The 72,089-nt window shown below is 34.2% G+C and overlaps 2 protein-coding genes across 2 annotated transcripts; one reads left to right on the top strand and one right to left on the bottom strand.

The window, feature by feature from the left end:
* Nucleotides 1–47,655: 47,655 nt before the first annotated feature.
* Nucleotides 47,656–50,505, top strand: LOC107842812 (fructose-1,6-bisphosphatase, chloroplastic). The gene is made up of 4 exons (XM_016686839.2): nt 47,656–48,404; nt 49,177–49,401; nt 49,688–50,194; nt 50,284–50,505. Exons 1-4 carry the CDS (start codon nt 47,994–47,996, stop codon nt 50,353–50,355), a joined length of 1,215 nt encoding a protein of 404 aa, XP_016542325.1. The 5' UTR covers nt 47,656–47,993; the 3' UTR covers nt 50,356–50,505.
* A 1,000-nt stretch (nt 50,506–51,505) lies between these two features.
* Nucleotides 51,506–56,124, bottom strand: LOC107842118. The gene is made up of 7 exons (XM_016685894.2): nt 55,814–56,124; nt 54,376–54,646; nt 53,128–53,328; nt 52,355–53,042; nt 52,149–52,255; nt 52,002–52,061; nt 51,506–51,913 (listed from the first exon to the last, which is right to left on the bottom strand). Exons 1-7 carry the CDS (start codon nt 55,985–55,987, stop codon nt 51,885–51,887), a joined length of 1,530 nt encoding a protein of 509 aa, XP_016541380.1. The 5' UTR covers nt 55,988–56,124; the 3' UTR covers nt 51,506–51,884.
* Between the last annotated feature and the right edge of the window lie 15,965 nt (nt 56,125–72,089).

Below are 72,089 nucleotides of genomic sequence, written 5' to 3'. Positions count from 1 at the left end.
AGGGTTAGCTTGGGGCTACTCGTAGTTAGCCACCGTGTGATGTCCTGGGACACGATTTTGGGTCGTTACATAAGGTCATATTATAACCAAATACGATGGGAATGATGTAGAAAAGGGGACATATAAAGCTAAAAGAAGCATATGATCAATTAGACAATTGATGTAATTTTAGACAGATTGTATATCCAGCATATGACACACTTCACTTGAATAATCTTTGATCTTATTGACTTATATAAGTGAAACATGTGACACTTTGACACACTTTTAGACCATGGGACATAAATAAAAGGCTGATTAACTACAGCGAGTTTGTAAACCATAATAATGTATTTTTTACCTTGTAAGATCATCTACGAAGCTCACTTTATTATACATAAGTATAAGACATCATGCCAAAGAATATGAACTAGAATAGCCTTACATACATTGTTGTGCTACCTGATTATTACAATGATCTAATTATCCTTCTTTCCTTTAAGGTGTTAATATGCAATATAAGCACATAAGGAAGCTATTATTAGCAACTAATCACATTGTAATCATTGTAAAACAATAGCTAAATATTTGATGGGCAGTAAGACTATTCAGCCCCTCAAATACTTGGAAAATCGCCACACCCTCCTTATATATTTTAATACAACTCCATTTAACCATTCTATAAGGTCACCCACTGCCTCCTACCATAACACCTATAGAAATCACCTAAACATTCTTAAAATCCTTCAACACAATATAAGATATTGAACTCATAGTTTTCGATCACCATCCCTTGAGTTCTAACAACAACATATATAAAATCCTCCATCAAGATATATACATAAAGAGGGAAAAATTAGGGCAGTAAGCTTACCTTTATTTCTGAAATTTGCTTTCTTAAAGTGTACTCCATAAAGACTCTAAGTTTCCCTTCAAGTTGAACCAAATAAAAATTGAAAATATCTTAGAGATTATAGAGAAGTGGTCTGCCAAGCCTGGAAAAAAGGGTTGTCCTACACTTCAATAGAAATACATGATTTCCATCACTTCCCATGAAAGGATTAAAGATAAACCGTAGTTATTTTACTTACCATAGGTCGAAATGAGGGTTTCTTCAAGAACCCTAGTAGAGATTAGGCGGTTGTTTTTGGTTGAGAAAAGCTTGAGAGAAAACTGATTTTTCTACAAATGAAACCCCTCATGTCCGCCTCACTCTCTTTAATTTGGACCAGATTTCTTGTTAGTCAAAAGGTCCAAGTAGGTGATGCACCTACTTGGTTTTTTAAGCTAATCAAGTAGTCCAAGTAAGTGATGTAGCTACTTGCTATATTAAGCCGATCAAAAGGTCCATTTAGCTTAAGCAGGTGATATCGCCATTTTATCCCATAATTTGGTAAACAGTCTAAGTAGGTTATGCTCCTACTTGGCCATTAGACTCTGGCCTTGTGGATCTAAAACTATTGGGTTTTGGCTGCCTATTCTTCTCCTTTTTCATTCTTTTAGTTTGGGCCAAAATTAATTCAAGTAGGTGGTAGTGTATTTGGCCCAATAATCTAGCCAACAGAGTATTAGTAGGTGATGCACCTACATAGTTGACACGGGCCGAACTAGGGCCTTGTCGTAATGGGCAATCCCAAGCCCAACTAAGATCGGGAACCGCCCCAGTTACCTAATCCAACCACCAAACGCATACCTTGTGTCCGTGGAAGTCTAAACATGTAACAAGATAGTGTATCCAACCATATGGTGACTCTGAGATAAGTCTATATCCGAGAGAAACCCAACCAAGTCTAACCACCCAATGACCAACCAAACCAATGTGGAAACCATAAGTCAATACCACGATAATAAGCCAATGTGGCATATATATATGAAACATAACCAATCCATACCATACCCAAGTCCACAGTTTACCATACAAAGCTTCTAGACTAACCAAATAGTACCTAGTCGGGACATTCCCCCAACCATAGCGAAAAACCAAAGTATATGAGAGACAAGAAATGTGTACAAAAATCCATGACATGAAATCGATGAATTCTGAACTATGGAAGCTCACAACTTCAATCCAACCTCGACTATCCCTAAATCTGATCACTAACCAGGAGAAGTAGAATAGTTGGTCCCTACATAACATGGGTATACAGCCGCAAGAAGATGGGCTAGTGGGTGAACACTAGCATGCACTCAGGATAAGTATAAAATAATTCCATTTATTAAACCAGGTAAAACCATCCATAATGCATATAACCATAAATATATATATATATAACCATGTCGGAGAAGGGAACCGGGTTTACCATGCCATTAAAACATTTACCAGGGTTATGTAGCTCTACTATCCTAAACTGCCCACGAGCTATATGGGTTCAGCTCCCCTGCTTAAAGGGCCCATGTGCGTGAAGCCGCATGATCATGAAAGAAAACCTAGGATTACTAGTACATCCCAAAAATATAAAGTGTGGCATTATGCACATGGTCACCAAGACCAAACCTCACATCGGCAAATACAAGTTTCCGAATTTGGTCCCCCTGGGACCTCCCCCTTCTACAGCTTTGCTACAACCCTGCCTTTATTTCCCAATTAAAACCATTACCAAGAAACTAACCAATATATTGACCATTTATTAATCAAGGCTATTAGTTGTGGTATCGTCATACTGACTATACTTGCAAGTACTATCCATAGCCAACGATATTTAGGTTTAAGGGATTCCATGTACCCTTCAATTAACCATATTAAACAACTTAGGGGATTCCTATGTACCCTACAAGTACAACCAATTTCATAACCACCAAGGCTTTACCATTTAATCGTTCCAAACCATATATACCACTTATGCAACTTAAAACAATCCCAAACCATTTATGACAATGCCGAATAGTTAAATCATTTATATCATTTAAACCATTTAAACCATGCAAAACCATCCCAATCTATTTTGGGTTCCATTCCCAAACCAAACCATGCAAGAGTTACAATCAAAGTTCAACAATAGAGTGAAAACATTCTTCTAGGCATTTTATCAAACATGTTGAGGGCATACCTTTACCAAGACCTAAACCAATGCATAAACAACCATAATTTGGTTTCCTCAATACCAATTTGTTAAACCATAACCAACAAGTACCAACATATGTAAACCATTACCAAAAATATGTTAAAACATAATTTACACCAATACCAAACCATATGTATCATGACCCTCAATATATATTTCGAAACCACCATTCATGGTTCATAAATCAATGTTTAAAACACAATACGCATTCCTTTAGCTGGAACAAATAATGAGGGAAGGATTACATGCCTTATACAAGAAGATTTAGAAGAGCAACGTGACTCTTGATCCCTTTGAAGAGCACATGAAGAAACCCTAGCTTCCAATCTTCAAGAGTAAGTTTGAGAGAGTATTTGGAGTGTTTCCATCCTTTATTAAGTGTTATGAGAGGCCACCTAGGTTATAACATGAGAACATAAGGGCTTTGAAGTAGGAAATATTTGAACTACCCTTGACTTAAAGTTACCCATGTCCAGGGGTACAACTCGCCTATTCTATTCGTATCGTAGGGTACGAGTGGTACCCCAACTCGTACCCAAGACCTTGCCAAGACCCTACCGACTAGTTTCTATATCACTCACACTTCCCTAACTCATACCTAAGGGTACGAGTGGTATACCAAATTGTACCCACCAACCGTACCTTGGGTAGATTCTACAAGACAACACAAACAAGCACCACGCGATTTACCTTGCACCACTCGTATGTTCCTATACAAATCGTACAAAGAAGAGTCATATCTTGGGTAGTAGCTATACTAAACACATTGCCTAGTGTACGATTGAACCACCAATCCTCTCTCTAACTCCTATCGAAGGATATGAGCGGTACCCTGTAGTAGTACCAAGCCTAGATAGTCCAAAACCAAGGAAATTTTGCAAGGGTCTAAGACTTGCGGCATTTCAGTCTCCCACACTAGGATCATTCCTCTTCAAATGATAGGTAAGGGTAAGGGAAAAACATGAGATAACACCCTAACACCTATTAAATTTTCCCTCAACCAAAAATAGAAGTCTAGGATATAAACTAAGATGAGAAGATCATCACATAACCCAAACACGGTTTACACCCCAACACCTTCATTTCGACCTCTAACTAAGTTAAAAAATAAAGATGAGAGAGGAAAAATTTCTCACCTTTAACCAAGTTAGAAACCAAGTTCGGAAGAAGAAATATGGGTACTTGGACTCCATGTACCATTCCGTATTCCAAATGACTTTCTTAGACTTTTAGTTCCACCATGGAACCTTTACCAAACCCACACCTTTTGTTCAAAACTGGTGAACTTACTATTCCATGATCCTCATGAGATCTCCCTAAAGAACAAGGAATTCAAGAGACTAATACAACCCAAAGGAACCAACCAACCAAGGACCATCCACACCTTACACCAATGCAATCTCATAGAATACCGGCTGAATAGACTCGTGTAAGGGCAAGTCTAATTCAACTTGGAATTTACCAAGACATATCACTATGAGATCTTGAGTTTAACAATACACCACCACTTTCATGTTCAAGACTAACTAATCATAAAAAGAGTTAACTTAGGACACCAGGCTCTAATCCTTACATCTATCTCCAAAGACTACTCTACTTCCATCACCATTATAACAAGAAAACCATAAGTAAAAGACATGGGAAAACCATGCCCTATAATATATCTCAAGTACCCAACACAACTATTGGTATATCTACCAATCACAATATTCAAGCCTATGACTTATATACCCATGGGTATGATATATCCATCAAAAGATATAGCACCCTTTACAACTTTCACAAGGTTTTCACCACCCATTCCTTTCCTAACCCTTTCCTATGAGAACAACATTACATTACCTTCCAAAACCTTAACTCTGGTAGTCACCCTAGACTCTCCCCCACTTAGGGGCTTCTATATTCCCCATATCAACAGATCACCATACTCTCAAAAACACTACCATCCTAGCATAGGAAGAGTCATTTAACAAACCAAATTAAAAGTGTTATCCATGCCTCTCAAGGCAAGATCCATGAGACAAGACACGGCGCTATAGGCACGAAGTACTTCACAACAAGCACCTACACCATTATGAAGAGACATCCCTACCAAACCATACCATAAGAGAAGTCCTTAAGACTGGACACCGAAAAAAGCACAACCACATATACCATGAGTAACTTAAAATAAGGTAAAGCTCATATCCAGGGAACAAGGAAAATGCAAAATACGAACTATAGTCATAAATACTATAAGAATGAATGCAACACTAGTAGATTAATCTCTTAACTGAGAGAGAAGTGTATCACTAGAATATGCAAACCAACCTTCCCTTGAAGTCCACAACTAAAAGGGAATTCTAGATTAACAACCAACCTTTATCCCATCATATCTATGAACACAATTCTTCATTCTAATGAAAATCACCAAAGACATATACCAGGGATGCTTGGTTCTCCTATACCCAAAACCTTATTCAACCAAATGCTACCTAGATCCTGATATAGACGTATAAAAACCATGAGACCAAATTGACTCCAAGTTTTCCAATTAAACCAAAATCATTTAAAATCAAACCATGGCCACCAAAGCCTTTTCAAAAATCATTTGAATCCAACCAAAACAATTCATATTCCTTTAACCTTTTATGCAATGTAAAGATTTAAGAATAGTCAAACCATGTTATAGAATCATATTTAATGGAAATTTCACAAATAGTTTGAGGGCATATAATTTTCAAGACGAAAATAAAGGAATTAGGGAATCCATAGTACCCCAAAATCCATTTAACATTACCATGCATCATACAAAGCTTATAAACATAAATAAAGTTTGAATAATGCATCATAATCCATGGAAAATCAATTAAATGATAAATCCTGTCAAGGACCTTATTTACGCCAAAACTCAAATTCAAATCATGAATTTAATAATTAATTTCATTCCGACAATAAAATGCAACTATAGGGACAAAAATACATGTGAACTCCATAATCTAACCTGTCAAATAACTAGATCCCTAGTCCCTCCGTTCAACCTGAACTCCCAACCTATATGTCATAACTTTCCTATTATTGTATTTTCCAAATCAACAACCCCATCTAACCTACCAGTTTACCTTCACCACTCCTGCATTGCTATTTCTGAGATTATCATACTCTTTTGTGTCAAAATTAAGCATTTGGATTCAAACTTACATCTACCAACCACTATGTATTGCTAGCAAAGTACCCTTATAGGATGTATATAAGCATAGTTTACCCCACAAGGAGTGCACTCTAAATTCATTAGTCACCCACCGACAACCTAATTTCTAAGGAACCGACCCCTTTTATATATGTATGAGTGAAAACACTCCATAGAGAAACATTAAGACTAACAAAACCCTTATCTAAAAGATCCCTAAATCGCTCTTTTAAGCTTCTTTAACCCTACCAAATCCATTCAATAAAGAAAGAATAGAATTGGACAAGTGTCCAAAGTAATACCAATCCTAAACCAACCCCCCAATTAGAAAGACACGAAGAGGGTCATCAATAAGACGTCGAGAAATTTATCCACCACAGAAACCAAACCAAAGAAGGAACTTCTAAGTTAGGATATCTAACCCATACCTACTAATAAAGGACATTCCTTTGGAGAACAGTCTCCCAATTCCAAGATATAACCTTTCCCCTAATATCTAGGGAATAAAACCATCCTTTCATCCCATAACCAACTCACCAGGGAACCTAAATACAACCTTTACGGATCCAACAACCTAATGAGGCATAGAACAAGTACAACCGATTAGTTCTTAAATGATACCAAAATCCACCACATTGGAGTCAAATAATTCCACCAAGACACTTTTTATTACCAACAGATACCACGCACCCTTTATAAACTCTTTTAGAAATCACAGAGTTGCTATTAGGGTACAAATAGAAGAAGAAAAGAGTCTGAAGTAACCTTGAAACCAAAACCAAACAACCATAAATGGGGCCACAAAAAAGAGGTAACCCAAAACCAAGTAAATCATACACACCACAAGGAAAGAAGTTTTCAACATACCAATGTTGGCATCAAAAGATATCTCAAACTCTCAAGGAATTATAAAAATATTAAGACAATCTCGACCACTGCCGGAGCCAGAGGTAGAACCCAATACTCTATTTGCCTAAGCGGCAACTCTTATGGGATATCCTCATCACACGAGACCTAATGACCACAACAAAAATACTGACTCCTTTCTCCCTCGCAACATCCACGGTGCAGCCTACCATAAAATCTATAAAGAAAATGAGATGATGAGGAGAAGTTGTGACCTCTGATCGGGTATGTGCCTTATGAGTTAGACTAGATCCATCAATGTTATCCTTAAGTGGAAAAGGTAAATTTCCAATAATCATTAGATTATTAAAAGGACATAATCTGAAGATTAAACCGAGAAGGATTCGAAAGAGAATTTAAGACCTTATACTCCATAGCTCGAAAATAGAATAATAAAGAAAGTGGAACATTCCTAGATGCCTCGTAGCCTCCTGATTATAAGTGTGGTTCAAGACACACCCATAAGCAAGACACTACTTGACAAGGATTTTTGGAAACCCCATGACACCAAAACCTAAAGCTCTGATACCAACTTGACACTACTCGAACTAGAGCCTTGTCGTAATGGGCAATCTAAAGCCCAACCAGGATCGAGAAATTCCCCCATTACCCAACACAAATACCAAATGCATACCTTGAGTAGGCTGAAGCCTGAATATATAACAAGATATCATATGCAACCATATGGTGACTCTGGGATAAGTCTATATCCAAGACCAACCCAACCAAGTCCAACTATCTAATGACCAGCCAAACCAATGTGGAAACCATAAGCCAATACCATAATAATAAGCTAATATATATATATATATAACATAACTAATCTATACCATAAGCCCACAGTTGTCCATAAAAAGCCTCTAGACCAACCAAAGATACCTAGTCAAGACATGCCCCAAACATAGCCAAAAACCAAAGTTTATAAGAGACAAGAAACATATAAAGAAACCTATGACATAAAATAGTTGTCTTCTGAACTATGAAAGGTCACCACTTCAATCCAACCTTGATTGTCCCCGTATTCTATCACTAATCAGGAGAAGTAAAATAGTCGGTCCCTATATAGCATGGGTATATAGCCATCCAAAGATGGGTTGGTAGGTGAACACTAGCATACACTTAGGACAAGGATAAAATAAAGTCATTTATAAAACTAAGTAAGACTATCCATAATGCATATAACAATACATATATATATAGAACTATATTAGGAAAGGGAACTGGGTTTAGCATGCCATTAAAACCTTTACCTGGGTTGTGTAGCTCTGTTGTCCTAAACTACCCATACGCTATACAAGTTCATCTATCCCTACTGAAAGGACCCCAGTGCATAAAGCTGCACAACCAGGGAAAAAAGACTAGGATGACTAGTACATTCCCAAATATAAAGTGTGACATCATGCACATGGTCACAAAGACCAAACCTCACATCGGCAAATATGATTTTCTAATTTTGGTTCCCCCAGGACCTTTATTTTCCATGGCTTTGCTACACACCCCACCATTATTTCCCAAATAAAACTAATACCAAACAAATAACCATTCCAGTAACAATTAATTAACCAAGTTCATTAGTAGTGGTATCATCATACCGACTATACTTGCAAGTACTATCCATAGCCAACCATGTATAGGCCTAAGGAATTCTATGTACCCTTACATAAACCATATTAAATAACTTTGGGGATTCCCATATATGCTACGAGCATAACCAATTTCATGGACACCAAGGCTTTACCATTTAATTGTTCCAAACCATGTACACCATTTATTCCATTAAAACCATCCCAAACCATTTATGACCATACCAAACATTTAAATCATTTATATAATTTAAACCATGCAAAACTATCCAAATCCATTTTGGGCTCCATTACTAAACTAAACCATCCAAGAGTTACAATAAAAGGTCATCAATAAAGTGGAAACATTCTTTTAGGCATTTTATCAAACATGCTGAGGGCATACCTTTACCAAGACCTAAACCAATGCATAAACCACCATATTTTGGGTTACTCAAGACCCATTTGTTACACCATGATAAACAAGTACCAACATATGCAAGCCATTACCAAAAAGATATAAAAATAAAGTTTAAACCAATACCAAATCATATGCATCAAGACCCTCAACATATATTTCAAAAACCACCATTCATGATTCATAAATTAATGTTTAAAACACAATACACATTCCTTTAGTTGGAACTAACAATGAAGGAAGGAGTACATGCCTTATAAAATAAGATTTCAAAAAAAAAACATGACTCTCGTGCCCTTTGAAGAATACATGAAGAAACCCTAGCTTCCAATCTTTAAGAGTAAGTTTGAGAGAGTATTTGAAGTATTTCCATCTTTTAATAACTATTATGAGAAGCCACCAAGGGTTATTAACGTGAGAACATAAGGGATTTGAAGTAGGAAATATTCAAACTACCCTTGACTTAAAGTTAAATACAAGCCACGTTCATGGGTACAACTCACCTATTGATATAAATACAAAAGAGTTACTACTGCAAGAATCCATACTTGTGATATGGGAGTAAGAGGCTCAAGTACATTCACTAGGAGTTAAGCCAAAGAGTTTCATGGTCTTCAAGCAATGTTTATGAAGATGGAAGCTTGTAATTAGGTCATGAGTTCACCTATTAAAGTGTATATGCTAAAGTGTGAAGAGGAGCCTTGAAATGCACTCTAAGGCCACCTATACGTGGGCTCATTAAGGGCAATATTGTCTTTTGAATGATCTTTTTTACACTCTAATTGAGCACACTTCATTAAGGGTATTTTACTCTTTGTTTGTAATAAGTATAAATAGACAATTAGGCTTCTATTTTTATCAGCTTTGATGAATTGAATAATTTCCTCAAATTGTAGTCTTCTTCCTCTCATTAGGTGTAGTGAAACCAAAACTAGGGTTAACCATTATAGTGTGGATTTCACTTTGGTTGAAAACTTGGCTTAGAAAAGTGGGTGCTTAAGGAGTTTGAATCCCTTTGTGTCCACCTAAGAGTATGGTGTCTTTTATTAGTTATTGTGGGTCTTGGTGTTTGATACACAACTTGGTTCCTTCTATTGGTAAAGGATTATATCTCAGTACTATCCTTTCATTTATTGCATCTATGTTGTGTTTGTTTGTTGAATTTGTGGCTTCCTCCTTTATCTATCTTCTATTTGTGTTGTATTCAGTTTTTAACGTCTTAATATAGGTTAGATCCATATCATTTGGTATCAAGATCCATATATTAGAGTTTTTCCCACAACTCTAAGTCTTGGATTGGTGTTACCTTAAGAAAATCTTTGCAAAAAGAGTCAAAAAATTAAAAAAAAATTATGTGTTGTCTTGTTGAGCCATTTTAGATCTACTTAGATCTACATAGTTTTTGTTTGTTTTATAGTTTCTAGTGCTAGATCGTTGCTCACTAGCACTATTAGAGTCTAGATCTAAGTTTTAAGTAAGATCTGGGTTTTTTTAGCATTCCACCATTGTTAGACTAGAGTTTGAAGCTTTTGAAGGGTGGACTTCATATGGTATATTGTGATTTCAATGTTTGGGACTTGATTTTGTGTTATTTGTGCTTGGCTTGGCAAATGGACCCTCGATCTAAAACAAAAATTTAATTTGGAGTTCATTTTCCTATTGGTCAAACTTGGTCAACTCTTGAATATTCATATTGTTCTTCCTCATCTTCATGTCTTATTGAAGAAGAATATTCAAAAGTTCTTGTTTAATCTAGAAAAAGGAGGAAAGAGAGTGTAGTAATTGATAAAGGAAATTTCCAAGAAGTTTTCTAGTCTTGCCAAAAGAAGAAAACAACAAAGATAAAAGGAATCTTCAAGTACAATTGCAAGTACAAGGGGGGGGACCAATTGATTTAAAATCCATTTTGAAGTTTGAAAAGGCTGCAAGAACCTTGCAAATTCCCCCCAAAACCATAATTACATTCTCTTGGGATTGAGTTGGCCAATACATAAATTTTGATGAACAAAAAAAAATTAAAAAGTTGACGTCCAATCATAAGGTGCCACATCATTATTTTGTGGACAACCCAACTTTAGCTCAATCTTGGATTTCTTAGTTTTAGTTAGTTGTTTCTAGTTTCATTTTGTTGATCCTATCACTAATTAGCAAGCTAGTAACTATCTACTAGGTTGATAATTAGTTTAGGGTCCTTTTATGTTGTGTTATCGTTCTTTGTGTGCTTTTTTTTCGTTTGGTAAGTTATAGTATCTTGTTTGTTCAAGTCCGAAAGATATTTTTCTTGGAGCCGTCTCAAACAAAAATCTATTCTAGGCCAAAGTAGACTCATCCCTCACTCACTCATGAAATACAAGCCAAGTTTTCATCACTTGTGAAACCAAGTGTGAGGTAAAATCGAGAGTGAGAGTTGGTGAGGTTATTTGAACTAACTTGTTTGCTCATTTTGCAGGTTTTTTATTCTTGTTAGGTAAATATTACATGGAACCTGAGGGTACCATATCTCAACCCTTAGGAAATAATGTTAGTGGAGTTATATTGGCTGAAAGATATTTTTCTTTGAGTCGTCTCAAACAAAAATTATTCTAGGCCAAAGTAGACTCATCCCTCACTCACTCACAAAATACAAGTGTAGTTATCATCACTTGTGAAACCAAGTGTGAAGTAAAATTGAGAGTGAGAGTTGGTGAGGTTATTTTAACTAACTTGTTTGCTCATTTTGTAGGTTTTTTATTCTTGTTAGGTAAATATTACATGGAACCCGAGGGTACCATATCTCAACCCTTGGGAAATAATGTTAGTGGAGATATATTGGCTCGTCTTGATGCTTTTTCCTGTGACATAGCTAGGATGACTATGGGTTTTTAAAAATTGAACTCAGATGTGGGGTAAGTGAAGGAGGATATGGCTTCAATCAAGGGTGGCATGACTAGAATGAATGCAGGTTTTGATAGATTATGGCCACCAGAACCTTTAAAAAATCCAATGCCATAAATCCAAATCCATCATCAACCAAATCCAATGCCTCCTCTAAAAGCTCAAATAAACTAAAATTACCCCATCCAAGTAGAAGAAGGGGGAGAGTTAGAATCTGGGGAGAATAAGGTCGAGCCTCAAGATGGGTAAAAAATTGATGTAATACCCCGAGATTCTAACCAACAGTGCAACCATGACTTAAGCTCATGATAAATAAATTATAGTGTTTTGGTTGTTTTTTGGTCAAGGGTGATGTGTATTAAGGCCTTAAAGATGTCCTAACGATTGGGCGAATCAAAACATTCCTTATCGATTGAATTCTTGAGAAAGATTTTGGTATAGTCAACTTTAAATGAGCATATCTCTCATTATACTATGATTTATTGATCTCATGATCTACCAAAAGATATATAATTAAATTATCTTTCCAACGATACCAATTTCACCATAATGTAGTATCGGAGCAAAGAGTTATGCCCATTTTACTCCAGCATGTTAGGCTGGGAAACTGAATGACGACATTCATGATAAGCTTTCATGAGTGTGACGACCTATCACCATTGTCGTTAGCCCTGGGCAGATTTCTGACCATTGTGATGATATTTTGTGATAAGCCATCTTTCCGGTGATGCCTTATCATCAATGTCATCAACCTTAGGTAGAAAATTATAATTCCACCATTTTGTGATGACATTTCATGATGGCGTATCACCGGCTTGATGGCTTGTCATGGATGTCATCAGCTAATTTTTTTTAGCAACTAAGAGACATTTTTAAAGGGTATTTTGGTCTTTTCCACCCTTTTTTAACCTCTATATATATCCCAGTAGAGGAGAAAACCCTCATTCTCTCCCATTCTCTTCCAAGAAAAAAATCTAAAAACTAGGGTTTTCTTCCAAAATCCTAAATCAAATCTTCTCCAAGAAATTCAAGAATCTTCCAAAGATTTCACCAAGTCGTTCAAGAATCAAATTCTCCAAGTCAATGGCATCAAGAAACTTAGCTCAAAAGTGTGAAGAAAAGTTTTCAATCAAGTTTGCTCATCATAAAATCATAATCCAAGGTATGTGGGGTTTTGAACAAGAGTAATTCTTTCGTTCTTGTGCCCAAAGCTTTGATTTTTATTATGGATTTATATGATTTTGCAAGTGGGTTTATACCCAAATTACTTCATCATGAGATTATGAGAATATAAATTGTTCAAGCTTTGTTATACATGATTATTTTACAATTTCCAAGTTATGACTTAATATTTAATATTGTGAATTTCATGTTTCAATCATGAGTTGGTATTTCAAGTGCTTTCAAGATATGTGTCAAGCTTTAATCTTCCTTATGACAAATTGGATTATTGAGTATATTGATTCATGAGAATTGAGTTATTACAATGAGTCTTGATATTTCCTCAAAGTTTTTTATGTTGCCATGACTTGATGAATTGATACATATTGATATTGAGAAAGATTGATTTGAATTGAGTCGAGTTAGGAATCTACAAATTGATTATGATTTGATAAATGAGAAAGAAATTTGATTTGGTCTTTATGATAGACCCTTGTGACAAATTTCCTAATGCATTTGAGCTTACGTCTGGGAGTAGTATTTTGGATCGAGCGCGAAATATGGTATTTCCCCTAAAACTACATGCCACCATAGGATTGATATTGATAATTGTGGGCTAGAGGCCAAGTATGAGATTGTTATCACTAAATTTAGCTTGTACTCCCTGGCAAGAGTACGACGCTCCCGCCAATATGGAGTTCTCTCCTTAAGAGAGAAAAACATTGGACTCTATATAGCTCACATGGTTTATGTCGGTTATAAGAACCTCCCATGTCCAAAAGAGTCGAATTTCTTGAATTACAGAGTCACTGCGAGTCTTGAGTTGAAGAGTTGAGTTGTTTATGCTGATTTATAAGGTTTTTATCATGTGATTTATTTACAATGAGATCATGAAAAGTATGTTTCAATCTAACTCAAGCCAAGTGAGTCACCATTGTACATATGCATATTTTCATGAAATTGATGATGATATTTACATTTTTACATGCACCCCCACATACTCAGTACATTCCAAAGTGCTGACTCACATATTTTCCTATGGGCTACATTTTCTCATAATATAGGTTCAGGTACTGAGCCAGCGATATTAAGGTGCCTCTTTTCGTGTTCTCTGTGGTGAGTCCTCATGGTTCGAGGACCGTGTCTATATTTTTGTGATACCATTTTGTTGTTATGGCTTTCAGTGCTATTTGAGTCAGTTAAGGGTTTGTCCCAATGTCTCCTTCATTTTGACGTATGAAGGCTTTGTCAGATTAAAGGGTTGGTATGTACAAAATTGTAGTATTTTGATCTTACAGGGTTGTTCCTTATCTTATTCCAATATGTTCATTATATGTCATTCTCTTCTATTTTAGCATAAATATTGTCAAAGTGATCTCTAGAAGTGATGACAGGCTTAGACGGTGAGCTTGAGGCTGCGTGTGGCCTTAAGCACCTTATGACGTCTCGGGATGGGATCTTGGGGTGTTACAATTGATGATGAGGTACAAGAATAATATGAAGAAAAGAGGAAAAGGGAAATGGAAGACGCGGGTAGTGAAGTTGGAAAAGGAAAGAAACACTTGATTGTGGCTCATCCCCACAAAGGACCCTTGTTACTCACCAACCCAAATTCTAGCATTGATTCTTCTTATGTTCAGGTTCAAGATCATAAATTTTCAAAGGAGAATCCAAAGAATATCCCTCCCAAACACATGATTGATAATCTAGTGGAGTCCTTGGCCGAAAGTTCCAATCTTGGGACAATTGAAGAAAAAATGAATCCAAGGGGAGATCTTGACATATTCCATTCTGATGTGGAGCATGAAGGCTTCCAAGATGCAAAACAAAGTGAATAACACACTTCCTATTATCTACAAGGTAACAATACCATCTTCTACGCTCCTAGAAATTTGAATTGTTGTGATGTGGCTAGTAGTGGCAAAATTTATGTAGTTTTGGGATTACTTAGTGTAGAAGTACATGATCTTTCCTTGGAGGTACTCTTGATGTGCATGATGATCAATTCACTTATAAATTTCATTCACTACTTGATCATGTTCATAGTGTTCTTGTAAAGTCTAAAGTTAGTAATGGCATCTATAGAGTTGATCTTGATAAGGAACATAACTCTTTGAACTTATGGTGTGGTGAAAGCTTTGTTACTAGTTTTGTTCATAGAGATCATGTGAATGGAAATGTTATGAATAATGGCATATGTCTTGTCCTTAATCTTGAATGTTAGTTTTCTTTTAAAGAAAAATTTCTTGTGTGATTGTGGGGATGGCATTCGAGTGAAAGAAGAGAGTAACCTCGGCTTGTGTCCTTATCTACTTCATCCATTTGATTCCAGTACACTAGTGTGGTGGGGAAGGGATTGTCTCGGCTTGTATTCATTTTCCTTGATGTTTACCTTAGCCTTGTCCTTTTTGATATTTATACTAAGTGTTTCATAATCAAAACAAAGGATTGTTGGTTGTATTTCAAATGTGTACCCCCTTGGCATGCTCAAAGAAATTGTTGCACTAATCCTAACCCTCATGTCATAAGGATGTTGTATTTGTGTGTCCTTTCTTATATTTTGCAAGGTGTAAATTTATGGATAAATTCCTTTCAAGATGGAGAGAATGGTACGGATACAAAAAGGGTATAATTACAAGAAGCCATACTTGTGATATGGGAGTAAAAAGCTCAAGGCCATTCACAACAAAGAGTTGCATGGTCGTCAAACAATGTTCATGAAGATGGAAGCTTGTGATTGGTTCATGAGTTCACCTATTGGAGTGTATATGCTAAAGTGTGAAGAGGAGCCTTGTAATACACTCCAAGGCTGCCTATACTTGGGCTCATTAAGGGCAATATTGTCTTGTAATGGCTCTCTTTTACACTCCAAAGGAGCACACTTCATTAAGGGTATTTTAGTCTTTGTTTGTAATAAGTATAAATAGACAATTAGGTTTCTATTTTTCATTAGCTTTGATGAACTGATTAAGTTACTCAAATTTTAGTCTTATTCCTCTCATTAGGAGTGGTAAAACCAAAAGAAGGGTTAACTATTAAAGTGTGGATTTCAATTTGGTTGATAACATGGCTTAGAAAGGTGGGTGATTGAAGAGCTTGAATCCCTTTGTGTCCACCTTAGATTGTGTTGTTTCCTTTAATAGTTGTTGTGGGTCTTGGTATTTGATGCATACCTTGGTTCCTTCTATTGGTAAAGGATTATGTCTCAGTACTATCCTTTCATTTAGTGCATATATGTTGTGTTTGTTTGTTGAATCTATGGCTTCTCTTCTTCATCTATCTTCTATTTGTCTTGTTTTTGGTTTTTAGCTTCTTAATCTAGGTTAGATTCTTATAATCTATATCATCTATATCCTAAGGTAGAGTGGCACCCTAACTGTACCCAAGACCTTGCCAAGACCCTACCTACTGGTTTCTTTACGACTCACATTTCCCTAACTTGTACCTAAGGGTATGAGTGGTATACCAAATCATACCCACTAACCGTACCTTGGGTAGATTCCACAAGACAATTCAAACATGCACCATACAACTTGCCTTGCACCTCTCGTATGTTCCTATATGACTCGTACCAAGATGATTCGTATCTTGGGCAGTAGCTACACTAAACACACTGCCTAGTGTACGAGTGAACCACCAAGCCTCCCCCTAACTTGTATCCAATGCTACGATTGGTACCTTTGAGTTGTAGCAAGCCTAGAAAGTCCAAAACCAAGGAAATTTTGCAAGGGTCCAAGACTTGGGTTTTTCATTAGTTCTTAGATTGGTCAATAGGTCAAAGTAGGTGATGCACCTACTTATCACCTACTAGCTTAATTTATGTCAGAAAAGCAACTCACTTATTAATTCCCTATCCTAAGTCGTAAAATATTAACCTAATACTTATATGCACTAGGACACTTTAATTCTTTTACTTACACTTACCACTCAACTCTAACCTTTAAGCTAAAAAAACACCTTACTTTTCAAGTTTAAATATCTTCATCGATTCTAACTTAGTCATATACGTGCCGAAATATACGAGGTGTTACAAGAAGAAGGGTAAGCCTAGCATATTTGGATACAACCAAAAGTGTGAAAAAATTTCTATAACAGAGCTTTTCTCCATTGAGAAGCCTCAGACCACTACCATGCTATCAAAATAAAAATATAAACTTCATGTTGAGAATATTGATACCTATATTGTAAATATTTTCCCTGGGTTAGAAATTAAGCTAAAAATCACCTATTAGGCTTACTTGGGAAATCATAATATAAAAGCTACCACAATGTCACTCGGGGTATAGTGAGCTAGTGCTTAATAATTGGGCATAACCAACCCTCATTTCCATGCCCCTAATATTCTTCCATGCTCAGAGAAAAACAAAATTTTAACAATGAGTTGAATGCAAATTTAACCAAAACTTATGAGATTAAGATAGGAAATGATCACTACAATGCTCCCAGTTCAATCCCATCTCCAATTTGCCAATCCCCCACTTTTTCGAGCTTCACAAGGACACTAATAAAGATTTAAGGCTTAGTTTTTGAGTTGAAAATGAAAGGTGAAGACTTATATACTGCCAGGGGTTTCCTCATTGCTATCACATGGCCCCTTAGTCGTGGTTATAGGATCCCTAACAGGACTATCGTGATCGTAGTATCCTAGTCATGTTATCATGATGCACAAGCTAGCTCGATCGCATAACTCTCCTTTATTATGTTTTGGGACCAGCCTCACAGGCATGACAACCAATATCCATAGAATCTCAGAATCATGGGGGTTATCATTGCGATAGTGATGAAGGATGTCGTCTTGCACCAGGTGCTGATGCAACAACAACTTTGCTAAGTTAGAAATTCTCTGCATGGACCCTTGAAATTCATTTCATATCAAATAGATGCAAAAAATTATGCTACACTACCAAATTTGACATTTTGGACTGAATGAAACTATCGAAATTCCCATTTGAGGTTGTTTCGGTAGAATGTGGATCCTATTGCCAAGGGTTTGTTTAATCAAAAAACCATCCCAATAGACCAAAATGAGTCTGAAATTCTTGAGATTCAAACGAAGGCTCCCTTTAGCCTAAAATTGTCATTTTGGTGCTAATGAAACTTTAGAATTGAGATCTGAGACTATTTAATAAACTTTTAGCCTGAGATCAATTTTTCAACTTCAAAAGCTCCAAAATTGGGTAATGACTATAAAAACAAAACAAATTTTCCATTAACTAAACTGTTAGTCCCAGCAAGTCATTAATGACTTGGAAAGCTATAGGAAGACTCTAAATGTAAAAAAAAACACGAAAGCATAGAAAATAACATGGAGGTTCATTGTAACTCAAACCACTAAGGTGATCTACTGCAGCAACACTCCACCGCTGCTCCGGTCCTTAACCAGCAGCTCAGGGTAAAGTAAACTTTAACCTCATTTCACAACACAACTTTATTCTAAAGACATCATCAGTTAATCCCTATATGTCAGTCACTAAAATCACATGCCATAACTTCTCTCGTAGTCTTAGAATCTCTTATAAAGGTATAGATCATTAAGTCACTCCTTAACAAAACACACCACCATGAAATACCACAACATGAATCATAATTCACCACAAAAAAATTTCTTGTTTTGACACCACCCCTAGGAGAACTCTAACGGGGTAATTAGACCATAACAATTCTATAATGATGGGGAGGATCATTACACTTTGCCATCTTCAATTCAAACACCCATGTTGTCATGATTTTCTCTTATAGGACCACTCAATATGAAACGAAACTATTTCTGTAATTTTTTTGACATTGTATTAACTTTAATCGATCCCCAAGGCACTTCCTTCAAGAACTTGTCATACTGGATAGTAATATTTGTATTATAGACCTATATATGGTTAAGAAAATACATTATATGTACCAAAATGTGCATACATTATTATAAATATGAAGATACTGTAATACATACGTAGTTAGTAAATCAAGTTGCAAAGATACATATACATGATCTTGACCAAATTGACTCACAAGATTGATTTCAAGTACATTGAAAATTGCAATTGAATATTTTGAGTAATTATTTAATTCCTTACACAAAAAAGGTTGGACGACTTAGAAATTTAACAATACTTGTAACTCTACAGACTTTCTCTCCATTTCAGTAAGCTCTCAACTTTCATGCTTGTTAGAACCATTACCTAATTGATTGAAGATTAATACTAGATTTTCTAAAGAATCATTAAGACTAATGCTAGATTAGGTAAAGCACAATTCTCAACTTTGTTGTCGTGTCAGTTTGGACTGTTTCACAGACATGAAACTTCACCCTGAAACTAGTAACTAAAAAAAGAACTTTTTTCTTTTTCAATATAGGCTTCACATATAGAGCATTTTATACACCTTGAAATAGAGCATATTTTATTTCTTTTACTTGAGGTTTTAATTATTCTTATATTTATTTACATGTTTTTTATGATATAATATTGTTTTTTTATAGTTTTAATATGTCCAAATGGTCTAAGGATGAAAAAGATAAAATATTAGTAGACACTAGGTGATTTACAGATGCATAATAATCGTAGATCAATTAATAGATCGCAGAGCAGATCGTGAAAATGTTCAAAGGAATTACAAATATGATCCACAAACCATGGTTACATCACAAACAAGAATAACCTATTATCGAAACCTGCAGTTTGTGAAGTAGTTCATACCCTCAATGTTGATCGTAAATAAGGCAATCTACAAAGGTATAAACACAATATATGGTCCATAAGTTAATTAATGATTATGGATTGGATTGCAGATCACATTGATAGAGAAATTTGATATTTCTGAGATTCTAGCCTTATGAATCATTATAAATAGACACGTTATGTTTTTTTTTAATTGTAAAGAGCAAGTGTTTAGGATTAGTTTCTGTCACCCAATTTTGGACATGTTCGAAGGTTTTTTCTTTTTTCATTTTAGTTTCTTGAAAGAAGAACACCACCAAGCAATTCATTCTTTAAATTTTCATGTATTTGTTTATTTTATATTCTTCTTAATTAACTTTCATTATGATTATCTAAATATCATTTACTCAGGTTGTGAAACAATGCAATTGTAAAGTTCATGAGATTTTCATGGGTTGCCTGAAAATTAAGGTAGTAAGGTATCAAACTTCTTGTTTATAATTAATTGGTTCAGTGGTTAACATCGACCAATGCCATAATCTCTTAATCATTGACTTGGGAAAGTGGACCAAGATTTGCTAGAAGAAGATTTGGATGAACTCAAGGCACTAATCCTACTTTTATAAATTTATATTCGGATAATGGGCTTTACACTTATTTAATAAATCATATAGTTGAATAAATATCACATGGAGATAAATTATTGTAATGACGTTTTAGGCCATTTTTTTTAGACATTCATGATTTTTTTGAGTGTTGAGCTTCTCAATAATTGCCACCCGTCATTTTTTACCTACTAGGATAGGTGATTTGAGCAGTTTGTTTGAGGATTTTATTAATACCAAATCTACCGTAAAATATCTACTTTAAATTCGAATTTGATAAAAGTAACATGTTGTTGTCTTTCTAAAATATTTTAAATATTTGTGCAAGTTCTTTAGTTACGATATATTGACATTAGTTTTTAATAAGTTTAATAATTTATTACTATTTTAAATGGAAATAGTGAGTCTAAATATGTTAAAAAAAATAGCACTATATGATAGAGGATTTATTCAAAATAATTTTTTATTACTTATAATATAATTAAAAAGTTGTAATTATTTTACCATTAGCTATGCAATACCTGAGTATATATAAATTGTGATGAAAATAAATTTTGAGGCTGTGATATAACAAAGTTACTATAAATATATTTGTGAAAAAAATTTAAGTGAGTCTCATATAAGACGACAAGTTAATTTAAAGTATCAAGAGTTAATTTATTATTTTATTTCTATTTTATTTTTTTATTAAATATTATTAATTTTTTAATACTCTAATAAATTATAATAATTAATTAGGGGCGATATTTAGTAAAATTACGGTTGAAGCAACTGATGCAAATATATCATAAATATTATTTTTGAATTAGATATCATTAATTTTTTAATATATAACATAAAATAATTAATTAATAGTGACATAGTAAAATCACACGAATAAAACAATTAAAGCAGACATGTCCAAAGCATGAGTTGGGTGTGTGTACAACATCTATCAATTGAATATGGTGACAACAACTTATAATTAAATTATTTGTCCAACCCAATTATATACGTGTATATTAATTACTAGATGTAGGAGCCCGCGCTAGCGTGGGCCCAATATTAGTAACGTAGCTATAATTTATAACTGTCAGTTTTGTATTTTCAGCCACGAATGAGGCCGTTTATTGTTTCACTGAACATCCATTAATGTGAAGTGTGAGGAGATCCTACAAATAAGCAAAATAAATAGTAACTATCAAGTGATATGGTAAACTAATGTAATCACGATTCAAGATTAACAGATTACTAATCTTATATTAGATAGTTTGAAATAATGATCCTACTCTATATATATTTGTATGGAATTGCTACTATTTAGCAAGGGAAAAAAATTGCAATCTTCAGTACTCAGTACACTAATATAGTGCAATCCCATAGGTAGGTGGACCCAGGCATAAAAAGTTAGTTCCAGAGAGACTGTCCGCTGGACAATCAGCTCAGTAGCAGCAACAAATAGAATCAATAACAACAATTAGAGATATAAATCCAAAAAAATGCATCTCTATCTCAGCTTCTGGTCAGAAAGACGACAGAAACAAACATATAGTTTCTTTCTTTCACTGTCACCTCACATCTTCTTAACGGCAATGTTATCGGATGAACTAAATTGATACAATTTTCATCCCGATTCTCATAATTGTGGCAGAAAAGTTCGAGGATTTGAGCTTTTCAATAGTTTCGGAGTTTCCCTTCTTCGCTTGGTTGTTTCCCTGAGAAAGGTTCATCTGGATTAATTTCAAAAGCGATAAGCAAGAGTTGTTATATCATAATGTGGGAACTTCCTCAGAACTTAAATATTACCACGAAGTGTGTTCAAGTATGTTGGATATAGTAAAGAAGAATTGAGTGAAGACTACAAATACAACCATGTGTGTCTGTGCATACTGAGAAAATTGAGACTTATATGTTTTCTTCTTTATGTTAAGTATGAATCAAACAAGTCACTATCTAATTATCTGAGTAAACTTAGCCTCATCCAAAACAGGTTGAAAGAAGGAAGAAAGGAAAAAATATTGTGTAATCCAGTAAAAATGAAGACTGTAACTTAAATAAATATGTTGACAAACCTTAATGCAAAAGGAAAGGGTGAAAACATTGCTAGCTAGCCAATACTTCTATCTAGCATGACATACACAGAAAGTAATTTGCGGAATTGCAGCAATAATCTGAGATCCTGTGAACTCAATCTTAAAAGCTAAAAAACAAATGAACAAAAAAGAAAAACAAAAAATCAAAGCTCAAGGATTCTAAAAGGATCAATTGAAACTTTCAGAAGATTTCTTTGATTGGACAAATTTGAATAGTAAGCAAACATTACATCTATCACCTCTAGAATGACAATATTACTAAAAATGTCAAAAACATCTTAATTACATGATAAGAGTTTAGAAATCGACCTAGGAGGAGCCGATTTAGATGTAATGATTCGGCGATTGGCTGTGCGAACTGAAAATGAAGCCATTTGTGAGGAATGCGATGGGAGGGTAAAAAATTAATTGGAACCATGTGAAAATAGTGTAACTTTTTGTCTCCGTTCAGATGAACCTTTCGACCCTGTACTAAACATCAAAAACAACATGAAATTTTGTTTTTTTTCGATCAAATTCTCTCAAAGAATAAGAAAATAAAATGATCAAATGCCGTTACAGCAACAGTAGCTATAGGAATTCCATCATATTAAAACAATAATATCATCATCATCAGGGACTTGAGGTAATAAAATTGAAGCCAACATAATTAAGAAAAGAACTTTATGAATAAAAGCATTACTCAATTACAAAAGCACTAATAAAATAACGATCCGAAAGCTCAAAGTGCTAAAAGGTGTGGTCAACAAAAAGTAAAGTTACTAATTGATCCGTTGATAGAGTGCAACTAATAACTATTGAAACTTCTTATAGATTATCACTGCAGGTAGCGAAGAAATCCATGTTTACATCAAACTAAAGATCAACTAAAAATAATACCTTTGGAATGTGGCTGTGATGAATCAGTAAGCATGAGTTGAAAGTGGCTTCAGCTTTAAGAATACCCACCACAAAATAGAAACAGGAAAAAATCAAAGCATTTTCAGTTCTCATAACAATGTAAGGTAAGACCAGTTAAGGCTAAAGTTCATTAAAAAACGTTTCAATGGCTAGGAATAAATAGAAGTTTATGTAAAAAAGTATTAGTTTAAAGTGTAAAACTAACACAAGATCTATTAAAATGAAAATTACTTTTTGACAGATGAGGAGTTCATTCATGTAGTTGGTATGGCACAAATTAATGTAGGAAAACAAAGTTTGTATAATTTATATAGAATTTATGCAGAATTGGATATCATAATATGCATAACCATAAAAGATTTTTGAATTAGTTATTCTAAGTTTTTATTTATTTTGTAGATTAATTATACATATTAAACAAAAGTAGAAATACCTGTTGAGGTTGAAGACAACTTTTTATGGCAAAAGAAGTGTAGCCGAAAGAATATACTTCCATCCAAAGATATATTTATGTAAACTCTTTCTGAATGATTTCATTGTATACCACGTTGTAAGTTGAATGATCATCATCGTCATCTGGTGTTGATGGTCGAATTAATAGTTTCATCCCAGTGGAACTTTTTGCTCTTGATAGTGCTACATAGAGTTGTCCATGCTAGAAAACAGGTTCTCGTAAATAAATTCCAACAAAATCTAGTGTTTGACCCTGAGCTTTATTTATTTTCATATCAAAACATAACCGCAAAGGATATTGTGTTCTTTTAAAGGAAACAGGTAATTTTTCATTTGCAGATGATAGTAGCGGTATTTTTGGAATAGGTACATGTGTATTTTTGAAGTTTTCATTTGCAATTGTAGCACTAATAACATGTTTTTGAAGATAATTACATATAAGTCGTGTACCATTGCATAATCCCTCAGAAGGATTTAAATTCCGTAATAACATAACAGGATAATTTTTTTTAATGTCAATTTATGTGGGGGTAAACCAGTAGGGTGTAGAGTGTGTAGAAAATGTTCATATTGACTTTGGTCGTTTACCTCAATAGTTTCATCAGATGCAACATATGTTTTAGGCTCACCGGGAAATTAACTTATAAGTAAATCGTTGATGTCATGAACAAAGTCATTTTTTGTTGTTCAAATCACACGTGAAGTCAATGAAAATACATTAGAAGAGCATGTATGTAGATTTGGATAAGTTAGTTTAAACAATACATCTAGTGATTCATTTTCAGAAGTAAAAGGTATAATAAAACAATTAGGTATTTTAATTTTGTCATTGTTATATATTTTTTCTTGTCCATTTCCAATTCTTAGCAAATATTCACAGAATGTCGAATCTACTTTTGCTCGCATATTTTCATATAAGCGTAGTTTTTCGAGTTGATTCCAAATTTTAGAATATAATAAACTTTCTCGAATAAAATCATCTTTTTTCCACTTAGAACAGCAGGGAGAGTTTGTCTAAATTCACCACTAAAGACAACAACTTTTCCACCAAATAAGATGTTTGTATCCGTTAAATCTTTCAATAGAATATCAAAAGCTTCAATTAAATTTTTTTTGGCCATAGATACTTCATCCCATACAATCAATTTGGCATCACGTATTAAACTTGCAAGTGAGCTTTGTTTACTAATGTTACAAGAAAATTGTTCATTTATTTCAATAGAAAATTTAAAACAGGAATGAGCAGTTCGTCCTCCGGGGAGAATTGAAGCTGCAATACCCGAACTTGCTATTGCTAAGGCTACAAAACCTCTTGAGCGCACAGCAACTAATAAATCTAGATATAATAAAGTCTTAGTTGTTCCTCCCGGTCCATCAATAAAGAAAGCTCCTGATTTGTAGGAAAATATTCTATTGAGAACTGTATCATATGTTATTCATTGTTGAATATTTAGTTTTTTCTGTAGAAGTAAATCTTCTTCTCTAACAATGATGTTTCTTTCAAATAGACGGTCATTAGCTTCTTTAATAACCACTGAAGGTTTTATTCTCTCCGTAACAAGTTTATATTCGTTAATATCATGTCCCATTAAATTTAGAAAGTCATTGATATGATTCAAAACTATATACCTAATATCTTTTGTATTCATGTTAGGCAACTTTTGGAAGTTTTCTGACATTGGACCTTCAAATTATTTCCATATTTCTTTTTGGATTAGCAGGATTACAGTAGACCAATAAAGTTGCAAATAAACACCTTAAACTATATGACATTTGGTAATTTAAAGCTTCAAACATACATTCTATTAAGTTATTATCACAGTATAACAAGCCTCTTTTTTCTGCGGATTCTCTAAATGTACTACAATATTTACCATCCACTTTAAGTAAATCCTCGTATGATTTGGGTCTACTAACATTCATCAATAATAATTGAGGTAATATCTTTCTTCTTCTGTTGGGTGGCATGTTACAACATGGCCAATGACAGAACGTTGTTTTCTATGTGTTCACATTTTGTCTTTCGATGACCATACAAAATATTCTGGGAATTCTTTATATTGTAATGATAGTTGTATAGCATCAGGGTTTGTTTTGTTCATAGTAAAGAATTCGGTAAACATTGTTTTTCCTACCATTAGATTATTTAAAATTCTATCGACTTTGTCAATAGTTTTAAAGGAAATAAATTATTGTCCTTTCAAATGTAATTGAAGATGACATATAGTTGGAGTCATTTCACTGATTGGGAATCTAAATAATCTCCAGGCTGCCTTAGGGGGTGAAACCCATCTACCTGATTGGTATTCTTTAATTTCATCTACGTCAGTATCTATATCACTGCTATGTAATTGGAATGAGACTTTGTCATGTCCTTTACATATGTATTTATAGATATATTTGACTACTTTTATATCAGAACAAACTTCAACATTCATATGGTAGTTGTATTTGTATAGTAAAAAGGGATTATATGGAACTACCTATGAATTGTCTAGAAAAAAGCCTTTCTTTTCAGTGCGTTCTTTAGTTTTTTTCTACTTCTGTATATTGGATATGAATTTTTTCCTTTGAATGTTTTTTCAGCATAGTCTTTTGGATATTTAAATTTTCAACAATCTTTCTTTTTCATGCAACTATTTGTAGGATTTAATTTTCTATAGGGACCATGTATCATATGTTTAACAACAAGCAAGTACAAATCACGATTTGTAATAGAATCAGGCAATTCAGCACAAACAAACTTATCGTAAGATTCAGGAGTCAGCAATTTGTGTTCATTAGCAAGTATAATAAGGAAATGAGCATGATGAAGACCACGTTTTTGAAATTCTATATTATACATAAAAGCAGAAATTTTTCCCAAAATTTGTCTTTTCAGTATATCTGTTTTTAGTTCTTCGACTTTTGCTCTAAAGATTCTACTTATCAAATTAGGCCTATTTTGCACCTCATCAACAAATAGTAAGTGCTCTTTTATTTCAGGCCAAGATGGGTTACATGTTATTGTTATAAATAAATCAGGAAGATTGTACTAATGCAATTGCATCCATATATCGTCGGAGCATATCCCTTGGCCATCCTATAAAAGTTACAGGAAGAATATTTTTCTTTCCAATTTTAAAGGCTTTCCTTTCTTCACATTTCAAAATATCAAGGATCCCTTACAATACTTCAACTCTAAATAAATCCTGATTAAGTAAGAAAAAATCTAATCTTTGTGTTTCAAGCTTAATATATATATCTACTATAAATTGTTGAAATATTCTTCCACATGTAGTACCTCATTTCTTTCATTATTTCTTATTTGAAATTTATAACAGTAATATTCTCAACAAGATACTGTATCTCTTTTTCGTTTTTCTTTTTTCATCGATTCAGCTTCCATATAAAGAAATCCATCTATTGAACTCATATTTGATATACTGGGCAGCTCCTCGTGTTCACAATGAGTTGTACGCCTTAATAAATTATTTTTTTGAGCAATTCTTTTGATTCCACAATACCATCCATTTTCTCCATAAGGAAACAATAACGGGTATTGTACTGGATCATAGTATCCATAATAATAATTTACTAACTGAGTTTTATTACTATGAGTATAAATTTGAATATGGGGTGCAGAAATAGAATGCGCAGAATTTTCTTCAACCCATATTGCAGCAACCTCTAATGCAGTGGGTAAATTATATGTTCTTTGATCTAAAGTTTAGTCACATCTAAGTGCAATATAGAAATCTGATAAGTTGGGAACGTTCAAAAGAGAGCGTAGGAAAATATTGTATGGATTTACTATCAATGTGTCCATTAACTTTTGCACTACCGATTCAACAACTTTATTTGAGCAAGCTATTCTGTTGGGTAGTTCATTATCATGATCATAAAAGTATAATTGTAAATTTTGAGGTTTATCATTTGAATGAAGAAAATCATCTATAAAATATTACATTTTTCCTTGGACTTTGAATATGTAAATACCAAAGTTTCTTTTCGCCAACTCTTTATCATATTTTACACCTAGTGAAGTAAAAGCAAATATATTATTGTATGTTCTGATATAAGTACAAAAATTTTCTAATTCCTCAGTTTTTTAAAAGTATAGCTTTGATAAGTCATCTGGCATTTTATGTGATGTCAGCCTTATTGAGTTGTTGCTACAGCAAAATCCTGGAGATTCGTATTCAAACTTTTTTGCATCACAATATTGACAATTGGGAACTTTTTTTAAAATGGAATATTCACATTCTTGGTCAGTTATGGTGAGGCACACCCTTTTTGTTCATCTACTATCTGAAGTTTATGAAGTGTAATTAGAGTGAATAGGGTACAGATACGGGAGAAAAGTGGACATGATTCTAATGCAAAATTGAGCAAACCTCTTGTGGGGGACTGTATTCAGGACCTGAATATTTTTAGATATGTTGGATATTCTCTCTTATATATAAGTAGGCATACATTATAATAGCGCAGAGATAATATGTAATAGTCGTAAAAAATAATGCAATGATAAAGTTACCTATTTCGTAAATCACAACGGGACTGCATATTTTCTTTCTTTTTTCTAGATTATCGCACATCTTGTTCACACATGGTTGACAATAAGTTGCTGATAAAAGAATACCATTAACAGATAGAAAACAGAATGCAAAAGATGCACAAACTATTTAAATATCTCAGTGTTACTACGATTAATAGTAGCACCAGTTTCATAAAGTGGAGGTGCTTCTTCTATGCCAAGAGGAGTTTATTCTACGAGTGTTGTGTTGAACCAAGATGATGTTGGTTGGTCATATATGCCTCCTTATATGCAAACAACCATATATCAGAATAATGCACGCATAATATGTCATGGTTGAAATATATAACGTAAAACTTAAGTTACCTATTTCATAAACCACGAAGGGGCTGCATATATCTTTTCCTTTTTTAGGATTATCTTGTGATATATTCATACATAATTGACGTTGAATATCTAGTACAAATAATAGCCAGCATGTGTGAAGACAGAAAGGACAATATAAGTGTACTGAACATAAGATTAACAAAGTTAATATTCTTGAGGGAAAATTTATTCAAGCACGTGGAAAGATGAGTATACAATATGTATGTATGAAAAGTAAGTAAGATGTTAGAACCAGAATAACCTTCTGTTACAGTTTGTTCATATGCCAGAGTGTATTGTTTATTCGATGTACCTGAACATTAAAGTATGTATTTTACTCCTGTGTTGATATAGATTGTGGTTTTGCTGGACGTATAGAAAACATAAGCCTACCTATTTGTGAGAAAGAAGAAGAAGTTAGTATAGTCGGTGTAGTCTGCGTTGTAGAGTTAACAACTGGGGAGACATAAGATGATATTGCGGACTTCATTAACTTTTCAGGAGTGGTATTTTGAAGAAGACAATGAGTTGTTGATGCACAAGCTTTAAGTCTTCGCTGACACAGTAATGTCTTCTTTTCAGCCACCGTTTTCTAATCATACATTTGACGGCGCCTAGCATTTTTATCAGTACTTTTCTTTACTGAATGAGGTGATTTACTGTTTTGCTGAACATCCATTAATGTGAAGTGTCAGGAGGTTCTACAAATAAGTAAAATAAATAACCATCAGGTGATATGGTAAACTAAACCTATAAACCAAATGTAATCATGATTCATAGTTAATAGATTACTAATCTTCTATTAGATAGTTTAAATTAATGATCCTACTATATATTTGTATGGAACTGCTATTGTTTAGCAAGGAAAAAACTTCCAATCTTTAGTACTCAGTACACTAAATTAAACAAAGAGAATTTGCATTTCTATCTCAGCTTTTAGTGAGAAAGTCTATTTTTCTCGATCATGTCCTTTGTTTTTGAATGAACATTAAGTAAGAGTAGGTTGCTGTACGTATGATGGATGTTGTCGATATTGGTTCAACATGGTTTCCAGATGCAACATATAGGAGAGAGTGTATTATTTGACCCTTTTGAAACCGAAACCTCAAGATTCAATTAGGTGGCTTTTAGTTCCAATAATTTCATATAAAGTAAGTCATATATCAAATACTTCTACTATATCATCCTAGCTAAGTTTTTTTAGACTCACTTTTTTGACTTTATCGTTGAGATGTTACATAGAGTATTCATTTCCCTCAATGTACTTGTGATAAATGAGCGTAATATGGGTCACAGGTAAGAAAAATAATTTACCTGTGCCAATATTTGTACTGGTCACTTGCCAGCATCCTTGCCTAAGTCCATGTTACTTTGGAGATGTTTTTGTAGAGCGAAGTAAGGCTGTTAGTCAAGAACATAGCAAGAGTGTGTAGGGAGATTCTATGTTGCTCGAACACTTCAAAAATATCAAAGGGTGCAACTCAAATTCTCCAAAGTAATGTATTTTTGGAGAATCTGACACAGGTGTTGCATCGAGAGTGCAGAGTTCGTTATAACTTAGGAAAGAGTAATTCTGACATGACCTCTGTCTATTAGGATGATGTGATCTTGTTAAAGAAACATGATTGAGTTGACACAATCTTAATATATTGTCAGAGTTTTATTTCCAACATCAATGAAATCCGTGCAAATAAATTTATAGATTCAAGAGATACTGATCATTTTGTGTATTTTATCAGCCTATTGTACTCAAATTCACTATGTCGTTCGACCGTCACAGAGTTTTAAGCGACGTTCAGACTTTTGAAACTTGTGATCTTAAGTATTTTATAACTAATAAGCCACCAATAAATGATTAAATTACAAAAAGGATGCTATTAGGAACAAAGTTTAAGACCTGCAAAGCACTTTTATAATTATCTATCGCCACAATCCTTAGTGGTGGAAGATGCAGTATGCAACTCATTCATGTAAAAGGAATATCAATGTACACAATTCATGTCTACAAAATGGATTTCATAGCTCAAAACTTTACCTCTCCTATGTTTTCCTCTATGATATCGAAAAAAGATGGTACCTTGTTATTTATCTCTATACAACTTTAGTCTCCAACACTAATGCAAATCAGAACTTTGTTATCTATACACGTTTAATCTTCAACACAATTGTAAATCAAAATTGTGCTATCTATATAGTTTTAATCTCCAATACTATCGTAAACTACAATCAGAAGCTGAGTATATGCGTATATGACTCCACCACTGACTCTATTTCAATTGGTCAAGTAGAATTACTTGCTTATTCATTATACAAATTATAACTGGTTCACAAATAAAATATCATATCCTTGCAGATTCATTGAATCTAACTCTCAAGTAATATACTCCATGCTTAATAAAGTAAATGAGGAAATACTTGCATTCCTTACTAAATGCAAGTCTTCATCGGATGACCTCGACGAACAAGATATGCGACATATTTTTAAAGAAGTCGACTTGTGAGTATTCATTTACACCTAAGTATCAGTGGTAAATAAATGTGACATGGGTATAAGTATTGCATCAATCAACAACCAATGGGAAAGCCTTAAAAAGAAATTATTAAGAAAAAATGATCTTTCCTAATGTTAAGGCAGCAGTTCTATTGTCAAAACTTCTTATGCTATTTGTTGCTTTTGTATAAATGAAATAGCACATATCAAAACTTAAGAAATTATTGAATTTTATTGCTTGTTATCACTTAACAGTTTGTTATTATTTCTTCTAAGTTCCAATAGAGTAGAAATTTCAGGTATGGAATTTTCCTAGCAGCAAATAAAGTAAAGCAAGGAAATGGTGAGAACTCGAGAATTATTACTATTCATGAAGGCGTCAGAAATTGAAAGAAAAGTAAAAGCAAGAACACAAAAAATTTGGTTCCGTCAAAGAAGACAGTAAAATAGGTTGTCGTTGCAATGTTGACAGCATATTGCTTTTCTACACAGATGTCAAATAAACATAATAATTTTATCGAATGAACTAAATTGATGGGATTAGTTATTCCATATAAAAAATGATGTACCTAATACCATGGGTATTCTTGTGTACCCATGTCACATACCAAGATCCCGTCATATCGAATGAAATTCTAAACTTTTTGATCATCCTAATCGTTTAGCACAACCATAGAACTGCAGCACCATTATCAAATTTTATAGAGATTAGCCAAAAGTAGATGGCCACAGTAAATTTCCGTTAGTGAAAGCGTGTCGTTACTTTTATCAAACACTTGATCTGCATTCTAATTCCTTAACCCTAAGTTAACCCATTTCCACTACTCGAAAACCAAGTTTTAGCTCAAATTCTCTATCAAATTAATATAGCCAACGAGATATAAAAGAAACCCACTACTTTAAATGGTAGTTGAAATTCAATTTTTAATTTCAGCAGATAACCCAGTTTAAACCCTTAATAAGGGCAATCAAAAAGATAGCACAAAGTGAAAAACAAAGTGAGATCTAACCAATTGAAAGAAGGATGAGTAGTAAGCGAGAGATGGAGCGAACCACTGTTTCAGAGATAGAAATTAACATGTACACTGCAAATTCCAGAGAGAGATAGAGAACTTTGGAAGTAAGCTCTAGATGTACTTGCAGATAAGCTCTAGATGTAATTGCACATAGATATGCTCGAGGAAAATACGGAAATAGCCTTTGTTGGCAAGCAGGACAACCGGAAGCTCCTCGGAGCTGCTTCAACTGCCTCTTATAATACTAGTATATCAGTGACTCTAACAACTCAACAATTTGTAAGAAATAATTTAAGCATAACAAATAATATCAATATCGAATTTTAAAACACTACAATCACTAAATTTAAGCAACTATTAATTAGCAAATATAGGAGACACTTTTCAACATTTTGTCTGAACAATCTCAAGATACTACAATCAATAGACATATAACAGAACGACAAGCTTATTCAACCTCGTGAAACAAGTTACATTGATGACAAGATGAAATATGCAATTAGCAAAAGTAACATAGGTAAGTCTTTCTCTATGAATATGAATATAATAATACATTCAACAAACATTGGAAATGAAAAAAATTCGAGTTTCAAATTTTTTTATTTCAAATAGTAAAAAATTGAAGCAAAGCATAGTGAAAAATATTTTCGAATAATATAAATTTTTGAGAAACGTAACTTTTTTTGAGTCATGTGAATATGAGTATTGTTGGGGTGGGCAAAAGGGATGGGGGTGGGATCATAAGTCTCATTTGTTATTTTCTGAAAAATGACTTTCCTTGACCCATAAGGGAAGTCATTTTCTATCAAATGGAGGAAAATGAGTTGTTGTGGAAAATATTTTCCCAACATTTCATTAAAACCAAACAAGGAAAAATTGGAAAACATTTTCCAAAAAACATTCTCCATCATACCAAACACACCCTTAATCAGAAACTAGATACCGAGTCCCATTCTAGCATGGCCCAATATAAATTATTTTTTATCTCAATTTGTGTGATATAAATATAATTTAGATAATCAATCATATTTTTAATATATTTATAGATATTTTAGGTTGTTAACTATTATAATTTATAATCATTTTTATATAATTTTTAAATAATATATGTTACTCTCCTTGTCCAAACTTTTTGCGGCTTTGCTAGTCAATTCTCTTTTTAAAAGAATTTAAGATTTAATTATTGAAATTTATAATATTTTTTCTTCTATTCCAATTTAAGTGATTTATAGTATTTTTACATTTATTTTTGAAATATATAGCAAATTAATTTTTCAGATATTTCAAGTTGCTAACTATTATAATTTATAATACATTTTATGTAATTTTTAATTAATATATGTTCCTCTCCTTATCCAAATTTTTATGGCATTGATAGTTAATTATAATTTTAAAATATTTTAGGTTTTAATTATTGTGATTTATAATACTTTTTCTTCTATTCCAATTTAAGTGGTACTGATATAATTTCGAGAGTTCGATAAATATTTTATATCTTTTAAATTTTTTTTATTGTTAATTATTATGATTTATATTATTTTTTAATTATTTTTTATCTCAATTTATATGACACAAATAAAATTTAAATATTTTTAATATATTTTTAGATTTTTTAAGTTGTTACCTATTGTAACACTTTTTTGGCACTGTAATTTACTATTTTAAACCGTTAGTTATTGTAATTTATAATACGCTTTCGTCGTCAAAACTTTTGTGACATTGATAGTCAATTATATTTTAAAACTAATTTAAGTTTTTAATTATTGTGATTTATAATACTTTTTTTTAAATTAAGAGACAATACTTGACGAAAAAAATTAAGTTGACATCATATAAGACGTGAAGTTAATTTAAAACATCAAAAGTTAATTTTTTATTTTATGTCTATTTTATATTTTTTTATTAAATATTATTAATTTTTTAATAGTTAAACGACTTATAATAATTAATTAGGGGTAACATAGTAAAAATATGACTGAAGCAGATGAAACAGATATGTCATAAATGATTATTTTACTTTTTTTAATTAAATATTATTAATTTTCTAATACATAAATGTCATATAATAATTAATTAGAGATGATATAGTAAAATTTTAGAGCAAGCAGGTGAATGTCGGCAAGGAGGACGACGGGATATTTTAAAAATAATTTAAGTTTTTAATTATTGTGATTTATAATATTTTTTCTCCTATTTTAATTTAAGTAATACTGATGTAATTTCGAGAGTCAACCAAATATAACGATTGCAATAATGAAGTAGACATATAGTAAGTGACTCATAATATAACTTATTAAAAGTGATATAACAAAATTGATATAAAAACTACTTGTGAAAAAAATTTAAGTAGATTTCATATAAGAAGTCAAATTAATTTAAAACATCAACATTTAATTTATCATTTTATGTTTATTTTACATTCTTTTATTAAATATTGTTAATTTTTCAATAGTTAAATGACTTATAATAATTAATTAAGGATGACATAGTAAAATTACGATTGAAGCAGCTGACGCAAACATGTCATAAATATTTATTTTACTTTTTTTAATTAAATATTATTAATTTTTAATATATAAATAATATATAATTATTAATTAATGATGATATAGTAAAATCACAGAGCAGCAGTTGTAGGCAAGCAGGACGACGTGAAGCTCGTGCCAGCTGCTTCAACTGTCTCTTATAATATAAGAGAAAATATTATTAATTTTTAATATATAAATAATATATAATAATTAATTAATGATCATATAGTAAAATCACGGAGCAGCAGTCGTAGGCAAGCAGGACGACACGAGGCTCGTGCCAGCTACTTCAACTGTCTCTTATAATATTCTCTTATAATATAAGAGAATAAGAGAATTATAGGACCTAGTATCACTTGGAAGCAATTGATTATAAATTGTGAACCACTTTCCGAATTTATCAATTTGTGAGTTGTTGTATGTGTATGTTTATTGTACTTATTAAAAAGTCATAGATCATTTATTTTCTCTTACTCAAGGAAAATATAAAGTTAGTGTACTTACGTTAAGGCCAAGATTAGTAGGAAAAATACTTTGATGCTATATTCGATCTTCCAAAGAAAATTCATTATCTATATCAAATTATTCAAGGTTGAATACAACTATAAAGCTCAGGTCTAGGAGAATTTTTTTTTTTATTCTGTAAGGTTCTTGATGTGGTAGCTTTCTAAGGTAGAGTGGATGGGATAAGCAGCTCATGATGCTCAGTCTGAGACTGTCGTTGTACTTTAATATAGGTACCGATCTACCTTCTTATAGACTTTATTCCATGAGATTCTGTATAGTATAAATTACATGCAGGGAAGGGGTTTAAGGATAGACTTAAGATATTTTCTTAGCCATTTCACAGTTTTTGCCCTTTGTTGGGGAAATCTTAGAGTAGACCGTTAGCTTGTATCTTAGTTCTATATGCTTGATGTAGAGATAGGATATGATAATGATATTCATATGTTTCGGCAATAATAGGATTAAACTCGTGACTTTTAATGTAGGTTATGAATAATACTTCGAAATAGGACTAGTATGCTTTGGTTGGTTGCTATTTACTATCGTGAACTTCAGTTACTCTTTTTTTACTATCGACACATACATATGTTGTTCTATACATTGGTGGGCCATAGGACATTATACAAATCGGTCGGATATTAGGTTAGTATTGTTTGCTTTTAAGGAGTGGTGGTTTCTGCTTATGGATACTTAGATGGTTATGCTCTTATTATGTGTATACTAGTGATGACATGCATACCCTCATATGCGCACTAGCATGCATTGTGGAATGATCCCAAGGAGAAATATTGATTTATAGAACTATTTTCAAAATGGTTTTTGATTATTAAAAATTGGACTAGCGATTGCAGATCGACGCGCCGTGTCATTGGTATCAACGCGATAGCTAATGCGCCACATCGAGTCCAAATCGGTTCATTAGAATTTGCACTGAAGCTGGGGAAAAATACTCATCGATATGATGGGCAACGCAGCGCGTGGAGATTGCGTCGATCCACTAGTTTGAGCTTTCAAATGTGTTTCAAACGAAGTTTGAAAAATCAAAAACTTATCTGAGAACACCTACTGACATTTCTGATCATGATTCAATCTAAAAATCATTACTTTAAGGTCATGAGGGTCATGAAAAAGGATTGCCAACTTACAAAGGCTAAAATAACTCTAAGTATGGATACTTAGCTAAATTTTTCTAAGTCTGGGACCCCTTACTAGCTTTTACATGATTGAATCAAGCTTAGGATTTTACGGGCTCTTACATCTATGAAGACTATGACGAATATGTCCAAGTACTGCTTGAACACACTGTTCATCAAGTCTATAAAAGCTATTAGGGCATTTGTTAGTTGAAAGCTGTCTTTGGGATGTCACATTCTCTGACTATAAGCTGATGATAATTGGATTCGAGGTCTATCTTAGAAAAAATAGCTTGCACCCTGAAGTTGGTCGAACAAGTCAACAATCCTGGGAAAAAGATATTAATTCTTGATTGTGACTTTGTTCAACTGACAGTAGTCAATGCATATTCTGAAGGAACCATCTTTCTTATGCATGAAAAAAACTAGATCACCCCATTGAGAAACACTAGGCCTGATAAAACCTTTATCAAAAAGATCTTTCAGTTGTTCCTTCAATTCCTTAAGCTCTGTTGGAGCCATTTTGTAAGGAGGAATTGAGATAGGCTAGGTATCTTAAATGAGATCTATTTTGAAGTTAGTTTCCCTTTTGGGAGGAACTTTGAGAAAATCTTCAGGGAATACTTCTGGAAACTCATTCACGACTTGAACTGACTCAAGACTCAGAGTTTCATAATTTAAGTCCTTAACTCATATGAGATGGTATATACACCCCTTGGATATCATCTTTCTTGCCTTAAGATAGGAAACAAACTGACCCTTAGTCACTGAAGTACTACCCCTCCATTTAATAACGAGTTCATTAGGAAACTAAAACTGAACAATTCTATTTATACAATCAACTGAGGCATAGCACGAGTGGAGCCAATCCATGCTGAGAATGACATCGAAATCAGTCATCTCCAACTCTACAAGATAAATTAAAGTAACTTTCTGGGACACAGTGATCGGGCAATTTTTTGTATATCGTTTGGATACAATAGAACTACCCACTAGGGTAGACACTGAGAAAAGCTCTGATAATATGTCTGGACTGGCACTGAAATCTATGGTTATATAAGGAGTCACAAAGAAAAGAAAATCTCTAGGGTCTAACAATGCATAAACATGAAAATAGAAGACTTGTAATGTATCCATACCCACATTAGGAGAACTTTCCTGATCATGTCGATTCTGGAGAGCATAAAATTAGTTTTGACAATGCCTACTAGTGGCCTTAGAGGTGGAGCCCTGCTAAGTCGAGCAACTTGCTGGAGCTGATGAATAGTTGGACTAACCCTATTGACAAAGATTCTTTCCCTTCTGGGCAACCCTTGATCCTCTGGCCTGGATTGCCACATCTAAAACACCCATCAGTGCTTTCTCTGCACCCTCCTAATAATTCTTACCATATTTTTTGCAAAGTGGGTTGGTACGATTACTATTAATGTTACCTTGGGTCTTAGAGCCTGGCGCCCTATCCCTATTGTCCTGCCTCAACATAGGCACTGGTGTACTAGCTGAAGATAGGGCTGGGTTTAAAATTTCTGGAATAATTGAGATTAAGTTCCACCATCAGACCTCTATTATGAGAAGTTGAAGATACCTATTCTATCCCTCTTATTCTCCTTTTTTTTCTCCTTAAGTTTCTCCTCCTCAATATGCTGAGCATGAACCATCAACCTAGAAAGGTCTATATTTTTAATCAATATGGTTGTTCTACACTCTTTGACTACACTATCAAACACACGAGACATAAACTTACTCATCCTGGACCTAGAGTTAGCCACCATAGTCAGAGCATACCTCGCTAACTAGGTGAACTTGAGTGAGTACTCCTTCACACTCATGCTACCGTGCTTTAAATTGATGAACTCCTGAACCTTAGCCTCCCTCAAATATAGTGGGAAGAACCTATCTAAAAAGGTCATGGTAAACTCCTTCCACTCTACAGACCCTGCCTCAACAGCCCTGTCCTCCTTTCACTACTTGAACTAAGTATGAATTACTCCCTGGAACTAATAAGCAGCTAAATCAACACTCTCACTAGCAGTAAAACCCATGATGTTTGTCACCTTCTACATCTCATCTAGAAACTCCTGCAGATCCTCCTCAGACTTGGATCCAGAAAACAAAGGGGATTCATCCTAGTGAAGTCTCGGATCCTAGATGCAGCTGTATTTATCACTGGATTAGCTAGCGCAATAGCCTGTTGTTTATTCTAAGCAGACACAGAATGGGCCAAAGTGGTGAAAGCGGCCCTGAACTTGGCATGTAAAACATGTTCATTCTGGGGATCTTCCTTAACAGGTGGTGGTGCGGGCTAATCCTTGTTCCTTCTTCTATTATTTCTTCTAGGAGGCATTTTCTATAAATGGACAAAGGACAAGTTATAAAAAATGTAATTTATTAGAGCTCATGCCCTTTCACACGACATAAATACTGAAAGAAGGGAAATATTCCTAAAACTTCTCATAGCCTCTTTCCCATAAGTGTGGCTCATTTCACACCCATGCACAAGACTCTACTAGATGCGGTTTTCAGACTCCCTAGGACACTTTAAAACCTTAGGCTCTCATACTAAGTTTTGTCACGACCCGAGGCAACCCCTAGTCGTGACACGGTTCTTAAGGACACAGGGGATTCCAAGCTAACCCATGATCTGGTACCTGTTATGAGTACTGAATAAAGTAATGATAAAGTATCATATGCGGAAACTGAACTAATATAAATACTATCAAAGTGGGATACTAAAATAAATGCCAAAATGTCTAATTTACTGGAAAAAGATATTGAAAACAAGTCTGAATATCTAAATATCTAAAACATCTAGTGTGAAAGCCTCTAAGACATGAGGAGTTGGTAGGACAAACCCTCAACTAACTCCGACTGACTGAACATACAAAAATACTAAAAATAACTTATTCTCGATGGATAGGACTCACCACTACTACTGTTGTGAGGTACTGAGTTGTCTAAGGGCAATCGAGAAACTGAGCATCTGAACCTATGTTATAAAATAACATAGCGCAAAAGAAAAGTATGTGATTAGTAATTTGAATGTACTGATACATGAGATAGGGGCTGGTTGTAATACATATGAGTACTGAACATAAATGTATGAACATGTAAAATAATTGCAAGACCAAGTAAAGCATATATATTGAATAACCTATAAGACTGACTGACTGAGTAGTTGATAAACTGAATACTTGGTCATGCAAACCTGCACTAGTTTAACCTGAGTGCTAGACTAAAACTGTGAAAGGTATCATGTAACCGACATGCCCCAATCTAAGCTAATCAGGGTCCAACCTGTAACCCCAGTTGGAAGGGTGTCAGTACCTTGCCACGGGTACTAATACTAGTTGTATAGATTCACTAAGCAGGTTATCTCGAAGGACTAGTGTGTCATCCCTCTACTGGTGGGTGACCCCTAAGAGTGTATCAGTCCTCTACTGGCGGGTTACATCTTATAACCTACATTGACTACGTAGTTATGAAACTTAGGAACTGCTACTAAAGGTCCCAGTCATCTATTGATGAATGAGCCGTCATTCCTAGGTTCACTCGGTGCTAAATCCTACTCCTACTCCCAACTGAGCTGACACTGTTACTAATTTAAAGTCAACTAGACATCACAACTGATAATGCTTAACATGATCATAAAAAATTGAGTATGATAGTAAAATCATGATCCGACTGACTTGCTACTTGTAATTCTGAAACATGTGTAAGCATATAGGTATTGGCTGTTCATAACCCTCCAACACTGAATAATACTTTAAATACAAAATCATTATTTAAAACACTGTAAGTAAATTCATGATTCATAAATCCTAAAACATATTATATTTCACCAAACAGATAGAATTCATGATAATGAGTACGTGAATATGATATACTTATGAGAACAACATGATTCCATGGTTTATTTCATAACATGGGAAACTTATATGGTATTAACTGAACATGATATGGGTGATTGAAATTCAAAGCATGTAATAACATAATTCACATGGGAAAACATCTTGGCATGGCTTGAAATCAAAACTATTAAGGAATCATGGAGTAAATTCATACTTAACATTTAAATATCATAAAAAAGAAGATAGAGAATTAATACTTGAACAACAAGGGATTGTGAGACTGAATGGATGGAAGGAACACATTGATGAATACCCCATCTATTTTAATTGCTTGAATTCTTAAAGAAGAAGCTTGAAGTTTGGAACTTGAATGCTAGAATCCTTGAGAAGAAACTTGAATTTTTTATTTTGTGGAATAGGGAAGGGTTTACATATGTTGACTGATGGGTAATGGGGCAATTGATGCCCCTATTTGGGTTATAAGTCGTCAATTGGGTGTTTGGAAAGAAGGGAAATTCCAAAATAACCCTCTTTAAGTTAGTGAAAATTCTGCAAAAAACACAACCTTCGTGGCACAGAGGCTATCGCAAAGGCTATCCTCCATGGCGCAGAGGTTATCGCAGAGACTAACCTCCGTGGCACGAAAGTTGTTACGGATATCCAGCCTCTATGATATTCCAATATCGCGAAGTCATTCTACCTCCGTAGCTCAAAAATACCCCGAACCCCTTCCGAAAATTCCAAAACTCTCCTAAATAATCCTTTTAACATCCCTGAACATGCTTCAACTCAAAAATCAACGTTTAAAATTGCGAAGGCCAAAAATAAAATCCTTGAAATCTTGGGGTCTTAAAATGGCTAAGTCTTTTTGTACATAGTAAAAAATAATGACTTAGACCCCTTTAAACATGTAACTAAGGGATAGAAACGTGTTTGTAATCGTACGGGGTATTACAATAGCAAAGTCACATGACAAAGCACAATCATTTAATGCACAAATGTCAAAACTAGGTGGACATAAATTGATCTTACAAAAAGAATCAATTTAGTCATCCATATGATCAAGTAGTGTATGAACACTTTCAACAAAGACATTATCACTATGTGGCAAAGAATCATTAAGCTCACATAAAAATAAGTTTTCACTCACACTTTGTTCATTTGAGATTTTTAAACCGCTATGTTTACCTATTATACCTTGAGGCTCCCAAGAAGGATTTTCTTTACCTTTAACTGATGCTTTAACTCTCATGTCTTTAGGTAAACCAATTCTCTCGGTCTAATAAACTAGCACATTCTTTAAATCCTCAGGTGTAGGCTCTGTTTTTGGAACTCATGTTCCTTCAAAGTCCATACTTGTACCTATACAAGAACTCTTACAAAAGGAAGTACAATCAAGAAGGTTAACTTGGTTTTGTGGCAACTCTCACTTCACTTTATATATCCTCTCTCTTTTTTATTCTAGAGTTGCCACATCGTACTCTCTTAATCCTCTCAATCTTTTGCCTCTCATAATTGTGGAATAGTTGGAATAAGGTTCCAAAATTTTATGGTGACGAGAAATAGGTGGGAAGAGAAGTTTTCTCCATTTGTCCATGACAAATTTGTACCACTCTTGCTCATAGGAAATCTTATGCCATTGAAACCAAAGATTTTCCAAGAACATATGACAAGTCTTAATGGGAACCATATCACACCAAACCTCCTCTGGATATTCATCAAGTGAGAAAAATAACTCCAGACATCTATCAACCCAATGCCTTTTTTGAACAAAATAAGGGTTTTCTATCATCACATAAGGCATTTCCAACCTTTCAACCATATATGAGGAAATGAAATTGGTATAACTATGATCCTCGAGTAAAAGCACATATTCTGAATCGCCACAAAAACTCACTTTGATTTCAAGAATTTGCCTTTTTAGGTCATCCCAATCTTGAAACATTAAATTTTTTCTACTTTCAAGACTTAGTGATTCTACTATCCTACCTCCAACATCATTTTAATATTTAGAACAAGACACATTGATATTAGAATATAAAGCATAATATATAGTATTTCTAGAAGCACCAACATACCCACACATATCACTTCGGCTAGGATAAGAAACACCACAAGAAAGCATACGAATATCCATTATTTACCACACTACTTTCATATTCATGGTAATCTTCATCATAATGATCATAAGGTAAGTGAGAAGAAGGATTATACCTCAAGTCATCTTCATCCTCATAGTGGGTAGTGTGAGAGCCTTAATATTCTTCATCATCACCATAAGAATCACTACAAGATTCTTCTACTCCACCATCTTCACAATAAGAGTTATAAGCATCATTTTCCTCATATTCACCTCTGAAGTAGTAGCTTTCGTCTTCATATGGCTCATGACTATGACTATTTTCACAGTCTCCATAATCTCCATCATCATCATACTCATAGCCTCCATAACTACCAACATAATTTTTTATGTCATTATCACATGGATCTGAAGCTATTGATGACATACTTTAACTCAAAGTACCTATAAAATGAGCAAACAAGATTAGCAATAAAAGTCTTCACTTTCACTCATATATGCACTATTTTATGCTTGGTTAGCACAACTCAAATGGTCTCACAGGCTCTAGTCTTTTACCACTTAATGGTACAATCAAAGTTGCTATTAAATTCGATCAATCGCTTGTGAAGAGTCACAAACCATCCTTGAAGATAGAATGAATTTTTGTTAATTGAAGAACGAACGACTCAATAAAATCTAAAGGACTTAAATCAAGAAAATTAATAATGAAGCAAAACGAGAAAAGGATAAGATAGAAATAAGCACGAAAGAAAATAAAATCGAACACAAAGAACTTGATAATATTTAATAGGATAATCTACTAATTAAAATTAAGTTATGAAGCTCAAAAAAGGTAAAATTAATAAAAGAAATTAATTTACCCAGATTAGGACTTGAAAAATATTTGGAAAGAAATTTAATTGAAATTCATGAAAAAAGTTTCAAAAAATGAAGAAAACTTGAAAAATGGGGCTGGTTGGTTGTTGGAGCCATTTGGGAGGCTCTGAAGCCGATTTGAAGGGTTGTTGAGTCACTGGTTGGGCAGCAATTGTGTCGGGAAGGATGGCTTGGGTTGAAGCTAATGCTAGAGGCGGGTTGGGGCGAAAGCTAGATTGGAAACGGATCCAATTATGCGAAAGCCAACTCGCCAAAATGGCAAAATGGATCTATTGTCAGTTGGCTGACCTATAACGCTCATGTTGATGCGTGTGGCCCCCTGGCACCAGCTGGCAGCATCAGAAAGGCTAAAATTACTGATGCGCACGTGGATTGGGGGTGTTTGGGTGGAACCACGTACAATTCGTTGTACGTATGGGTGGCTGTCTCTAATTCATTAATTTTTTTTATTTTTTTTAGAGTTTTCTGTACTCCTTTGAGCCCCACAAATACTTTAACTCCTTCTGTTTCTTTTCCTTTTTGAATTAAGCACCACATTTTTGAAGATTCTTCCTCAACAATTTATGAATTTCATGAAGAACACCAAGAACAAGATGAATTTTTAAAAATTTATAACTTCTTCGTTTTATCTCCAAATTCAATGAAATTTTCAACCACACGCTCCTTTCAACACTACGAACAAACTCCACTAATATTTATCCCTCAATTCCAAGCCAAAAATAAACACATTTCCAGCAACTTCAAGTTTTTTCAAGCTCAACAATGGTGAAATTTTAAAACACCTCCAAATCAATCTAAATTTCGTATATAGATACAAAAACACTAAAGAATATGAATCTAGTGTCAAAAATAACAAACTAAACACAAAAGTTTTTGGATTTCTTTCCAAATTTATGAACCTAGGTTGAGAATCGTAGAAATAAATCTCTAGACTAAACTCTAATACCAAGTGATACGAGACGGAATACGTGGAAGACTAAAAGAACAAAAAAAAATAAACAAAATACGAAACCGAAACCGTAATACTAAAAATAAGAAATTAAGATAAACAATGATAAAGAATAATAGATTGACACAAGAATGAGATTAATAAGCAACTATGATTATATGAAAATTAAGACCTCCTATTAAGAATACAAACAAGCACAAAATATCTAGAGACGCCCTCAAGAGGAATGGTATCCTCAAGCAAGCAATCCTATCAACATTCAATAGTAACTAAGGTCACAGCCTCAACTCTCACAAAAGTTTCTCTCATCAAAATATCAATAATTAAAACTAGTGTTCCTAAAAATGAGCTAATCTTAACTATTTATAATTTATACTACTAATTATAAAAAATACTCTTAATGAAATAAGGGTCCTTTAAGCATGAGGCTTGTATGTCAAAAATAGCCACTTTACATCCATAGCCTCTTTATTTATTTATTTTTCTTGTACTTTTACTTTAGCATATTCTCGAGCTTTAATTCTTCATTCCATGATATTAATGAAGCTCGGCTTACATCAATTCCTCTCTTCTACGTTCATCCATCTTCATCTATTATTTACAGATTTGAGTCATGGTCAGGTTAGTGTCACAACGTGGTTGTGCTTGATTGCTCTAATTCACTTAAACTTGAAGCTTTTTTGCCTGAGTAGTGGAGAAAATAGAGAGATTAGGTGGCTATTATAGTGTGGATTCACCGGAGTTTTCTTTTTCTTTTTCAATCTGAGTCATGGACGGAGTTGGAACAGCGTTGAAGTTATGATTGATTACTCCAGTCCATCAGAGCTTGTAGCTCCTTGCCAGAATAGTGGAGAAAATGGAGAGATGGGGTGGTTGTAATGGTGGTGATTCATCTGAGTTTTTTCTTCTTTTACTTTTTCTTCTTTTAACTATCTGTCTTATATGTATGAATAGATACATTGGATACCGACTTATTTGATGAATGTATCAGTGCATATTTGATACCAGACGCGTGTATCTTTTATATCAGATACATGTATTTGGATACACTATATGAAATTGATAGTGAATACATTGAATTAATGCTAGATACACTAGATAAATTGATACGGGAGATATAAAATTGATGCAGAATAAATTTGATACAGATTCACTGATACAAACAGATACATTGTGAAGTTACAGATATAAAAAGTCAAATTTGCATTAGTGTATATTTAACATTAGAAACACGTATTTTTATGCCAAAGACATGTATCTGCAAAAAAAAATTATTAAATTAATACTAAATACATTGAATTAATAGGAGATACATTAGATAAAATTGTTAGTATTGGATACACCAAATGAAATTGATATTGAATATAGATACATTTGATTCAACATATACACAAAATTTTAAAATATAGATACATTGTGAAAACATTGATACAATAAAAGCACAGATCAATGATGAAGGGAAAAAATTGAAAACAAGGAAAATTTGTATACTAGTATATATTAAAACAGTACAGTGAGGTGCCCGAGAGCATTATTACAAACACAGTCGTTAGAGGTACTAGGTACAGAACTAACTGCAGCAGAACACGTAATATGGCAAAAACCTGAGGAAGTGGGATTAGGTTTGGGTCTATTGACACTAAATTATTCCATATCTATATCTAGTAGTTTTAGTACAAACGGAAGAGCTGTGAACCAAAACGTTATGTCACTTCACGTGATTGATGCATCACAATTTGCCAAAATATTTTCTACTATGTTGGAATCCTTGTACATGTGGTAGATAGGGGATCATGGAGTAGCTTCAAGAGGGACCTGCAATTGTCAATTATATGCGAGTAGATTGGTAGTGGGTCGAATAGAATATCTATTACTTCTACTCAATCCACTATAATGTATAGAGAAAAATATTCATGTTGGTATGTAAGTTGGAGCCCTTGGAGTAGCGCTACAAGTTTTTGCATAACCATAGACGTTTCAGTAGTACAACTTGCAAAACCTATAAACCAATCACCCAAGTTAGTTCTAAGAACCCCTCCGATCTTGCCAAATTAGATGTATTGGGTGCTGATGTATTGGGTACTTCGGCATCATTATGGAGGTAGATAGTGTCTGGGTGGGTAATAGGTCGCCTTGGAGGAGTAGAGTGGCCGCGGGATACAGGAGTCGAGATAGTAGAATGTAGAGCATGATAAAGTCCATGGCTAAACGTTACTACTACATGCAGTGATGGTTAAGAGTTGTTGTTCTCGAATGTATTTTTATTTTGAGTTAACTAGAGATGCCAGAGTAAGAAGGGAAAGAAAATTATTTGTGGTAAGGCAGAGACATAGACAGGCTTATGGTGCCAATGAAGTAAACTTCGGAGCCAGGTAGTCTGTACTAAAGGGGTAGAGCCTGGAATAGAGGGAATATGTTGTAGCAACTAGAGATGGCGCCAAAGAGGTTTGGCAGCGAATAGTGGAAAAAGATGTGGTAGATGGATTCGGGGAATGCATGGCAAGTAGCGCAAAGAGGGGATTGGATGGCTCAACTGTAATGAAGGTACGCAGAAGTTGGCAGGCGTTGATGAACCATGAGCCAAAGGAAGGTGTGAAGCTTAGGAGGAAGCTTAAGTTTCCAAATCCAGGTTTAAAAGTTTGGGGTTGAGGGAATGTGGGCGAGTGCATGATAGCAAGATTTGACAGTGAATCTACCTATGGGAGTTAGACCCCAAACAATCTGATCATAGCACTTATCGTTGTTGGGAACCTGTGATATATAATAAGAGTAAATTAAATGTCGAATCTGGGGAGGTAGGTCGAAGGAAAGCGACATTTGTCCATTTAGGCAGTCTTTAATGGTCTGTTTTTCATCATTAGGATTAAAAGGTCCTGAAATCATATTCTGGAGGATGATTTTAGGTCTGATCCAGGGGTCCATCCAGAATCTGATGTTGGACCCAGTGTGGGTATGCCGAACAAGACCTTCCTGGCAGGTATTCCACCCTACTTTATGTATAAATTTGAATGTTCTAATCCCTTTTTTTTAGAGGGGGGTTACGTGTGTTGCTTAAAAAAATTTCAATCCCTTGATTTCAACCCTACTTATGTATGCCAATTACATCAACAAAAAAAAAAATGGTTCCCCTTTCGGTTCTCGCTTTTATCTAAGATACACGAATCTCTCTAATGTATCTAGGCTAAATTTTAGACTGACTATATAATTTTTGAAACGGTAGTGCCACCTAATAATTAGGTCTGTTTTATGCGATTTGCTCACAAATCTCTCATTATATTCCAAGCCCAAACCAATGTGTCACAATCCTTTTAAGGGTCGTTCGGTAGAAGAGATAAGAAAAATAATTTCGAAATAAAGTTTGGAATTAACTTTATCTCATGTTTGGTATAAAGGATTACTTAATCCCGAGACTATTTTATTCCACCATTTAAGTATAAATGCTGGGATTACTATCCCATAAAAAGAAAGGGATAAAAAAATTTCATGGAATATCTCACCTCATGAGATATCCTTATTTATTTGATTGAGTGTACCAAACGACCCTAATGGGCCAACGCTGATGGGCTTAACCAGTTCACCGCATAGTTAATCCAAAATACACAAGCAAGTTGTTGGAACCTCCTTCAAGAATATTCTCAAAATTCTGCTTAACCACAAATGAAAGGAAAAGATTTCCATGGAGTAGGATAAGTGGGACCCACTTAACGCAAATCTTCTACCAGCCTTACACTTTCCACCCCATAATTGCCAACACAATCTAAGACCACTCCGCTCCCCCCTACCCCCGAAACTACCCAAATATTACAGAATGAACTTTAAAGTTTGAAATTTTAGTGATTAAAAGAAAAGGGAATTCCAAGAAAGTCACAATGGCAGCATCAACAGCAACAACTTCATATTTATGTGCTCTAGACAAAAAGACTCCATTTTTATGTTCTCTAGACAAAAAGACTCCATTTTTATGCCCAAAAAACAGCACAAAGAGAAGATCATTTCATGGAGGAGTAAAGTGCATGGCAATAGAGACAGCAGCAAGTTTTACACAGACCAAGAAAAGGAGTGGCTATGAACTACAAACTTTAACTAGTTGGCTATTGAGGCAAGAACAAGCTGGAGTTATTGATGCTGAACTTACCATAGTGATTTCAAGCATATCAATGGCTTGTAAGCAGATTGCTTCCTTGGTCCAAAGAGCTGGCATTTCTAACCTTACTGGAGTTCAAGGTGCTGTCAATGTTCAAGGTGAAGATCAGAAGAAGCTTGATGTTGTCTCTAATGAGGTTTGTATGTTACTATTTCTTCCTATATATATATATATATATATATATATATATATAGAGCCAGTGGCCAAACCAGTATTTTCACTAAAGGTTATAAAATATGAATAAGTAAACATACAAGGTAGTTGAAGGTGTAGTGGTTTAACATCTACTCCCTCCATTTTTAAAAGAATGAGTATTTTCCTTTTTTGTCTATTTAAAAAAGAATACCCTTTACATTTTTGTATATTTGACACAAAAGGCACAAGACTCAAAAGTTTGTTTCTTTTTCTTAAACTTTGTATCAAGTCAAAGTCATTCTTTTTTAAACAGAGGGAGTCCTATATTCAAAAGAAAAAAAAAAAAAATTTACCATATATGATTAATGTTAATGTAAAGTTGCCACCTTAGGGGGTTTGCCGTGTGAAGTTACTAAGATGATTTTAACTTCTATACACCGACTATCCAGGCACCTAAGAGGTGAAATTAGTAATCTGAAAAATAAGACAGATTATTTGTTTCAACAGATTAAAATATACTCGTAATGTATGAATTGTGTTCGTTGTCAGTGTATATAAGTTATGTCCTATTGGATTTGATGGTGAGTAGAATTCTTACACTACCGGTTATGGCAGGTATGTAAACTTATTTTATTCAGGTTATCATATCAGGCTTACTGCGAGAATCGGATGGAGTAAAATATTTATGCAGTGCAGAATATAAACTCAGAACATTAATCGTATGACATTAATGAGCTTGGTTTCTGAAGGTTGATGTATGATGGATTGAACAGGTATTCTCCAATTGTCTACGGTCAAGTGGAAGGACTGGGATTATAGCATCAGAGGAAGAGGATGTACCAGTGGCAGTAGAAGAGAGTTACTCAGGCAACTACATTGTGGTGTTTGACCCTCTCGATGGATCGTCAAACATTGATGCTGCTGTGTCTACCGGTTCTATCTTTGGAATATACAGCCCGAATGATGAGTGCCTCGCTGATCATGGAGATGATACCACGGTAATTACCAAACAAATAACCTTTCTTTGTCTCCAAAAGAGAACTCTAAGTAGCTAATGAAGCGTTGTGACTTGTGACAATGTGTTATCTTTAATACATAATGCACAGAGAAGTAGGATCATTTACTACTTTGCTTCTTAATCCGTTTGGTGCTTTCTGTAGTCATTTGGACCTCTGGTGCATGAATTTTTCCAGTGTGGTCATGAGATTGGAATACGCCAAACCCCATTCATTATATGGAAATAGTTAAACCAGCAATTCACCAAATGTCTGTCCAATATTGCAGCTTGACAATGTAGAGCAGAAGTGCATCGTGAATGTATGCCAACCAGGGACAAACCTTCTTGCAGCAGGATACTGCATGTACTCAAGCTCTGTGATTTTCGTTGTCACTTTGGGAAATGGCGTTTTCTCCTTTAACTTGGATCCAATGTATGGAGAATTCGTTCTGACCCAAGAAAACGTCCAAATACCAAAGTCTGGAAAGATCTATTCATTCAATGAAGGAAACTACCAGCTCTGGGACGACAAGTTGAAGAAATACATAGATGACTTGAAGGACCCTGGCCCTAGTGGCAAGCCTTACTCTGCAAGGTACATTGGTAGTTTGGTTGGTGACTTCCATAGAACTCTTCTATATGGTGGCATTTATGGTTATCCTAGAGACAAAAAGAGCAAGAATGGAAAGTTGAGGCTTTTGTACGAGTGTGCTCCCATGAGCTTCATTGTGGAACAAGCCGGTGGCAAAGGATCTGATGGTCACCAAAGAATTCTCGATATCGAACCAACTGAGGTAAGAACCCAATAGCTGCTGAATCCGTACCCAATAAGCGAATATATCAGTCAGTTAATATGGTGCTTCTTTTGTTGTTAATTTTGCAGATACATCAACGAGTTCCGTTGTACATTGGAAGCACAGAAGAAGTTGAAAAATTGGAGAAGTACTTGTCTTAAGTCAGATCATTTTGTAAGCAAGACAAGACTGAATTTGTAATACTCTAAAGAAATTCTTTTCACAAGTCTAGGAACCAATGGCTAAAATTATTATAGGTTCTTAGAACTTTTCTGTGATTCAATTTATAAAACGATGTAAAGGTTTTTCCATGCCTGAAATCTGTCATCCTCTTTCTTAAAGTGGCTGTTCCCACTTGGTTTTGTGTTGAAGAATAAAAGGATAAATTGACCGACGCAAAGTACCAGAAACTCATTAAGGATAATAACTTCATACTATAAAACTGTGTAAATTAGAAAACTAACAAAGAAGGATGAATCAGAGGAACTTAGACCAAGAAGCCGCGGTAGCCAAGCATGCTGAACTTCTTTTTTTGGCATAAATGTCATAAGCCCATTTTAACAAGTAAAACTGTGACAAAGTTCATCATAGTTCTGACAATTATCCTCTTTATTGGGTTATTTTTTATCATCCCATGCTCCATTCGAGTTCAAATAATTCATCCTTCTGTTTCCAATAAAAAGCAGTACTGCAGTTTCTGCTGCATATCTGTTGGTTCTCTGAACACCAAATTGTTTAACCCTATTGATAGATCTGCTACATGGATATTGCTTTAACCACTGGTTCCATTTTTAGAATCTGTGTACCAGATGATCACTGCCTTTTAAACATTGATGATACTTACATTTACTTATCACACAATTTTAAACAGGAACAGCAAATCACCCAAAAAAAATTGAAAGCCATTGTTGTTAAGAGAAACAATTTTCAACTTAACCAAGCCAAAGAGAAGTGCTTAGTGAGCAATCAAGTGCCTGCCAGGGAGCAATTTAGTAGCAGTAGAGCAATCATTATTCAAGCTCAGTGGGCTTCACACTCTCTGCATGAAAGAGTATTCATTTACCTGATCCAAGATGTAGATAATTTGTTTTGAACATTAAGATATCAAAATGCCCAAGGCTGGATATTTGGTGTTTCCAAGCCATCAGATAAAGGAAAACATTTTTGACTTAGAAAATAGACAATGGTGGATGTTGAATAATGATTCCAATACACTATATTCTGACCTTTACCTTATGAGTCCATAGAGAACGTTTGTTATTCATTTTCGTTTATTGCAGTTCCAATAGCAGACCATAACATAATTGGATGTATATAGAAGTTGATAAGCTGGAGAGTCCTTGCATTGCATGAATGCTATCTCCAGATAACCAGATGTTTCTCATAATCGAATTTGCTATAAGCTTGTTCATGTCAAATAACTTTATACAAATTCCTAATATTCTTAGCCAAAAGCTATATATAATCAACATTCTGACTAGAACTGCAGCTGCTAATCCTGTGGAAACAAATCCTAATCCAATGCACGTACACACCCCTTTGCTAATGGATCTGACAGTTAATATGTAAAAGTAATTTGGTAAATTGAGTTGGGCTTGCATAAATCCAGTCAACTGTGATCGGTTATGGCCTTTCAGCATCAGTAGTCATCTGTGTAAGTATTCAGTCAATCTTTTTGTACAATGTTCTTCTAATCCTTCAAGCTTCTGATCGTTTTAACTGTAAAAATGGAAAAAGTCATGGAATCACGTCTTCTGCGGTGCTTTTTGCAAATTGAAAAGGAGAAAATATACAGTTGAAGAATTACCTGGGCTTACAATTTGAATGCATTTGGTAACTGATTTCGTAGTGGTCAGGGAATCTGGCCCTGAATGATCAATGTGAAAAAAATCAGAACTTTTTCGATGATATGAAACCAGTCCAGAGTCCATTTCATAGTCAAGAATCTCTTTACCTAGTAAATTCATGTCTTGCTCTGAAAAGACTTCAGTAACTGTTGACGAAATCTGAGAAGTCATCTGGTTTGCATCAGTATTGACATTTCCTGATTCATCAGGTGACCTGTGCATTAAACATCAAATGGAAACTCACAAACCATTTCAGAACTTCCATTAGATCAATTAAACTAAAAGCAAACCTGGACAAGGCAGGTGACTGTACCCTGAAAAAGAGTCTGGGGAAGAATGCAATATTGGCTGGCAAGAATGATCCACCCCCTCTCCATCAATGTCAAAATCAAATAGTAGTTCAGAAAGATTAAAATCCACCCCTAAAGCATCTAAATTAGGTAAATCCAAGTCAAAAATATCCCCTTCTTTCTCAGATTCAGATGTCGAAATCATGTCCGGGCCAGCTGCCATTTCTGAATTACATGGCATGTTATCAGAGGCATCAAAGTCCAGCCTACTTTTTACTTGATCTCGCCTGATAGACCTCTTCAGGTTGGTCTTTACTGGTGAGGATGTTGAAATGCAGTGATTTCTTTCTATGGAGTAAATTATTTGTTTGGAAGGACTGACTCGAATGGTTTCTGACGAGATGATTGTGCAGTTCGTGGCTGTTACAAGAGACGGTGCAACATTTTTGCTTGAAGTAGCAGTTGAACAAACTTCCATTGGAGAGATAGATTTATCAGTTTGGGATGAAGATGCTCTTGGCGGTGTTTTAGGGCCAGAAGAATTAGTTGGAGGGGACTGAATGGGCTGACTGAACAAAGACTTGGCAACATTAGATCCTTGAACTGGTGTCTTATCAGATGCAGTCATAGGATGTGATAATTGAACTGCAGAACAATTCACGATGTTGTTATGTTTAGCAGAACTGGTTGGTTGTGCATCTGTAATAGGATCTGCAAGAAAGTAAGATAATATGATGTCAAAATATTAAGGACATTTCACATGAAATGACAGAAGACCAACTTCAAATGGATTTACCTTTAATTGACAACTGATTAGTGATCAAGTGTTTGCGAGATCTCTTGGCAGTTACAGGAGCAGTAGAAATGTCATTGAAGCCTTTTCTTTTTGAGGTTGATGGAATGGAAATTGGATTAGAAACTTTCATGGTATCAAGAGCAGTGTTTGAAGGCGTTGATGCTGATATCATAGCTGCACTTTTGTATGCAGAATAATAACCTGATACAAGTAGTACGATATAATTCTTCAGGTAAATGGTAAAATAGTTATCCAAAATCTGGCACGAATCAATACACTGGTTAACAAGGCATCCAACACAAGGCACCATGAACTGTTTCTCGAATATGATCATGAGCAATCAGTAACAACTCTACGATCCAGTTTTTCTTTTGGAGATTTTTTCCTTTCGCGAAGAAAATACCATTGCTCTAAGGCCAAAAATATATGCTGCACATCTTCTATTATGAGCTAAATGCAATCTAGAAAATAGATGTTGCACACCCCATTGCATACTAGTAATGGGTGGTCACACAAATGCAAGACTATGTATTTCAGGAGGAATATGCCAAACTCTGAAGTCCTCTGCCTATTATGGTTTATTGAAAGAGAATTAGGGATCCAATATCCTCCTTTCCTTCTGCATATTATGATAATAATTTAAAACAATTGAAATTAGAGAAAGTGCAAGGATCAAATCTCACTCTAGTCTCTCGGAATGTAGCTTTTGCAGACACCACTGTGCTTTTATACAACAACATGCCCAGTATAACTCCACAAAGTGGGGTCTGCGGAGGCTAGAGTGTACACAAACCTTACCCTTACCTCAAAGGTAGAGAGGTTGTTTCCGAAAGACCCTCCGCTTAGGGGGAAAATGTACACAAATCTTCTTTTTCTTTTGAGATACCTCGCACCACCTACGATCATATATAGTAATGAGTGCAATCGCACTCCAGACCAGATATTTTAAGATCCTGAATCACCCTCTACGTATTATTATTTATTAGTACTAAGAAGTTTGATGGGAAATTGTTCCAGTTGGATGTCAATCCTGTAATTGAGGCTGTGGTGTTAAAACCAATTCTCTTACTTTGACAATAAAAACTTGAAGTAATACATCTAGCTCGTCTAAACGTTCCATGTACCAAACAAGATAGCATCACATACAACAACACATCGAACAACCTAAAGCTACTTAAACTGAAAAGCACCGACATAAACTTCGAAAATCATTTACAGAAAAAACTAAACAGAAGGTAGAATGCACACCTGAGGTTACAGGGGAAGATCCATTAACAATACTTGGCAAAGCACCCGTTTTGGGCATTGAAGAAGCAGTAGCAACAATTGAGGAAGGAGGTGTCAGGTTCGTGCTAGCATTGTAAGCATTCATAACATTTTGCATCCCATTTAGTAAATTCTGGACCCGTGTTTTCTCGTGATCCAATCTACACTTTTCTTGATCCATAAACACTTTTTGCTCTTTCAAACTTATGTACTCATCCAACATATCACCTAAACTCAATAAACTCCTTGGTGCCTATTCATTATCACATATAAAGAACCAAAAAAAAAAATAAAGATTAATCAAAGAAATTAGGTACTCACTTCGGCCAGTTTTGCTTGTCCAGCTTAGAGTTGACACATCCTTATAATGCAATAAGAATGATAATTTTACTATATCACCCTTGAATATCAGAAATTTAAAGCTTTAATTTGGGAAATGCAATAGGAAAATGACTAGTTAATACAACAACATGCCCAGTGTAATCCTACAAAATGGGGTTTGGGGAGGGTAGAGTGTACAGACCTTGTCTATACCCCAAATGTAGAGAGGTCGTTTCTAATAGAAAGCACAAGAAAACAGTCCAAAGGAGTCCAAAAAAAAGAAGTAACTAAAGTACAAGAAACAAAACAAAAATAGCAAATAATAACATATCAGAAACTACAACAAAACAATATAATAATCGAGGTAAGAAAAACAAATAGCAACAAAAATCAAAGGATGAGAAACTACAAGAGCAATAATACAACTACTAATATAAACAGACAGCAAGGCTACACACCACCACCTACTAACCTTCTACCCTAATAGTAAGGATAAATTATGAGCTACACGACATTTAATTTTAGTATAATGGATGAAGAGAACACTAAATTAGAGGCAGGCCAAAGATAGAAACAGTAATTAACCTCAATTATACAGATAATTTGTCAATTCTTTTATAGAAATATACAAATACAAGATTATACACCCTACAGAATATAAACCCTAGATTCTAACTCAATTCGATTACAAACACTAAAATACTCACGATTCATCCAAAAAAAATGAGCATATATTAGACATTTGCACCGACTAATTTCAAATCCTAGATTCACCTCTACAATTAATATATTGTCCAAGCATTCTAAACCACTCCTAAACCCTAGATTCTAACTCGAGTCAATTGTAAACATTAAAAAGACTCATAATTTATCCAAAAAAAAAAAACATGAACATATATTAGACATTTGCACCTACTAATTTTCAAATCCTAGATTCATCTCCATAACTAGTACAAAAACAATTCATTAATCATACTAAACCACACCTAATTTATCACAACACTTGGACACACATATGTATATACATTAACAAAATTGAAATTTTAAATTAGACGAATCAATAAAATGCTAGTAATTAATAAATAAAAGCAATGATTACCTCATTGACAGGTGACTTGGCGAGAAGATGCGAAGCTTCAGACCGAAAAGTAGAGCGAGTATCATTGAAACTGTTGTCGGAGAGGTAGCGATCAACGATGAATGCGATTTGTACAGGAGTGACTTTTCCTTTACCGATGTTTTCGGGTTTTCGTGATTTGCTTTGTCTTCCCATTTTCGCTTTCTGAATCTGGAAGGAGAAACAGAGGGGGAAATGAAGGAAGATTTTTTTTTGGAGGGAAGAAGAGGATTGATTTTTGTAAGAAGTGAGAATATGGAGGGAAAGGTTAAAAATAGAAAGAGAGGGAAGGTGATGAAGAATGTGGGAAGTAAGAAATTGCGCGGGAGTATTCAAATATTTAGGAAGAAAAAAAAAAAAGGAGAACATGTGCACTAAAAATAAGTAAATTTTTTCAAAAAAATAAGCATATAATTTGTAAATGTTTGTATGGTCTTTAAATATATTTTAAGTTGTTAATTAGTACAATTTATATTATTTTTACATAATTTTCAGATAATATATGTTAATTTCTGTCTCAATTTATGTGGCACTAATGAAATTTAGAGAGTCAACCAAATTTTTTTACATATAACTTTACATATTTTGAGTTGCTAGTTATTGTAATTTATAGTATTTTCTACTATTTTCAAATAATATGTGTTATTCCTATCCCAATTTATGTGATTGTGATGGTATATGGAGAATCAATCAAGTTTGTTATATGTCAATAATATTTTAAGTTGTTAATTATTGTGATTTATGATTTTTTTTTTTACATTTTTTTAAAATAATACATGTTACTTCTTCTATCCCAATTTATGCGACTGGTAGAATTTCGAGAATTAACAAACTGTTTTACGTCCTTCAAATAACTTAAATTGTTAATTATTGTAATTTATAGTGACTTTTATATAATTTTTAAATAAATGACAGATAAAAATAAGATAAATAAAAATATAATATAATATATAAAAAGTGGACTTGGTGGTCAAGGTGGGAGGACAACCTCTAACTGCTTTCCAAGCCACTTATATATATTAGTAATACAATTCTCCATCCATTTCACTTTATTTGTTTGATTTTGACGTGGCATGAAAATTTAAGATAATAATGAAAACTTTTAAGTCTTCTGATTTTGAATTAAAGATCTATAGAATATATCAAAATGTCCTTTAATTTTATGATCTTAAACATGTTAAGTGAAAAGTTAAAATTAAAGAATTGTCAAAAAAAGAAAAAGACCAGAAAGTAAACATTATACAAGATAGTCACTTTATATAAAAAGATATAATAGTATATAGAAGATGCTTATACACATATTGAAACAAATTTAACATTATTTATAATTTTATATTAAGTTACATGTATGTGTATTTTCTCACAATAGATAGTCACTTAGAGCGTAAATTTTTCAATAGTCACATAGGGGCCTAAATTTTCCAAAGGTTGTTTCGAACTCTTTCACGAAAAGGAAGAGAAAGAAAGACAAACTCTCTCCCAAAATCCCCAAATGTCATCGGGGACTGAAACGAAAAACCCCAGCCCATCTACATCGCTACCACTGTCGGACCCACCAGACCTAACACCGGCCAAAATGGAAGAAGACCCCCCAAGGAAACAATCTTACAAAGAAGCAGTTGAAGAGAAATATAGGCATAGCCCCGGAGCTACTGAACCAACCATGAATTTTGATAATTTGGAAACTACAGATATTGGATCCGAAGAAGATCCCATCTATCTATTGGATGAGGATAAGCAGAGACTATATAATCCATGGAAAAGATCTATAATCATAAAATGTGTAGGAAGGAAGCTAACCATCATTATCTCCATTCAAAGCTGACGGATTTATGGAAATTACAGAAAAGTGTTATCCTCATCGATCTAAGGGAGAATTTCTACATGGTGAAACTTATTCACGAAGAAAGCCACAAAAAGATCTTGCTAGAAGGGTCATGGTTTGTGGCGGGCTCGTATGTTTCAATCAGAGTTTGGGAACCAAATTTTGTGCCCGCCAAGTCTAAAATTGCTTTCACAGCAATCTGGGTAAGACTACATTCATTGCCGATTGAATTTTACGACAAAACCATCCTAGAGAAAATTGGAAGACGAATCGGCTGTTTATTGAAGATAGACGCATGCACAACTTCGTCGCTCAAAGGTCGATACGCACGAATCTGTGTTCAAATCCAAAATGGAGAAACTAGTGCGTACATCCATAAGAATTGGGCATCATAAACAGCCGATTTGCTATGAGAGAGAAGGTATTTTGTGTACCGATTGTAAAAGATTGGGTCACACAATCAGAGGGTGCAACTTCAGTCCAAATATTAGTGAAAATAAAAACACAAAAAGAACGGAGCATCTCCTAATCAAAGGGACAACATCAGAGTGGCAGACTGTTTACTTCACCAAAAAAGGTAACAAGTCAGTAAGAAAGGAGCAGATCCCCAACCCAGGTATGAAACAATCCGAAAACTCTAATGTCAAGATCAAATCGTTCGACTCCAAGACAGGTAAGTTTCTCGATACTAATCACCGGACTCCAAATCATCCGGCGGCCACCTCAGGTGGATTCGCAGCGGGTAAGGACAAGGGTAAAATGAAGCTGGACCTGGTGAATTCGGGTCAAACAAATTTGGACCAAAATGGGAAAAAGCCCATTTCATCTACTTTCAAAGGTGGGCCGCCAATTGAGTCTCATGGCCCAAATGCCTGGTATGTTAAATAAGTTTTGGCTCAAATGAATAATGCCCACACTACTAATCAGGCACTTCAGCCCGATAAGCCCCATCCCAATAAGTCAAAAAATTCCCCAAAAATCACTAATAATAGTAAGTCAACCGGGGTCTTCTCTAACAACTTTGAGTCTCTCAGATATCTTGAGACCTCTACTTCTCAGAGTGACATAACCAATTTTGGTCAAATCAACCAGGACAACTGCTGGACGGTGCAGACTGTGCCCTCTGCAACTTCTATTTGCCCCACCCTCGGGAAATCATCTCATCATCAGTCTACACTATATGAAAAGAAATATGACCTCTCTAGACCTTTCCACAACTCCCTTCACTCTTCTAACCTTCCTTCTAGAAATACCCCCACCAACAATGAGCAGCAGAGAGATTCTAAAAAACAACCGATCGTCCCTAACTCTAATCTAGGAACCCCTCCCTCTAGACCATGCTCCAACCTCATGGTTGGAAATAGGCCTATGGGAAATAACGGTGACAGTTTAAGGAGAGTTAGAAGGGCGACAGGTGAAAGTAGTACTCCAAACCCCGGAGTACTTTGCACTGCTAGTAAAGGAAGCTCTGAACTAGAGCCGTTAATATAGTCCCAGCCCTCTGGACCAGCCCGACCCGGCTTGTAATTTGATAGAGTTGGGCTTCAGTTTTTGTAGACCATTTAAGAACAAGGCTTTTTAGCCTAGTTCGGATAAACCCGTGGTCCGTGAGTCTTGAGAAATGTGGGTTGGGCTAGCCCGTGGGTCGATCCGTAAGTCAAATACATGCAGTTATTTAGATTGTTTATTAGTATTTTTATTTGGATCGAAGGATATCATATCAAAAGTTCTTTAATTCCGCTATTAGGAGTATTTTTTGGGGGTGTTAGAGACTTGATTAATAAGTATTAACACTATATAATATTGTATGATAATATTTATGCTTATTAATATTTTAAAATTAAATTATAAAATATTATTTTTTAAAAAGTGGGTTGGCTTGTGAGGCCCGCAGCCCATAGAGTAATGGTGTGGGCTTAGTGTTTTGGAGCCCATTATTTTAATAGGCTAGCCCGGCCTAGCCCGTCAAACTCAAAGCCTGATGGGCTAGCTCAGATGGGTTGGGTCAACCTGTATTGACATCTCTATTCATAACCAAAGCTTGGCCAATTACGGCAACAACCTCTGGATGACCACACTAATGGCCATTGTCCACCAGAATTCACAAGAGACTATCAATAGAGACTCTATCTCAAACACTCAACTAGGTCACTCAGATTCTCCCTTTCTTCCCATCACCAAAACCTCATCTCCTACTGAATGGCCCACTCATGTTACCACTGGAGACTTTACCTTCTTAAGTGAAAGTCCTCCAGACCCAAGTCCACCTCCATAGATTTGGAAAAGAGGAAAAACTATGGAAATACTAAAAGCAAACAATCGAGAAATAAAAGATCTTCTACCAACCATGAGGGTCCCAATAATAGAGGCAACCATACTAAACAAGCAAATAGGACTAAGATTCGCAAAATTGGTCAATGAGATGTGGATAATCCTAATCTTATGAAACTTAACCAAGTTCACAGTAGACATCAAACTACCAAGCATATTTACAAGAGGGAGCTTTGTGATCTCACTGACCACCTTGAAGACCATGATCAACATCAATTTACAACAATCACCCCTGGGACCTCGAGACAAAGGGAAATCAGTGATAGTGAATCAGTCCTCATCTAAAAAATAATTGATGATGAACCTAATAATATGGAATACTAGGGGAGCGAACAATGCTGAGTTTTGTTAGAAACTAGAATGAGTGACCACTACCAACTGACTCAGGATCTTGGTTACGACTGCCATATCTAATCTTCTGCTATTGGCATGTCGGGTGGTTTAGTTTTAATGTGGAAAGAAGGCATATTTAACATCACTGACATCTCTATCACTCCTCAGAGCATCCATGTGGCTGTCAAGGTTATTTCTCTCCCATTTTCTTGGTTCCTCAGTATTGTTTATGCTAGCACTAGTTTAAATACTAGGAAATTCCTTTGGGACCAGCTAACTCTTATGACTGACACCATTTGCAACCTATGATAACACTAGTTGGCTGGTAGAAAGAGACTTCGATAAAGTCTTCTAGGCCCAAGATAAATTTGGTGGCAACCCTATTTAGAACAACAGAGTCAACTTATTCTAGAATTATGTCAATCATTGTAACCTAGTGGACTTAGGCTTCAAAGGTAGTAGGTACACTTGGACTAATAAGAGGCATAGGAATAAAAACAATCTTATTCTAGAAAAAATTGATAGATGCCTAACCAATGTGCAATGGCTTCATCTTTTCCCTGAGTTTTCTGTAAGCACCTACCCCAAACCCATTTTGACTACGGCCCTATCCTTGTTAAGTTTGAGGAACACCCTTACTCTAAGGAAAATCCCTTTAGGATGGAACCCATGTGGTGTTCTCACTCAGTCTTTCCTACAATAATTAATCAAACTTTTTAAAACAGTGATGGTCTTACAAGATCTATAAACTCTCTCAAATCTATCATCATCCCCTGGAATAGAGAGGTTTTTGGCAACATTTTTTCTAGGAAAGAAAGACTCTTAGCCAGACTAGCTGAGATTCAGAAGAGCACTCACTACCCTACTAGCTCCTTCCTCTATCATCTTGAAGACTCTCTACTTGGTCAGTACAGGGAGATCCTAAGGTTGGAATAGGATTTCTGGAAAGTCAAGTCTAGAGTCAACTGGCTTACTGAGGTGGATGCAAATACCAGTTTTTTTACACTTCTACTCTAAATAGAAGAAGAGATAATATAATTACCTCCCTTAAAAATGAGAAAGACAATTGGATTTACTCTTAGGAAGACATATAAGGCTCCATCATGTCTTTCACAGGTCCCTACACACAACAGAACACACTAGCTCTACCAAAAATTGCCTCACAAATCCTTCTTCTAGAGGCTCTATCCCAGAAACCTCACACAATCTCCTGGATAACATTTCTACTATCTCTGAAATAAGGAAAGATGTCTTCAGTTTCAAATCTACTAAAGACCTAGGACTTGATGGTCTTCACCCCTTCTTCTTCCAGAAATTTTGGGACTCAATCCATCCTCAACTTATCTCCTTCTATACCAAAGTCTTCTCTTCTGGTACCATGGAGAAGGAGGTCAACACTACTTACCTCTACCTCATCCCAAAATGCTATAATAATGTTACTTTAAAGAACTTTAGACCTAGTGGGCTGTGCAATACCCAGTATAAGATCATAACTAAAATTATTGCCAACAAGATCAAACCTTTCTTATCTAAGATCATTGGTCCTACTGAGGCAAACTTCCTTCCTGACAGAATAGCCTCGGATAATGCTATCATTGTTTAGGAATTTATCAATTATTTCTCAAAAATAAAAGTCTTTAAACGGAACATGATTCTTAAAATAGACCTTGAGAAAGTCTTTGATAGGATAGAATGGTTTTTCATTAGACAAGCCCTGTGTTTTTTCAACTTTCCTCCTGTTCTCTCCAAGCTAATCATGTCATGTATTTCCACCTCATCCATTGTTGTTCTCATAAATGGAGCAAAAAAACCCTTCTTCCAACCTTCCAGGGGTATAAGACAAGGTGATCCCATATCGCCTTATATATTAATCCTCTGCATGGAACTCCTTTCCAGAAGGATTGAATATAAAGTTGATACTCTTAACTGGACACCTATTTCTATTAGCAGGAAAAGTCCCATGCTTTCTCACCTGTTCTTCACTGATGACTTAACTCTTTTCACTAGAGCAGATGATAGAAATAGTAACACTGTTAAAAGGGTCCTAGAAACCATTAGTTATTTCTCCGGTCAAAGAATTAATAGGACCAAGTCCAAGATTATCTTCTCCAGAAACTGCTTAAATACTGTCACCAACACTATTTCCTCTAGCTTAGTCATTCCTGCTAGAAATAATTTTGGAAAGTATCTGGGTTTCCCTATCTTTCACTGCCCTCCCACTAAGGCTGATTTCCAATTTATCATTGATAGGATGAAGGCTAAACTCACTTGTTGGAAAATAAAAATGATCAATCATGCCGGTAAAACCAGTCTCACTCGAGCCACTCTCAATAGTATTCCCAATAATTCCATGCAATTCATAACCATTCTTTCTAAAGTTACAAAGCATATTGACAAGATCCAAAGAAAATTCATCTGGGGCACCACAAACATAAATCAAAAAATGCATATGGTCAACTGGGAGACAGTGACTAGACCTAAGCACCTAGGGATCTTAGAAATCCAACAGGCTAGACACAAAAACACTACCTCCATTACTGCTTCGGCTTGGAGATTCACAAAAAACCCCAATCTCTTTGGGTAAGGATTTTAACTAATAAGTTCTCCGAAGGCAATTATATTTCCAATAATCCTAGACAATGTGTTTCTAGAACTTAGAAAAATATGACCAAGCCTCAAAATTTGCTTTGATGCTTCTATGTGGATCATCCACAACGAAAATAATGTTAAGTTTTGGTTTGATAGATGGCTGCCCAATATTGAACCGCTCAAAAACATTATCCATGGCCCCATGACGAACAACCTTATGGATTTGAATGTTTCAAACTTATGGATTAATAGTTCCTGGGACTTCTCCTCTCTAACGGTGGAACTACCTCCATCAAATCAACCATAGCTTCTTTCGGATGCTTCCAATAATATTGACTACCCCATCTGGGGTCTCACAGTTTAGGAAACCTTTACAAGTAAGAGTACGTACAATTTGATCACCTTAAAAATGCACCCCAAAGACTTCCAAAAAAGTTTCAATTGAATTTGGTCCTTAGAAGTTCCTAACAAGATCAAGCATTTTATGTGGCTCCTTAATCATAACAGACTCCCCTATAACCATACTCTACATCGAATGGGAGTACCTGTTGGTCCTTTCTTCAAGTATTGCGCCAACCAAAATGAGGACATACCCCATATATTTTGGCTTTGTCCTCAGTCCAGTGCCCTTTGAAATAGAGTGTTTCAGAAACTCAACTGCCCTATCCCTCTTATCGCTAATCTCAATAGTGATAACTTTCTACAAATAGTGCAAAGCTGGTCCCATAACCTAATGGTTGACCATCACATCAACTTACAAGTTCTGACTGTTTTCTATCTTAGGGAAATCTGGAGATATAGAAATAAAAACGTGTTCAACAATACAAATTCATACCCCTCATTCCAGAATGGTTATACCAATGCCACAGAATACATCTTCCTGGCTCCCGTTTCTTCAAACCCCACTCAAAACTTCCTTCTCTCGGTACACTGGAATCCACCACCACCGGGAACTTATAAGCGGAGCTTGATTAGGTAATCCGGGAATAGGGGGTATAGGAGAAACCATAAGAGACCATAAAGGCGATTGGGTAATTGGCTTCTTAATGGGATTCCCTCACACGACCAATAACCAAATGGAGCTCTTGGCCCTCCTTGAAGGACTTAAGCTCATTGAGGATCAAAACTTATTCCCTGTTGAGATCAATATAGATTCCATGGAGGTAATTCATATGTTGAAATTTGATAAGCTGCACTATAACCCAATTCTCGAATCTTGCAGGTGTGTGCTGAGAAGGGCAGGACATCCACCAGTCATACATTGCTTTAGAGAGAAAAATCAGGTTGTAGACTGCTTAGCTAAGGAAGGAGAGAAAGGAAAATTCTTAGACAAACTAAATTTTCGACAGTTCCTCCAGTGTATGCACAACAACACGTTTGAGCAGACATTCTAGGAACTCAATGCACGAGAAAAATTAAGACTTGTACTAATTATCAGGACCCTGATACTCATATTTTGATACCTGACTAAGAAGTCGGCAGTCTGTACTAAACTTTGTGTTCTAGTTATATATATCCATGCTTACCAAAAAAAAATCCAAAGGAAAGATTCTATTTGTTGTCTTTCTAGTGATTCTAAAGTTGAAAATGATTTGAGATAAGGATTAGAAAAATATTAAATATATATACTTATTAAAATACATGAAATATATCAATATGATCTTCTGTTATACAGTATTTAAAATTCCTCAATTATATATATTATAGCTTTAAAAGTCTTTTGATCGTTGCACAATATATATATATATATATATATATATAAATAAATATATATATATATATAAAATCAGTGACAATATAAACTCTGGTAGTTAATTTTATGTGATGGATTTTTTTGCCCAAATTATCCTGTCTCGTATATTTTTAACGTAATTTATATTTTCAATCTTTTGTAGTCAGTCACATGTCATGATCACTAAATGTAAATAAAATGATAAATTGTTTCGTAGCTAAATATTGTATTATAGATAGAATCATTTTTCTTAATGTATTAAATAAATAACAAACTTAATTCATTGGATTAACTCAGGAAAACTTAATGGTCAACCCCTACTGCCAACTACCTCCACCATCACAACTACACTACCTCCAACTTCCACCGATACATCGACAACTATCACACATTCTTCAGTTACCACCATCAAAACTTTCAATTATTAATATCAACCAACTTCACCATCACAACTGCCACCGCCATCATCATGATAGTCATTATAACACCAATCACGTCCACTATCAGAACTATTATCACCATCATTTCTAACCACTAACACTAACTAGTACCATCACCATTACAAATCATCTTCATAGTCTCAAATATGATTTGTCTAATTAAATTAACATTTTTAACTATTTAAATTATATATTTATTATGTTTACAAATAAATAAATTATACATATTTAGATATTAAATAACAAATAATGTTAGTTATTCAACGTTTAGATCTAGAGACATCTTAATTATTTAGATGTGCATTTAGATATTTTAATCTTAATGAAAACAGGTGAGAAAGAGATGAAGACCTGAGAAGCAAGATATTGGAACATTCATGTTCACACTGAAAGGGAGTCTGAAACCTAAATAATAGAGGAAAAGTTCAATAAATTGAACTAATATATATATATATATATATATATATATATATATATATATATTTAATGTACTATTTTAATGCATAATATGAGACTTAATTAACGACTCCTACTAAAATTCGTTATCTATATTTCTTTTCTTAAAAAATATATATAGCACACCAAAAATGGGCTCTATACATATCAAAAGTATTCCACCCCATAAAATAGTGCCTTTAGGGGTCGGGTACGTTGACTAAATTATTTCAAAATTATAATTTTATAATTTCAGAATTATAATTCCTTGACTATTTTATACCATATAACAGTTGGTATAAAATAGTATCGTGGTTGATGATATAAGATGGATTATACCAAGATTAAATTTGGTAACCATGTTTGGTTGATGGTATAAGTTAGTCTCGAGATAAAATTCTACCATCAACCAAACACGATATAATTTTTGTCTATAGGATATCTCAAACTTATCAATGGGAGATCCGGCCTTATACCTCAACCAAACGGGCCCTTCTAATTAGAGTAGGTAAAAGTCCCACGTTGGTTGGGGAATGGACTGGTGGTTTGCTTATATGGACTTGGGTAATCCTTTCCGCTTGAGCTAGCTTTTGAGGTTGAGTTAGGCCCTAGGTCCATTCTTGACATGGTATCAGAGTCAGGTCCATCCCTTTTTTGGGCTCCTGGTCCACGCGTCAGTGTCAGTTGGTCCTGGGCATGATGGGGGGTGTTAGAATGGGTAAAAGTCCACATTAGTTGGGGAATGGACTGGTGGTTTGCTTATATGGACTTGGAAAATCCTTCCCTCTTGAGCTAGCTTTTGAGGTTGAGTATGCTAGACTCTAAAAGAAAAATAATCCAAGATGAAATTTGGGATTAACTTTATCTCATGTTTGATAAAAGGAATTACTTATGCTTGCGAATAATAATATGCCCTCCATATTAATTTAAGTGTCTTAATTATTTCTAAGACCACCAAAAATATTATATTTAGTTTGAATTGATGCGGATTAAAAATATTCTTAATATCGATTCAAGTGTCTTACTTTTTAAAATTGATTCAATATGACAGGGATGTAAATCACTGTAGTTATGTTGAAGTGTGTGACCATCTTATCTAAAAGCTTAAGCTATTTATAGAGAGAGCATACTTTTATTATTTAATTATATTCTCAACAACCCCCTCACGTGCAGACCTGATTTTTTTTTCGTTGCCAAACACATGAAAATTCTTTTTTTTACATAATAGGTGACGGTGAGATTCGATCTCAAGACCTCCGCGTGCTCTAATACCATGTTGAAGTGTGTAAATATCTCATCTAAAAGTTTAAATTGTTAGAAAGAACACACTTTTATTATTTAATTATATTCTCAATAGGTCACTTCTCTGGGTTACATAGTCACTTTTAAACACATGCACTTGTGGCTGAAAGATTAAAGCTTACATAAATTGATGCCCAGAAAAATTAAAAAGATGAAGAAGTCTGAAGAAAAGGAGAGAAATTTATCTATATTGATAAGAGAAATCTCAACATGTATATATAGACAGATGATGAAGTCTGAATAGTAAAAGTCTTAATTTGGAGAAATGTGCCTTGACTAATTTTAATTTTGGAAATAGATTTGGTTAATTTGAGGAATGAATCTTGACTAAATTTCAAGGAATGAACTTCATTTATTTGATGAAATAAATCTTAACGCACTTTAATTTCTAGAGAATGAATCTGTTGCTTGAGAAGAATGAATCTCTAACTTTGCATTATCATTCATTGTAGTAATTCAGTAGTTCACAGACTTACATAATTTTTTTTTGTGTGTGGAAGTGAATCATCTGCATCAACCACAACTCGGATTACTTATCATCGAGAATATCATTTGTTATAGATTTAATTATCCGAGAATTTAACTTACCTTAGCCATTCTCTAGATGATTTAGAGTGTGTCTTTCAACACCATAACAATATTTATATAGACAATATTAGGGTTTAGGGTTAAATTAACTAATGAGGTGAAATAGCACCCCTTATGAATTTATTAGACCCAATAGATATTTTCACTAAGAGAAAGATTAAAAAATTGCTAATATTTGATTGAAATTAAGCACATGTAGTTATAACTTCAATATTTACAATCTGTAGCAAGATTTTTATTTTGTCATTCATTGTATTTATGGTATTTGTTGATTAAAATGAGAAAAATAATAAATACAATGTAACTAATTAAAGATAATTGAGTAACATGATCTTTATGAATAAGGTAATTGAGCTAAAATCACTTTCTACAATATCTAAATATTCATAATAAAAGGAGGCATAATCTTTTTAAATAAGGAAATTGAGCTAAAATCACTCTCTATAGTATCTAAAAATTTCACCATAAAAGGAGACATAATCTTTTCAAAGAAGGTAATTGAGCTAAAAGTACTTTCTACAATATCTAAATCTTTCAGAATGAAAAGAGATATAATCTTTTTAAATAAAGTAATTGAGCTAAAATCACTTGCTACAATATCTAAATATTTCATTATGAAAGGAATATACTCTTTTCAAAAAAGGTAATTGAGCTAAAATCTCTCTCTACAATATCTAAATCTTTCAGAATGAAATAGACATATCTTTTTAAATAAGTTAATTGAGCTAAACTCACTCTCTACAATATCTAAATCTTGCATAATTAAAGGAAAATGATCCTTTTTAAATAAGATAATTGAACGAACATCACTCTCTACAATACCTAAATCTTTTAGAATGAAAAGAGACATAATCTTTTTGAATAAGGTAATTGAGTTAAAATAACTCCCTACAATATCTAAATCTTGCATAATGAAAGGGGAAATAGTCATTTTAAATAAGCTAATTGATCTAAAATCACTATCTACAATATCTAAATCTCCCATGATGAAACGAGAGTCTCAAATGTCAGTATTACAACATTTATGTTGAAGATTACACATAAATGAATTCTCAAATACAAAATAAAAAATCAAACAAAATTTCTCATGTGTTCTTCATCCACATGTATACAGGTTGTTTAGAATTCAGTTTTAAATGTGATTTTGCAATTTGAATAAATAAACCGTAACACCTCAAACTTTAGAACTAAGATTGAACCATTTTACGTATTTAGTTAGATCAAATCAAATAAATTATTATTTGTACCAAGTCATTAAGGTCAATTTATAAGTGTGAAAATGTATTGGTTTTGATTTAAGGTCGTAAGAGGCCTCTACCACAAAGTTGAGTTCAAAGATTTTTATCAATTAAGTTTTCACATAAGTTTTAGTAGGGTTAAGTTCAAACAAGCACTCCTTCTAGTATATGAAGAGTTATGTAGCTCATTATCTATCAAATTAAAAATTTTGAGTCTAGTTATCAATGTCACCAATCGCTTATCAATTTGACTTTTGAGATAAAAATTATGTGTACTTTAATAATGGGTTGTCAAAAAATAGATCTTTGGAGTTTTGATTAGAGGGTGGTGCATTAGCCATAGTGTTGTATTGCCAATTCATTGCCCAGTGTGGCGCGCTAAGGCATTTTTTCAGTTAGAAACTTTTGCAGTTTGCCCATTTAAGAATATTCATCCTACCACTTTTAGATAATCAGTATACACATTTAAAAGCCTCTTTTTACTCAAGGAATCACTTAGATCACTATGTATTATTCCTCTCCTTCCTCGCCAACTCAAACCACAAGGGTTTCAAGCAAGAAAAGATCTAGAGAAGCAAATCCCTCAGCTCTTCTTCAAAGTTCTTCCATCTCTCAAGGCACATAGCACTATTCTCTAGTGTGAAAAAGTTGTTCTTTCCCACAAGCATGTTACCAATACCCAATTTCATTCATAGATCAAGTAAGAATTTTGAATTGAATCTTAGAAGTTTAGTTTCTTTATTGTTTGATGAGAATCTCCATGAAACACTAGAAGTCTCATAAATTAAATTCATATCTTTATTTTTATCCTATTTCATGTTCATGAAGTATCTTTTGAATTGTATGAACTTGTTTCAAGCGTACACATCCATCTCATTGTTATAAAAGTTATTTCATGTTTCTATAAAATCTAATGATTGATCTTGAAAGTTTACTTCTTGAAGTTTATTGATTTCTCTTATGCATATATGATATCTTGATTAAAGCTTATGTTAAAATATTATAGGATAAGCAAATAGTATATTTTGGGAAAGAATTATTTAGCATCAACAAGGGTATGAATTCAAATAACATATGCCTCGAAACTATGCATGCCAATGTAGGATAGGATCATATCATTAGTTCAGGCAACTCCTCTTTAAGCTCTAAGTTTGGATGAAATAAGAGATAAAATTTAATTAGGTGTAATAGTTAGGTGAGAATATATAGAGTGTCTTATTGTAGAAGTTCATAAGGTTGCGAGTTGTAGGGATACTAGGGAAGATGGGAAAATTCATAGATAGTTTTGCTACAAACAATTCATGAAGTGATTATATCGATATGCTTGAATGTCGTGTTGATATATATGTGAAAATTTCTATTCCGTGACTAGTGATATCTTGATTAGAGCTCAAGGTTGATTGATTTTCATAATAAAAAGAATCAGTATTCTGGGGATAACTCTAGATGCAAAAAGACTTTGTTGAGTTCTAGAATAAATCTAAGAGCAAATGAATAATCAAGTTGAAGATTCCTAAGGGGAAATAGAATACAGAATCTTGTAATTCATACTAGCATGATTGTTTTTGGTGTAACACTTCGTACCTTTAATTTAAGATTGAACATGGTAAGAGAATCCAGTTAGACTCAAAATTTAGTATCAATATATGCACATGTGAGAATTATACGGTGTAGATGATGAGTGTAGTTCAGGAAAGAATTATAGTTTTGAAAAGGTTGCTAAGCTAGAAGGTTGTTAGTCGTATCACTCAAGGCAAAATTAGCCTTATCATTACTCCATACCCAACAAAATCATGTTTCATGTCTTACAGTCCAAACTAAATGAGACTTATTTTCAAGTCTATGTCATGCTATTCATGCTCAATAAACCCAGGTCATATAAATAAGATACTCAAGCCATGCTAATGTTTTATATTCAGATATCTTGTGTGACTTGTGCCTGTTTTGGTCTAACACACGCACAAGCACACACATTATACAAGTAATATAGGGATTGTAAGTCTAGTTTTCAATCTCATATTGACTTGTCTATTAACTATTTACTAAATTAAACTAATGGTAATTGTCTATTCAAGTGATAAAACCTAGTGATATATTTAATGTTTAACTAAATTAAGGATAAAAATAGGTGAACTAATGAATAATTGACCAGACAAATAGTAGATGCTTACATAAATAATTAGAAGAATCAATATAAGGTTATGTATTTGCTAGCAATCATGTTGAGTAATCACTTGAATTGATGCTAATTATATATCGGATTACTAGTTACGGGTCGATATATATGTCCAAACTAACGTTATGCCTACTTAACTATTCCTAATGCCTATATTCCTACGGTTGTCGGTCGATAGTGAAGTATATGTGTTTTATCTTTCATATTAACTAGGCAACGCTAACAGATATATTCCTATCCCCGTTAGCAAATCGTTCCCCCTTTCCTATAAAGTTCAAAACTAAGTCTTACCTTTCCTTATTATGAAAATAAATTTTATATTTCTAGTTCAATTTATGCCACATAGATAGTTTTTGAATGATGATCAAGTAAATTAATAATTAAGTGCATGAGAAAGTAAGCAATAATATAAGTTGTAACACGATGACATCTCACGGGACTCGTGCCTCTTTTGGTCTAACACGCACACAAGCACACACGGTTGTACAAGTAATATAGGATTTGTAAGTTCAAATATTAATCCCATAGTGACTTGTCTATTAAAAATTTACTAAATTAAACAAATGTTAATTATCTATTCAAAAGCAGTAAAATCTAATGATATATTAATGCTTTAAATTAAGGATAAAGATAAGTGAACTAATGAATAATTGACCAGACAAATAGTAAATTCTTACATAAGCAATTAGATGAAATCAATATGGGGTGGTGTATTTGCTAGCAATCATTTTGAGTAATACTTGAATTGATGCTAATCGGGTTACTTGTTACAGGTTGATATTTATGTCCAAACTAACGCTATGCCTACTTGACTATTCCCAATGCCTATATTCCTATGGTTGTCGGTTGATAGTGAAGGATAGGTGATTTATCTTCTATATTAACTAGTCAACACTAACGAATATATTCCTATTCACATTAGCTAATCGTTCCTCTCTTCCTATAGAGTTCACAGCTAAGCCCTATCTTTCCTTATCGCGAACATAAATTTTCTATTTCTAATCCAATTTATGCCTCATAGATAGTATTTGAATGATGATCAAGTAAATAAATTTACGTACATGATAAAGTAAGAAGCAACATGAGATGTAACACGATGATATCTCACGTGACTCATGCATGTTTTAATCTAACACATACACAAGCACACACGATCTTACAAGAAATATAAGACTTATAAGTTCATATATCAATCCCACAGTGACTTGTCTATTAACTATATACTAAATTAAACTAATGTTAATTATCTATTCAAGAAATAAAATCTAA

Source organism: Capsicum annuum, chromosome 9, assembly GCF_002878395.1.
Source record: "Capsicum annuum cultivar UCD-10X-F1 chromosome 9, UCD10Xv1.1, whole genome shotgun sequence".
Classification (NCBI taxonomy): domain Eukaryota; kingdom Viridiplantae; phylum Streptophyta; class Magnoliopsida; order Solanales; family Solanaceae; genus Capsicum; species Capsicum annuum.
The sequence above is the reverse complement of the archived record's forward strand: the minus strand, read 5'-3'. Positions and strand labels throughout refer to the sequence as shown.

Excerpts from the sequence above, each read along its gene's own strand:
- LOC107842118 (XM_016685894.2), bottom strand. The coding sequence starts at position 55,987 with ATGGGAAGACAAAGCAAATCACGAAAACCCGAAAACATCGGTAAAGGA. Across the intron at positions 54,647-55,813 it reads CCAAGTCACCTGTCAATGAG|GCACCAAGGAGTTTATTGAG; the intron begins GTAATCATTGCT and ends GATAATGAATAG. Across the intron at positions 53,329-54,375 it reads ATCTTCCCCTGTAACCTCAG|GTTATTATTCTGCATACAAA; the intron begins GTGTGCATTCTA and ends TACTTGTATCAG.
- LOC107842812 (XM_016686839.2), top strand. The coding sequence starts at position 47,994 with ATGGCAGCATCAACAGCAACAACTTCATATTTATGTGCTCTAGACAAA. Across the intron at positions 49,402-49,687 it reads ATCATGGAGATGATACCACG|CTTGACAATGTAGAGCAGAA; the intron begins GTAATTACCAAA and ends CCAATATTGCAG. Across the intron at positions 50,195-50,283 it reads TCGATATCGAACCAACTGAG|ATACATCAACGAGTTCCGTT; the intron begins GTAAGAACCCAA and ends TTAATTTTGCAG.